Raw genomic sequence first — 72,089 nt, forward strand, 5'->3', positions numbered from 1 at the left:
TTTTCTGCTCTTAGTTCGAAAAGTTTTTAAATACTGAAATAATCTGATGAAATTATGTGAACATTCACACTGCTTACTCTGACCAAGATACTGTGCTCAGGCCTATGAAGGATACCAAGGAGTTGCATAAAGCACAATAGTCCTGTGCTTAAGGTGTTTCAGTTTCAGCAAAACTAAGTCTTTGCTTATACTTGAATTTCTGCTATTTACAGGTTACCCAGTCTTTAAGTTCTAATTCCCTCTGTTTCTCTTGCATCACTATAAAATTGAGCTATGGTTTTGGCTTATTAGGTAGATGTATCTTCAGCTTTGTTGACTCTTTGCTCTTTTACAGCAATCCTGCTATTTCAACTCTGTTAATATTTTAGAGTCACATGCTATGATATCTTTTAATTTCTTCTTTTTCTTTTAAAGTACAGGCTGTATGCTCATTCAAGATTTTGGCTGTTTTACCATTGAGAAAGCTGTCTTTCTATTCCTGATGTGGACAGATTTAACTTTTTTTATTTTTTATTTGTTAGTTTTTGAAGATTTAATTGTGCTCAAAGCTTGTCAGGCTGTTTGTATTGGAAATAGTACTATAGAAAGTTTTACCTAACAGTGGCAGACAGTTTAGGGCTATTATAAAAGCCCAGGAGAAAAGTAATGAGAATCTAGGCCATGGGCATGCTGGAAAAGAAAGTGTGTCCTCCTACAGGAGTCACCACAAAGAAAGTTGGCAGAATGGGGACTAATTAAATGTAGGAAGTAAGTGGAAGAACAGAGCCAAAGGTGGTTCTAAGCTCAAAGCATGTTAAGATGTCAAAGCATGGGTAACAGAGGATGGTGATGCCATTAACGAAAAGGAAAGCCAGGAGGAAGAGTATTTGGTTTTTTTTTTAAGAAAATGACAAATTAATTTTTAGATATGTTGAGCTAGGCCACTAGAAAGATAGCCTGACAATTCTGTAGATAAAACGAATGTGGTCTGCACTACATTTTTTCACATGAAGCCATATAGAAAATGTTAACATTTGTTGGCAAGTGGAGTAAATGCTCAAGGCTGCTCACAATGGAGTTATAACTGAAGGGCTCCAGCTCCTCCTGGCCACCCTGAGGACACCAATATCTCTATACAACTTTAACCCATTCACAGCATGCAGGTGTGCCACCATGATTGGTGCACTTATCTATTTCAATTTTATCAAATTAAACTTATCAATTTGATTTTTTTAAAAAGTCAGGTCCAGTCTCATATCCAGGTAGAGAAGAACGTTGTGCATTTCTTAGGGATTAAGCCACAAATGGCATTTTGCATAAAAAAATCTACGTTTACATTTTTCTCATATTAACTAGTTCTGAAGATAATAAAACCTCCTGTTTCACTGACACACCACAGTCCACTACTTACCCGTTGCTGGGCATTTTTAATAGTTCCAATTTAAACCTATAATATTTTCAAGCTGCTGTGTTATATTTTATGCAGCTGTAGACATTTTCAGCAAAAGGGTTTTAAAAAGTCTTTGCGAATTATTTTTTTAGGCCCAAGTCTCCAAAGTGGGGTTACTGAGTTAAACAATATGATGTTCCATTCACTTACTAGATTTTTAGTTTGGTGTGGTGTCTGCTGTCATATTTCTGCCTTACCCTGACTCCCGGCTTCACAGGGGACATGCAAGATTTCTTGATTGGTATTTTTATCAATACCAACAAGCCCTGTTAAGACTTCAGGTTAAACATAGCAGATTGATCACACATATGTGCCTCCACTCACTCTTAAGACCCTAATAAAATGAAAATAAGGGAATAAAAATATATATCATATATTTATCCACAAGTTAAAGAGAATGAGAGATGAGACATCAGCAGACAAGAAGTTTCAACACATTTTGGGAAGACAAAAAACAGATAAAGCTACAGTAACTGGCTTAGCAGAAGAAGATATGTTCGAAAGAACCTCAGAGATGAGACATTATATGAGCCACAGAATCTCTGAGATTCTCAAACTATCAATCAGATACTGAAGAAAGAAGGAGGGAGGCATGGGGCTGAAAAAGGAGATTGGTTGAAAGTCTGTGTATAGTGAGTGGTTTGATCTCCAACCTTCCTCCCCCATTTTATTCTCTCAGGCAATCAGGTGCCATCTCCTCGTTTCAACCACTGCACCAAACAAGAGATGGCAGATTTCCTTTCTTGAGAACTCAAAGGAAGATGCACTGAACTCAGAGATTCCAGGCCCAGTGGAGGATGTTAAGTGAACTAATGAGAAGTGAATACAGAATGGTGGGCTGTCCTTACCTTGCTCACTTCAGTGATACTGGCCGATAGGGTATATGGAGGAGTCTTCTCATAGAAACTAAATGCTCTCAGAGAATAAAACTTGAGATACTTTTAGGTTCCATGTCAAAATCAAATGGCCACTTCACTGACTGATAGCCCTGCAAAGAATTCTACCAGTGGATAAATTTCATCTATGCATACAGATTCCAAGAAACTATTTAGTGCTTTGTTTTTTATTAAAAATGGACAGTCAAGGGTTATTGTCATTTTAGTAGGCACCCAATATGAAAAAAGTGGTGAGAACAAAGAATAAAAAGGGACCCCGATGAAATATAATGCAGAAAACAGAAGAAATCTCTCCCCAAAATGTAAATACCCTTAGAGAGATAAGAAACTATATGCATTTATAAAATAAGAACAGAAAGTTTACAAAAAGGAAAAATTAGAATCAGAAAACATTCTTGAAAAAATAAAAATACGATAGGGTTGGAAGACAGAATCAAGGAACTCTCCCAGAAAATAAAGCAAAATAATAACATTAAAGTTTTAATGTGACCTCTAGAAAGAGAAAACATAAAATGGAAGAAAAAAAATGATCAAACAAATAATATAAGGACATTCCTGAGTCATGAAAAACGTAAATGTCTAGAGCAAAAGTGTTCACCTCAACAAAATGCAAACAGATTCATAATTAAGACACATTATAAAATTCCAGAATATAAGAGATAAAAGAGAAGATTTAAAAATCTTTCAGAAAGAAAAACAAAGGAGCATGATTCAGAATGGCACCAGAGTTTTCAACAGCTACACTAGATACCAAGGCAGTCACTCAAACAGGACAAAGGAGTACTGCATGGTTTAAAGTCAGGAAAGGTGTGCGTCAAGGTTGTATCCTTTCACCGTACCTATTTGGAAACCCAGGTGAAGTAGTGGTTAAGAGATACAGCTGCTAACCAAAAGGTCAATGGTTTGAATCCATGGGGCAGTTCTACTCTGTCCTATATAGTCTCTATGAGTCAGAATCAATTCCATGGCAATGGGTTTGGTTTTGGGGTTTTTTTTTGTTTGTTTGTTTATTTGTTTTGGTTTATTCAATCTGTATGCTAAGCAAATCATCCAAGAAGATGGACTATACGAAGAAGAACGGGGCATCAGGATTGGAGGAAGACTCATTAACAACCTACATTATATTTGATACAACCTTGCTTGCTGAAAGTGAAGAGGACTTGAAGCACTTACTGATGAAGATCAAAGACCACAGCTTTCAGTATGGATTACACCTCAACATAAGAAAACACGTGAAGGAGGTTTTCCACAGGAACAAGGAAAATTATGAAGATAGTGGGAGGCATAGAATTCAGAAAATGTGGAAATCCAACAGAAAAGTAGTGAGTGAAATTCCCAAGATGATGTTTGTGACATCTATTCACAGCTATGCAGGAAGCTTAAGGACCAGCCAGTCCTGAGTAGGGCAGGGGCATTGATGGTTCTGGAACAGAAACCTCCAAGGGGGGAAAAAATGGAATTCATAGACTGTCTGAAAAGTTTACAGAAAATTATATGAGGAAAAATTAAAGCAATTTATAAATTCAGGTGGAAGCACACCAAGTGCAAGGCAGAAATGAAAGTTAAATAACCAGGCCAAAAAAAAAAAAATTGCCATTGAGTCAATTCCAACTCATGGCAACCCTATAGAACAGAGGGGAACTGCCCCATAGGGTTTCCAAGGAGCACCTGGTGGATTCGAACTGCTGACCTCTAGGTTAGCATCCAAACTCTTAACCACTACACCACCAGGGTTTCCAAACAAGGTGAAGGAGCTTTTAAATAAATATGTTTGAAATGAGCAGAGAACAGGAGTAATATGGAATGTGGATATGTAGATGCACTTGTATGTGTATCTCTAGAAGTGTGGCTAGAAGAAATGGGAAGAGATTATACTATATTCAGAGGGAGAGAAGTTTAGCAGTTTAGCATCAGCTTTCAGTCCTGTTGCTGACATAAATCTCAGACTGCTCCTTGGAAATGTCCTCAGGTGATTACAGAAATTGTTTGTTTGTTTGTTTGTCCCATTTTTTGTAAGGCTGGGGTTCTCTGTTAATTTTGCAAAATGGTCTGTGGTTTGTTATCTCGTCTTGGGAGTCTGAATTTCACATGTGCAGCCATCCCTGACTGAGGGCTTTGAGGAGCTGGATGGTATTCTGAAGTCTATTGACAGGAAAAGGCATCCTGGGGGGTCCATGTTCAGAAGTCTGTTGTTGCATCTTTGAGCTGAATTGTGTAAAGTAAACTAGGTAGAATACCTCCCAAATGGTACATTTTAAAGCCTCCACATGGTGCTTCCACTGGTTTAAAAGGGTTCAGCAGAGAGAACATGAGACAGGAAGACTTCCTGCTGATTTTGAGAAGACCAAAGACTCTCTGCCTTTCAAAAGTCTAGGTGGGAACCACAGTGGGGATGCTATTCACCAAAAATGTTTACTGTTTTTCGTTTTTCTCCTAGTTCCTTGACTACTCTTACTGATTGTTGTTATATGTTGTAAGATCCGGAACACAGAAACCTTAAGAATATTCTGTATTTCACACAGCATAACTTAATAGGGATGATGGATATTATACCAGGATGGACATAGAATAACAGCCTCGCCAAAACAAACAGTGAGGATGCCAGTGACGTTGGCCTGCGGATGGCACCAGACCACTGAGGAGGGTCTTAAAGGAGTGTGTCAGTTGTGCAGGGATCCCTGGAGCCTGAGATCAGAAGACCTAGATTCAGGAACACAGGCAAATGATTTGACCATCTTGCACTTCTGTTTTCTCATCTATAAAATAGAATTGCTCATATTGTGGGATTATTGCAAAAATAGCATACATAATTAATGTAATCTATCTAGTTATGATCACACACATATGTATAATACATAAATATAATATAATATAATATATAAACCCCAAACCAAACCCATTGCAGTCAAGTTGATTCCAACTCATAGCAACCCATAGGACCTTATATATAGTAGAACTACTCCCGTAGGGTTTCCCAGGCTGTAAATTGTTACAGAAGCAGACGGCCACATCTTTGTACTGAGGAGCAGTTAGTGGGTTCCAACCTCCAACCTTTTGGTTGGCAGCCAAGAGATTAACCACTGTGCCACTGGGGCTCCTTGACTTTAATCACATGTTAAAATGATATTTTTGATATATTTGGTTAAATAAAAACTCCTGTTAATTTCACCTGTTTCGTTTTACTTTTTTAATGTGGATACTAGAAATTTTGTTAAGTTATGTACTTTTTTTGCATTTGTGCCTCACATTATATATCTATTGGACATCATTGCTCTAGACAATAAGAGGCAGAAGCCCCTTTAATTTGTGTATACATACATTTATTTTACCACTGTCAGACCTTTGTTCTGGGAATGCTAAGATAAACATGACAGGTCCTGACCACATTACAGGGTTTCGAGTTTATCACAGTAGGGTAGGATGTATGGGGACAGTAAGCCTGGACACCTGTGTGCCACCCTCCTAGCGTCCATGTTCTAGGCCCCAGCAAGCCTCGCTCTATCCCATTCTACTTCTGACGCTGCTCTTCACCTTCAGCACAGCCTCTCCTTTCTTAATGCCCCACTCCTCTACCACTGCCTCTCCCAGCTACAGCCAGGAATTTCCCATGCACATCTGCACACACCAGGCCAAAAACACAGAATTCACCTTCTCTAAACCACTCCCAAAGAACCAACTTTCTAAAAGGCTAGCCCTGTGTGCCTGGATTCTTTATTAAAATGCAACAGGGTCCTTCATCTGAGGGATTAGTTTTTTTTTAAGAAACTCTTTGAGACAAATGGGGAAATCAATATTTCTTTCCCTCTATCCCTCTCTCTTCCCCTTGCTCCTCTACTTCTTCCCCATTCTCTGTCCGAATTTCTCTCTGAGTTTCTCTCTCCAGAAAATTCCATGATTTTCCTCTGATATCAGTGTCTAATCACATAACATCACATGAGGAAGTGATTTTTTTTTTTTTAACCTGGATCTGTTCTGCTAAAATTTAGTCCATATTTTGCAGTTCTCATCACAGGGGAGAAAAACTCACTTTCATATGGAGCTGTTGGCACTGTCTATGTTTGCATGTGGTAATAAATTGCCTTTATTCTTTTTTCATACAGAATAAATACACTTCTTTTAATGTTTCTTGGTTTGTTTTTGCTTCCTTACACACCTTATTCTACGTAGGTTCTGAGGCAGTAAATTAGTTCATGTAGTTTCAAGGGTCTTATTTTCTAAAACTTGTTTATCTTGGGCTTTTAAGAGCTCCCAAATATCTTGGTATTCTATTAAATAAAGGAAAAGAGTGCTCTAACGCATGGCACATAAAGTGAAAAAAAAGATATCCTAGTTTCCACTTTCTACACTTTTATTTATCCTCACAGGATTTACCATCATAATAACAGGGCTACATTATTGATTCATGTTCAACTTCCAGGCCATCCAAATGTCCCTTTCTGTCATTCCTGTATTGGCTGCAATTCCCTACAGAGTATTTGTTTCACCATCTTTCCTCTTATCCTGCAGATTTTCATCCTGGATTCCATTCTACTTGCTTTAAAATTGGCAAAGAAAAAACACTGAGAATGGTTGTTTTTCGGTTGTAAGCAAAATTGCAGAAAATGGGATCTGTAGCTTTTTTTTTTTTTTAGCTTATCTTATTCCCAAAAGTGAAAAATGCACCTGCTGCTCAAACCATTATTCTTTTGGCAGTGGTTTCTTGGTCAGAATCAAATTCCTTTTCTTTGTCTTCAAAATAGCAAATACATTAAGATGTTGTTTCGTTCTATATATCGAATTATGGAATGCCCATAATATTTCCTGGCCCTAAAGATTTCTTAATATTTGCAGGATGTAGTTCCAGAACACTATTGTTTCCTGACAACTCAGCTAAAGACACATAAAGGGCATGTGAGTTTAGAGTCAAAAAAAATACATTTTTATATTAATTTTAACATGTTAATACATAAGGCCCTTTGGGATAGAAGATTACAGTTTTCCTGTGACTAAAAATAAAATTGATAATTAAAATATCTATGGCCAGTTGATAAAATTTTTCAATCAAAAGCTAAACTGTGGAAATATTAAAACCGTATGCAAAATATGATTTAAAAAATAAAATCAGAAATAAATGAAATTCAAGGATTTAAATCTTTCAGTAACCTTTATTGGAATGTTCTAACTCTAAAAAGGAATACATATCCATCATATAAAATACACCCATTTAAGTAAAGGCACAAAGAAGAATATAAAATAATTTTTATGACACACCTCAGAATAACTGTTAATATATTGGTATGGTTTGCATCTTCTTCCCTCTTCTAAATTTTTGGGGTTTTTTTGTTTCCAGTTCACAGATAGTTAAGTTTCTTATTTTCAAGCATGGACAATGTATTAATTCTTTTTAGCATGCTTACTGTTATTTTTATGGATTTGGTGTGAGAAAAGGAAGTTTGAGTAAGTTTTCATAGATTTCATCAGCTTGAAATCAAGTCCCTAGCATTTTTCCTGTCAAGTCCCTGGGTGGTGCAAACAGTTAACATGCTCAGCTGTTGCCAAAAGATTGGAGATTTCAAGCCCACCCAGAGGCACCTCGGAAGAAAAGTCTAGTGATTTACTTTCAAAAAATCAGCCACTGAAAACCCTATGGAGCACAATTCCACTCTGCCATGCATGGGGTCACCACAAATTGGAGTCCACAGCAACTGTTTATTATTATTATTATATAACACCCTTATCACCACCTGATTCTCTTGGTCTCACCTGTCTTTCAGGTTCTCAAGATCCTGCTCCTCCTCAAGCCAGGTGTTGCACAGCTGGAGGCCAAATACGAGCTTCCGTGTGTCCTCCCACCACTTCTGAGCTTAGGTGAAGCACATCACTACAGGGCCTGGGGACCGGCTCCCCTAGCAACAACTTCCAAAGAGGCAAAGTGGCTGAACCAGAAGGACAGGTGAGTTAAATCCCCATGGCAGAACTTTGGTTGAATAAGGGACAAAAGAGAGGAGGGAGTAAGCAGATTAAATCCCTCTTCATTTCTCCCCTGGGTGGACTGTTCCAGGATATGCCGTTTCGTGCTGCCTGTTCAGACATATCCCTTGTGGTTGAATGACCATCTGTGTCCCTTTGAGAAGCAGTGGTTAGCTTGGTGATGTCAGTTTGTGATTGCTTCCCATCCTTCCCTTGCTCCCTTCTATTTCCCCAACTCCCTGCCCAAGGATTGCACCTTCCAGTAAAGCATTAGCCCTTAAGCTTTGCCTCAGGCTGGGTTTTCTAGGGAACCCAGGCTATGACACTCTACTTATTTTTCAAATATAAGATAGCATTGAATTGGGCTTCAGTTTCATTTTGTGTAACACAAAAATACTATTAGTACTTACCTCGTAGGATTATATTGAAGATGAAATAAGAGAATGCATCTAAAAGGCTTAAAACAATTGCTGGTCCATGGTAATTAACCAAAAAAATCAGATGCTTTTGTTATTATTATTGTATCCATTAAATAAAGCTGGTTAATTCTCCATTAGTTAGTTTTCTTTAGCTACATCTATGGTAAATTTCTGAAAGAAGTTTATTCAAATCTCACACTATGACAACGGTTTGTCCAATTTTCCTTATAATTTAATCGTTTTTTGTTCTCATCTGTCAGTGATATGCCATTAAGGATGTAAAAAATTCACAATAGTTAGATTTTATTTTTATATTTGTGTCTTTTGTTGCATTTTAAGTTTGTTTTTTTTTTTTTTTACTTGAATTCTGCTTTTGACTGATATTGCCACTCTGCTCTGATATTCTATTGTGGTTAGATTTTTCATAATAAACTTTGTGAAAATCTCCTGTTTTAAACCTTCTTTTTTTTTTTTCAGGTTTATAGCTTATTATTGGCATATAATTTATTCTACACGTTTTGCCTGATCTAAGAGCCTATTCTTTATTTTGAGAATCAAACCCATTCATATTTATTATGGTTTATTGGGTTATTTCTACAATCTGCCTTTAAAATTCTACAAACCCACAATCATGGTAGGAGATGTAACTGTCCTTCCTAAGTCACGGATAGAACAAGTAGACAAAAATGCAATAAAGATATAATCTTGGCCTAATGGACACATATAGAATTGTACCCAACAACCTGAGAATACATATTTTTCCAAGCACACAAAGAAGATATATATAAATTGGTCACACACTAAAATATAAAGCAAGACTCAATAAGTTTTAAAGAAATGAGATTATATAATGTCCTCTGACCTCACAGCAACCAAGATAGAAATCAATAACAAAAAATCCCTAGAAAATCTCAATATGTTTGGAAAATTCAAGAATACATTTCTAAATAACTCTTGAGTCAAGAAGAAATTAGAAAATATTCAAAATGAATGAAAATACATCAATATTTGTGAGATGCAGCTGAAGCAGTACTTAGAAATTTATTGAAAACGTTAGGAAAATAAGAGCAAAATAAACCCAAAGAAAGTTGAAGGAAAGGATTAATAAAGATAAGAACAGAAATTAATGACATAGAAAACAAGTCTACAATAAAGAGTTTCAACAAATTCAAAAGTGGATTCCTCAAAAAGACTTTGAAAAATTGTGACAAATTTATAGCAAGACTAGCTAAAAAAGAAGAAAAAGTCACAAATAACCAACATCAGGAATGTAAAAAAGAAACACAAACAGTCTTCATTTTGCTCAGTTCTGCCCTGCAGGAATTTCAGTTACCACGGTGTTTGGTTTAGTTAACACCAGTCCTCCCAACAAAACAATTTTAATTTCAATCACCTCTGTATATTGACTGTACGTAACTGAATAGAGTACAAACTTTGCTGCTACCTCTTCAGTCCACAAATCACTATGTAAATAACAGATATGCATTATAAATCAGTGATCAATCACATCAATTTTCTCAAAGTCTGTTAGTGAATGGTCATTGTGAATCTGTTATATAGTTTATGCACAGACAGCAAAGTGTGTAGCTGTGTTGCTTCCTAGTTTCCCAGTAATAAACTCCCATGACATTTTAAAAATTTTTATTTTATTTTGCAAAAATACACACAGCAAAGGTTATACAGCTTCAACAAATTCTACGTGTACAATTCAGTGACATTTTTTACACTCTTCAAGTTGTATAACCGTTCTCACTATGGAAATTATTCCGCCCCCATTAACATATAATCACTGCCCCCAAGCCTCTCATCTAACATTTTGAGATGCTTTTGTCAATCCTCAAGGTATACATACTTCACTAATTAAGCTAAACTGTTGTTGTTGTTTGGTTCAAAGCAGACTTCCAGGAAAAGTTTTGGTTTGAGGTTTAAGGTTTAAAGGTTATCTAGGGGCAATAATTTTGAGTGTTCATCCAGCCTCAATGGCTCCAGGAGCTCTGGGTTCCACTGAGAATTTTAAATTCTATTCGTTTTTTTGGCCAAAAATGATCAGTGAGCAGCAAAGAAAAGACAAATGGTAATGCTTGAAATGAACTTTGAATCAAACACAAACGGAGTTATAGAAGAAATAGTTGTCTGTGGAAATGTTGACCCTGCCATTCATGAGACTCTAGATATGTAACCAAAGGAACTTAATGAAGGTGAACTTATCGACACAAACAAGGAAAGTGGTCAGGACAAAAAAGATGAAGATATTCTAGAGGAAACAACACCTGCAAAAAAATGTGTTAAAGGTACTCTTGGAGGTATTTCACGAAATCGAAAGAGCAAAGGATAAAATGTTGGAATCTGATCCAGACTTTGAAAGGAGTATGACAATTCACTGAGGCATAGGAAAAAAGATGATTTACTCTGTATCCTAAATTAGGTAATGAGAAGGCAAACACTGTTCAAACTACTCTTGATAAGTTATTTACAACAAAATAAAACACTTTCATCTACAATGTTTCTAATGTTTTAAGTCACAGTTTAATAAGTAAATTTTAGTTGTACTATTTTTCCATTTCCTTATATATTTGTAACTGAGAGTAAAAGAGTTTTTAATATTTTGACATACTCTGGAAAACTCCACAGGTCAGACAGCTTGGGTTCTTCACCATATAAATCATAAGGAAATGAAAAGAATACAGGAGGAATCTATAGGTTAAAAAAAACCTGAAGGGACATCAAATCTTAAACATGGTTAGAGCTAAACTATAATATTTTAGGATGCATGTTTGGGTAATAAAGCTGTTTCTAAATGCAAGGAAGTTATTACTGTAAGTCAGGATAATGCTTACTTATGACACAAAAGAAAAGGTTATAGTTGAATGGGATGCATGGAAGGGGCTCCTGGAATGCTAGCAAAGTTCTCTTTCCTGACCTGGGTGATAGTCACCTTAAAATAATTCATTAAGCCACGTATTTGATTTACGTGGTTTTCTAGGTCTGTATTTTATTTTACTACAAAAAGTTTTAAGTGTTAATCCATATCTGTTGTACTTCATCCCACTGCCATCTCACCCTTACTTCAGCCCCTACAAAGAGACTTTTGGTGTTATTTTCCTTCCTCCCTCCCCTTTCACATTCCAGGGTTTGTCAGCATCGTGTGAAATTGTAAATCCAAATTAGGTTTTAGGTTTTCTTTTGTTTGTCTGTTTAAATTATGCCTCTTATCCACCGACCTGAGACCAAAAGAAGTAGATGATGCCCAGCTACCACCAATGACAAGGAACACAACAGAGAGTCCTGGACATGGCAGGAGGAAAATGTAGAACAGAATTAACTCAAACTCACATAAAAAGCCAGACTTAATGGTCTGACAGAGACTGGAGGAACCCCCTAAATCATGGCCCCCAGCTGCACTGTTAACCCAGAACTGAAATCATTCCAGAAGCCCACTCTTCAGACAAAGATTAGACAGGACTATAAATCAAAGAATTTGATTGGTGTTATTTTCCTTCCTCCCTCCCCTTTCACATTCCAGGGTTTGTCAGCATCGTGTGAAATTATATTCTTTTCATTTCCTTATGATTTATATGGTGAGGAATATGCTTCTTAGTTCAACCAGATATATGAGACCAAATGGGCAGCTCCTATCCAAAAGCAGGATAAGAAAACAGGAAGGGACAAGAACTGGCCAAAGGGATGCAGGAAACCTGGGGTGGGGGGTAGGGGATCATCACATTGTGGGGATTGCAACTAAAGTCACGAAACAATATGTGTATAACTTTTTGTATGAGAAATTACCTTGAGCTGTAAACTTTCATCTAAAGCACAATTTAAAAAAAAAAAAAAAGGAAAATAAATTATGCCTCTTCTGCTTCAGAAACTCTTTATTAACCAAATCATATACCAAAGCTTCACAACCATATTCCAATAATTATTTTGACCTAACATCACTTCTGTCATTACTCCCACTGTTTAATGTAATTAAATTTTCCTGAATTATTTATTTTCTTATTGTTTAATTGAGCATCTTTTTTTTTCAAGAAGGATGCTGAAATGTCTGAAGATGTCTTTGTTTTCTCTTCACACTTGAAAGATAGTTTTGTCAGGTAAGAATACTAGCAGCTTATCGATGTTGCTGCATTTTTTTATTTACATCAAACATTGTAAATCAGAAGCCCAATTTAAATTTGATTCCATTTTCTTTGAAGGTTAACTGTTTGGTTTTGTATTCACTATTTGGAAACTTAGAGGAATTTTTTCTATGTCCATGAAAATCAGCATTTTTCCATGGCTGAGTGTGTGTTTAATTCTTTCCTTCTTTCTTTTTTTTTTTTTGAACTTTGATCTGAAAACTCAAGTCTCCTTCAGCTCATAGAAATTTTTTCTCATTGTTTCTTTAATTAATGCTTCTCTTCCAACTACTCCTGTCACTTCTTCTGGATTTTTCTGTTAAAGATGTATCGGCTCTCCTAGACCTGCCTTGATTTTTCTCACTTCATGTCTGTCTCTGTCTCTTTGCACTTGTTTTGGATAGAATCTTAAATTTGATCTATCAAATCACTGATTCCACTTAACATTGATATATGTATGCCATTTGATTCCTTTGTTCAGTTTAATTTTTATGTTTCTAATTTCTGGAATGTGTTTAATGTCTGAGAATCCTTCTTGATTGAATTTTTCCTTTTTCATGGTAACCTCCTCTTTTTTATGAACACCATAAATTCTCAATTCTCAATCAGGATGCCATTTGATTTCTTCTCAACCTCTTCATAAAACCATTAATTCACTTTCCCTGGAGCAAATACTCTTGTTGTCCAGCTAGATCTCTTTCTATATTAGCACTTTACTCTCTTCAGATATGTAGGGATTTTCTGATGATTGTGCATATGTAGAGGTTTGAACAATATTAGTCACTGGTATGGAAAGGATCCCTCCAGTAACTGAGAAAAGTCTCACTGGTTAATATTCTCTGGCTGGTCAGCCCTGAGGTTTATTTTCACAAGAATATGGGCCCTGCCTCACCTCTGTCACTACCTCCCAAAGCAGACAAAATCTGGGATCAGATCTCATATACCAAGCTACAATTATGGCTCTGTTTCTGCCAGTTCCCATATAATTTTTAAATTAAATTGAGGAATCCATCATTTGCTGCACAGGGTAGGAACATGCCCATCCAATTTAGCAAGCTATTAATTTACCACCATGACTACTCCCAAGGTGAACTTGTGACAGTACCAGAAAAGTTAAAATTCTGTCTGGTGCCGTAAATGCAAATGTATCAGTCAGATATACTTTTAAGAGGAAATGAGAAACTCAACCACTGGGTAAAGAAGAGTACTTGAATTCCATCACATATTCTCTAATCATGATGCCCTCCCACCCCAAAGCACAATTAATTGGTACTAAAAACTCAAAAGAAAAATGTTACTTGTTAGGAAGTCCTCTATGCCTTGACCTCTGATGAGGTTATACCAAGAACCCGGTAAAGCCAGGTACTGCAAAAGATACATTTAGGATGGTGTTAACATGAAGCTCTACATCACAGGTGTGAAAGAAACAGGAATTTTAGTGATATGAACAAATAATGTTGTCTAAATGGCCGCAAACACCCAGGAGGCTATAGTATTCACTTTTCAAATGTTTTTTGTCCAATATATAAAGAATTTGGGCCTCAAAACTTTGTTTTTCCCCACATACCTGGCCTCTCTCTGAAAATACCTATACTGCACTATCTTTTATTGTATTGTTAGCCTAACTCCATTTCCCCTTGATCTCTGTTCCCATTCTGATCTTAGCTTTTAAAGAAACTTAAAGCAAAGCTTGCTTTGGCTTGGCAGACACAGAGCATGGATTAGGAACCTGACACCCTTGGGTTTCCATAGCAGCTCGGCCCATTACAAATGACGTGACCTTAGGAAATGACCTATTGTCTCTCACCCTCAGTTTCCCTATCTGTAAAATGCTAATGACAATGCCCAGGGTGTAGGCCTACCAAGCACCCGTTACCTAAATACCAAGAGATGGGTACCAATCAGTGATGTGATAAGCATGAGTCCTCCAGTTTTTAATAGAAGCCTTTAGAAATTTGAGAATTCCAGAAGTTCCTTTCATGTACAATACCCTGCACTGGGTGCTGGGAAGAACACAAAACCTCCAGTGCAATCACACACCTGCTCTTAAGGCAATACATAGGCCCAGACTGATCAAAATGGAGCTTGAATAGAATTGAAATAAAAGTTCCTTTTGCGGATGTAGCTCTCCTGGAGACAAGGCTGAAGCTTAATCCCGAATCTTTCCTGTATTCCCCTGCCAAGGGCTAGGGCAGGTGGCAATTTCAATGAGCTCTGAAAGCCATTTAATCCCCTTCTGGAAAATATTTAAGGTTGCCTCACTCCAGTGCCCAAGCTCCCCTCTTGGGTACATGGGCATTCAAGGAAATCATCTTCTAGTTCTGAAAACTCCTGGTTCTGAAACTCACCAGGGCCTCCTTTGCCATGGGGGGAAAGTACCAGTCATGTTTTCTTAAAATTAGAATTCAATTCAGCAAGTTTGGATTACTTACCATTGCTAATAAGGAAACTTCCCTGCAGAAGTAATTTAGGTATTATATAGGAAGATTAGATGTTTCCTTCTTATTTTTATTACTTCTGATTTTTAATTTAATATTGATTATACTAAAATCAAATCACCTGCATGAACCAGAACATAAATAAGTAAAACCCATATAATAGATAAGAATTAATGTTGACTTTGACTAATTACCTTCCTGCCACCTCTTTGACTCCAAGAAAGATTTTTCTTCAGTACCTTTGACTGTCAAATTTAGGCCTCCCACCAGTTTAAATTCTAAACCTAAAAAATTCTCCCAGGGCCAGTATTTTGGAAGAGCTGTTTCTAGACTCACATTTTGTGGGAGGACAGGCGACTTCAGGGAAGTGAATGTCTGCTCCTACTTGGTTTACCTGATATTGTTGTTTGCTGTTAGTGGCCATCAAGTTGGCTCCAACTCCTGGTGACCTTATATACAACGGAATGAAACGTTGCCTAGTCCTGCACCATCCTCCTAACCTAGAGAACTCATCTTCTAGCACTATACTGGGCAATATTCCCTTGTGATCCATAGAGTTTTCATTGGCTAATTTTTGAAAGTAGATTTCCAGGCCTTTCTTCCTAATCTGTCTTAGTCTGAAAGCTCTGCTGAAACATGTCCACTAAGGGTGAACGTGCTAGTATCTAAAATACTGGTGACATAGCTTCCAACATCAAAGGAAAACACAAGTCACCACAGTACTACAAACTGACAAACAGGAGGTGGCGGCCTGATGCAGTAACCAAGAAAAGTAGTATTGAAGCACTCTTGTTTAGAGCTGAGCAGAGGGTCTGCATGGGCAGGCAGTCGATGTCACCTTCTCTGTGATGTAGGTAGGTTCAGATTGGCCCACTTCCTAAAGTTCATCCATATTTTGATCAAAAAGCCCATGACCTTTCCTTGCCCTGGTAGCAAAAGGAGTAAAACTCTGAAAGCACAAGTGAGCGATAGCACAAGTCTAGCATATGCAAAAGAAAGTGCTCACCTCCTCCTAGGAGAGGAACAATCGGGAATCATTAGTGGCCCAGAGGATGTACCTGAGGAGATCCCAAAGAACAAGAGCCCTACTTTGGGGGATCTACACATTCAAGGGTGTAATCAGAGGTCTTCTTATCAAAGGACTGTTTAAGGGGTGAGCTTATTTGGAGTCAGCGGGCAGTCTGTGCTCCACGTCAGCAGCTGAGGAACAGCAGGACTCGAGTGTTGTCTGAGTTGGTTTGCACAGGAGCCTGTGAGGACAGTCTGGATGGTGCAACTGCCCCTACTACCCACCCCTTGAGGCAGTGGAAGCTGCACTAGCAGGGGATTTCAGGAGGAATGTGAGGTGGCCAAAAAAACTGCTGCTGCATATAGATTGGGCTCAAATGATGGGGTCAGTACTATTTAATGGTCAGTGCCAGACACCCATGGGGGGAACAAAATGCCTGGCTGGGATTTTTGTGGTTTTTTCTTCTCACAGAAAAAAAATTGAACATGTTTCATAATGTATATACTTGATTTCATAAACATGTTTTACCTGTTTCGGATGCTTCACACATTTTGGAGAATGAAATATTCTTTTCACTTTCAGGAATGCTGGGACTTTATGTTGAAGGGCACATGGTGATGTGGGGAAGAGGTCTCCCAAACACATTCTGTACTTGTCAGCTCCGCCCTCAGTCTGCAGCAGAGATGGAGCACTTTGGGGGGCAACATTTATGGAGTGAGGTAGGACAATCATCTAGAGCTATGTAGCAGAGCCGTGCCCGGGGGGCAGGCATGGAAAGAGAGAGCTTCTTGCAACAACAACAACAGGGAGAAGAGGCAGGGCAAACTTCAGGCAGGAAGCACGGGCACTCTTCAGAGAACTACAGGTTCAAATGTCTGCAGAAACAACCTGAAGGCACGTGGGGTAGGAGGGTATACTCCTTTGGCTAATGGAGAAAGAACAAATAGAAAGATACCACCCTTTAGTCCCTTTCTCTGCCAGCATTATAGGCTTACTTTCTCATTCCTTCTACAAATATCTTTTCATCAAAGTCTAACCACCTCGCCACATGTTGCCATTGAGTCGATTCTGACTAATAGCAACCCTATAGTCTAGGCAACCATTATGCCAATTTCTCCACCCCCAAAAATGGTAAGGCACCACTTTGGTGCATCAGAGAAGGTAACAGTTACCCCTGCTGCCCCCACTCCCAACTGAATTTCTGCCTTGGAGTCAATGAAGCTGGAGAACTGTTTGGGGTGTTCACTGGGCAGCCACACTACCTCTCTCAAACTGGCTGTTGGGAATGGGGTCTCCTGTATGCTCATGCTACAGCACATGTAGAAAACCAAAGTAGGTCCAGATGGTTGCTATAAGCCTGAGCCCTGGAACCTGGGGCCCCAGGCAACATGAGGGAGCAGCACGACAGATACTTAAGGGCACTGGCAAACCTGAACGTAGTCTCAGCCCTCCCACCAGCCAACTGCAGAATCTCACCTTGCTACTTACCCCAAACTGAAATTGGAGCCTCAATTTCCATCTCTACCTTGACTTAAGGAGCTCTGGTAGTGCAATGGTTAAGCGTTCGGCTACTAGCAAGAAAGTTGGCTATTTGAACCCACCAATGGCTCTGGCTTGTGGGGAGAAAGATCTGGCAATCTGCTCCTATAAATATTACAGCCTAGAAAACCCCATGGAGGCAGTTCAACCCTGTCATGTGGGGCCACTGTGAGTTGGAATCAACTTGATGGCATCTAACAGCAACAACTTTGACACAACTGGCAGGCCCTTTCGCTACCATGTTCTTCATGGTGCCTTCCATTCTCAGCCTCCCTTTCTGAATGGCACTGCCCTGCCCACTGGCCTCACTCATTATAGTAATGCTCAGTCAGTTTTTGCACAGAGATGGCTTCTGATTGCCCCAGAGATCGCACCTGTCTGCATTCAAATGTTGATCCACAACCTGAGGTGGCCAGTTGGAAGTGTTGTGCCCGATCATAGCAGTGGTAATCAGGAGAGTCATTTGAACTTCCTGGGTCTTGGGAATGCAAGGACAATGGCCAGTGGGATGCACAAGAGAAACCTAGTAGACATGTAGACCACAGAATCAGAGAGAGAACCGAGAGAGCCATTGGTCCCTCTGGCTACCTCAGATCCTGATGGCTGTTCATGTCCATTAAAGTCCAGTCCACATATGTCTTATTTTCTGTGACAAAGGAAGTTGTTGTTAGGTACAACAGAATAGAACTGCCCCATAGGGCTTCCAATGCTGTAATCTTTATGGGAGCAGATCACCAGGTCCTTCTCCTGTGGAGCCTCTGCTGGGTAAGCTGAAACCACTGACCTTTCAATTAGCAGCCAAGCACTTAACCATTGCATCAATTCTACAAACTCCTTTGTAATTTCTAGCCATTTCCAATGATGCAGGCTGTGTGGCCACTGCTAATGGGCTATGAGAAGATAATGGTGTCACTCCTGGGTCAAGTCAGTGAAAAGTCCAAGTCCATTCTCTTTCCCTGCTCAGTGGCCAGGAGGTATCCCAACCTTCCAGATGGGGAGCCTAGTCAGCCAGAGACTCTTAATTAACATCAAGGAGAAGAGTACCCCGTATTAGTTTCCAACGGCTTTTATAACAAATAATCACAACCTGGGTGACTTAAAAAGACAGAAATGCATTTCTCTCCCAGTTCTGAAGGCCAGAAGTCTGAAATCAAGCTGTCAGCAAGATCACATTCCTTCCTGAGGCTCTGGGGGAGATCTGTCCCATGCCTCTCTCCTACTTCTGGCAGCTGCCCTCAATCCTAGGCATTCCTTGGTTTGTAGTCCCATTGCTCCAATCTCTGCCTCCTTGGCCATGATGCTTCATCTTCTATCTCGAAACTCCCTCTCCCTTTGTCTTGTAAGGGTACATGTGATTGCTTTTAGGGTCCTCCTGGATAATCCAAAATAAACTCCTCAAGATTCTTAACTTAATCACATCTTTTGCCATATAATATTCATAGGTTCCAGGCATTAGGACATGGGCTTATATTTTGGGGGTCACCATTCTGCCCACTATATCTAACATAAAATGAAATTAACATTTTGTAAATATTTGTTAAATGAATAAGTCAATTATATGTAAGTAAATAACTCCTCAAAGGCTTGACCTCCTCTGTGAAACCTGGCTTATTCTTCTCCAGGCTTGATTAGTCACATTTTATCTACCCCCAAGGAGCCCTAGTGGTGCAACAGATAAGCTGTTGGCTGCTAATCAAAAGGTTGGCAGTTAAACTCACCCAGCCGCTGTGTAGGAGAAAGACCTGGCGATCTGCTTCTGCAAAGATTACAGCCAAGAAAACCCTGTAGGGCAGTTCAGCGTGTCATATGGCATTGCTATGAGTTGGGATTGACTCGACAGCACCCAACAACAACAATATCTACTCCAAACTCTCTGGATATAATTCTATACCCAGTCTTCTCATCACACGCTACAACCATCAGTTTACTTGTCTGAACTTCCAAGGAGCAGACACCGTGTGGCACATTCTTAACTCTGTGCCCTCACTCTCTGGCACAGAATTAAATGTCTGTTAAGTGAACAGGTGGCCTCATCCTAAAATTATTATAGGAAATAAGAAAAGCTAACACAGAACTGCAAGCCTCTTTTTGAATTCCCCTGAATTACAAAAGCTACATTTGACTAAGCTGCAAATTAAGAAAGTACTTCATTGTGTCTATGAAAAGGTGCATTTAGACCTGAATCTGTGGCCCTTGACCGACTAATACACTTTTGGCACAGTGTTCTTTTGGAGGATGGCAAGGCCTTGTTTCCCTTTGTCCACTCGGTTGTTTAATAAAATCAGTAGCATGCTGAGCAATCCACATGGGGTCTACAGCCCTTTCTTTCAGGGATGATGGGAGGATTAATCTCCATTGGTGATGCTTCTTTCTTTTGCACTCGAGTCAGCAGGAGCTCCCAGCTCAGGGCGAATCTCACCAGATGGAAGGCTGGAGGTCCAGGCACTGCCTAACATCAAATCAACGCTATAATTATTAGCCACATTAAAGAGTCAAAGTAATTGAGTCAATCAGCCTGCTATGGAAATAAGTATAAGGATAACTAATGGGGGAAAGGAAGCATATCTCTTAGATAACATTAAAACCATTTTTCCTCTCTTTGGTGAATCAGAGATAATCCAGTAAAGTGATGTCTCTCCTGCTTTCAGGGATCTTGGATTGTGTAAGATCTGCATTTTTGGTCAAGCTAATTCCCTGTGTGATCTTAATGTTATAAACTCAAACTATAAATTAGATTAAAGAGATATATCTCCCACATCAAATCTCAAATTTTGTATTAGTATGAATGCTCATAATTGTTGAAACACAGTAAAGCCGTAAATTACTTTTTTTAATTGCTTTTGAAAGTGCACAGAAGTAGGAACCCACTCCTCCCCTGTACCTTTCCATTGAGAACAGAATTGCCGAATTTAGAGCACTGACATATGACTGTCCTGCCTGCACCCTCATTGTCCAGACAGACATGACACAAATATGCATTTGCTACTGACATGAATGTTCCCTGAGGAGCCACACGTGTTTATAGATCAAAGCAAAGGTCAGTGCTCCTACCACTGAGAAGTAAATAGGAGCAAAATGACCTTTTAGCAAGGAGGCAGCTGGGAGGACCTATGGTTCTCTCTGTGTGATGTAATGGCCAGGATTGTGCATAGATCCAGGGGACACAAGAGACTGAGGAAAGAAAGGGGTGGAGCAAAGAAGTGCTCCCCAGTGAATGCTCCCATCCTGGTGACTCTGGGTTGGCCTGGTGGTCCTGCCCTTTGCCAAGAATGTTGTGCCTTAACTCCCTACCCCCCAACACACACACACCATTAAATGCAAGAGTGGCCCACCTTTCCATGATCGACTTTCATTTTCATTTTATTACTTTAGCTGTTGCCTTCCTGCACACGTTCACTCTTTAAGAAAGCTGCTGCATCTTCTTTTTGGCTTGCTGCCTCACCTTTCATCTGTCACAGCAGCAAAGCCTTGACTGAACTGCCAAGAGGAAAGAAAGTCATCTCCACTAACCCACTTCTTCAAAATTACTAGTCAGGTACGTTAGCCTGTCATCTGACTTCTGTAAAATTAAAATACATATTATTTTGCACATAAATAGGAAAACACTAGAAGGATATACACCAAAATGTACATGCTGGTGCTCTGGTAGGGGATGGGTGAGGATAAGGACAACAAACTTTTACTGCATTTGTGTTTCACTTCAATTTTTATGATGATTCTACGTTACTTTTGTAATTAGAAGAAGTCAATAAAGAGATTCCCTGTTTTTAAAAACCAGAGCAAGTTCATTTTCACTCCTTATTTTGCCGAGTAAAAGTGGGACCTTAAGAGCCAGGTTCACAGTGCCTGCATAAAACTGAGACAATCAAAACATCAGAGAACACCTGCCCCCACACCACAGTAACAATCTTTGAGTAAAAATAACAGTGGAATACCACTTGGAGAACTACAAGTAGAATATTCTCTTTGGGGAATGCTGTTGTTTTTAGGTGCCGTTGGGTCGGTTCTGACTCAGTGACCCTACGTACAACAAAACAAAGCACTGCCCAGTCCTGTGCCATCCTCACAATCATTGTTATGCTTGAGTCCATTGTCCCACCCACTGCGTCAATCCATCTTGTTGAGGGTATTCCTCTTTCCACTGACCCTCTATTTTACCAAGTGTCTTAGTCACCTAGTGCTGCTATAACAGAAGTACCACAAGTGGATGGCGTTAACAAAGAGAAATTTATTCTCTCACAGTCTAGTAAGTTACAAGTCCAAATTCACTGTGTCAGCTTCAGGGGAAGGTTTTCTCTCTTTGTCAGCTCTGGGTGAAGGAGCTTCTCAGGCACAGAGACCCCAGGTCAAAAGGACGCATTTTGTGCTCAGCGCTGCTTTCTTGGTTGTATGAGGTCCCCAACTCTCTGCTTGCTTCCTTTCCTTTTATCTCTTGGGAGATAAAATGTGGCACAGGCCACATTCCTGGGAAACTCCCTTTACATTGTATCAGGGAGTTGACCTAAGTAACGGTGGTGTTACAATCCTACCTTAATCCTCTTAACAAAAAATTACAATCACAAAATGGTGGACAACCACAGAATACTGGGAATCACAGCCTAACCAAGTTGATACACACATTTTTGGGGGACATAATTCAATCCATGACATCAAGCATGATGTCCTTCTCCAGGGAATAATCACTCCTGATAACATGTCCAAAGTATGTGAGACCTAGTCTCACCTTCCTTGCTTCTAAGGAACATTCTGGCTGTATTTCTTCCAAGACAAATTTGTTTGTTCTTTTGGCAGTCCATTGTATAGACAATATTCTTTGTCAACACAATAATTGAAAGGCAGTAATTCTTTTTTGGTCTTCCTTATTCATTGTCCAGCTTTTGCATGCATATAAGGTGATTGAAAACACCACGGTTTGGGTCAAGCACACCTTAGTCTTCAAAGTGACACTTTTGCTTTTTAACACTTTAAAGAGGTCTTTTGCAGATTTGCCCAATGCAATGCATCCTTTGATTTCTTTACTGCTGCTTCCATGGGTGTTGACTGTGGATCCAAGTAAAATGAAATCCTGGACAACTTCAATATTTTCTCCATTTATTATGAATAGACATTAAGAAAAATCCTCTGGCAAAGTAGTCCATACCCTGAAAACAAGTTTATCACTAGAGGATTTGAAGGCTGTGGTCCACTATAGGTAACCCATAGCAACAAGAAACTGCAAGCCTAGGTTAACAAAACCCCCACACTAAATGCCTAGCAAAAAAAAAAGCTGTGCTTATTTCCAAACAAAAAAATAATTACTTCAGTGTCTATTATCCTATAAACCACATCTAGCTTGCTACAAAATTTATGAGGCACACTAAAAGATAGGGGAAAAAAAGAGTCTAAGGATATAAAGAAATCAACAAAATCACACTCATGTATGACACAGATGTTGGAATTATCAGCCAGGGAATTTAAAAATAATAATGATTAATAATGTTATAGATTAATAGGAAGGGTAGACAATATCCTAGATCAGATAGGTAATTTCAGTAGAGACATAGAAACAATAAGAAAGTATCAAATGAAAATCCTACAAATAAAAAAAAAAAAACATAGTAAAAGAGATGAAGAATGCCTTCAGCAAAGCATTCAAAAGCTGTGGGACAATATCAAATGGTCTAATGTATGCATAATTGGAATCCTAGAAATAGAAAAAGAACAGGGCAGAAGAAATACTTGAAAGAATTTTTAACGTTAATGTCAGACACCAAAAAGAGATACAGAAGGCTCAGAGAACACCAAGCAGGTAAATACCAACACATGTGCATGCGCACACACACACACACACACACACACACACACACACACACACACACACCTGGGAATATCAAATTAAAACTGCTGTAAACCAAAAATGAAGAGAAAAGCTTGAAGGCAGCCAGAGGAAGAAAAGGGCACGTTGTCTACAGAAGAACAAGGATAAAAATTACAGAAAACTTGGCATCAGGAATCTTGCAAGCAAGAAGACAAAAAGATCTCTATCAAGTGCTGAGAGGCAAAAAGAAAGGAAAAAGAACTGTCAACCCTGAATTCTATACCCAGCAAAAATATCCTTCAAAAATAAAAACTGAAGCAATTTGTTGCTAGAAGACGTACTCTACAGGAAATGTTGAGTGAAATTCCTCAGGCACAAGGAGTTGATACGGGTAAGAAGCTTTAAGCCACACACCGAAATGGAGAGCACTGGAAATGGAATAAACGAAGGTAAAATAAAAGTCAGTTTTTGTATGGTTTTAATTGATCTAAAAGATAACTGTTTAAAACAAAAATAATAACAATTCATTATGTATTTATAGCAATGTAAAAGTAAAATATAGGGACTGGACAATGGGTTGGAGAGAGATGTTGATGAAGAGTGAGCTACTTGTATCAGGTGGACACTTGAGACTGTGTTGGCATCTCCTGCTGGAGGGGAGATAGGAGGGTAGAGAGGGTTAGAAACTGGCAAAATTGTCACAAAAGGAGAGACTGGAAGGGCTGACTCATTAGGGGGAGAGTAAAAAAAAAAAAAAAATTTTTTTTTTTAAGTGGGAGTATGGAATAAGGTGTATATAAGCTTATATGTGACAGACTGACTTGATTTGTAAACGTTCACTTAAAGCTCAATAAAAAATATTTTAAAAAAAAGGAGAGTAATTAATTTTAAAAAAGTAAAATATAAGACAAAAGTAGGTAGAAAATAAAAAAATAGTTTTTTTTTTTTAAATAGGACAGAAGAATTAGAAATTTATTATTATAAGGGCCTTTCACTACTCATGAAGTGGCATAATATTTTTTAAATACAAAAACATAGATAAGTTAAAAGTAAAAAGATGCAGAAAGATATTTTGGTTAGGTATAAAAGGGGACATTATATAATGATAAAGAAGTCAGTTCTCAAAGAAGATATAACAGCTCTAAATATGGATGCACCTAACAAAAGAGTTTCAAAACACATGTGGCAAAAACAGATCTGAAAGGAGAAAATCTGCAACTGTTTTCATTACTTTTAATTTTAGCCATTAGTGGTATCTCACTGTGGCTTTAATTGGCATTTCCCTCATGACTAATGTTGTGTAGTATCTCCTGATGTACTTATTTGCCATCCATAGACCTTTCTTTATAGCCAGTTGTCCATCGCCATCAAGCTGATTTCAACTCATGGCAACCTCATGAGTGTCAGAGCAGAACTGTGCTCCATAGTGGTTTCAATGGCTGATTTTTCAGGAGTAGATTGTCAGGCATTTCTTCTGAGGCACCTCTGGGAGGACTCAAACCTCCATCCTTTTGGTTAGCAGATGAATGTGTTAACTGTTTGCATCACCAAGGGACTTCCTTCTTTGGTATGGTCTCCATTTCTTTTATTTGGTTTTCCCCAAGTTTATAACTTGTCTTTTCATTTCATAACCGTGTAAGTTGTAGAAAAGTTGTAGAGCAGTTTTTAGTTTTGATGAAGTCCAATTGATGAATAACTTTCTTTTATAGATCTTGCTTTTAGTGCTGAATCTATGAAATTTTTGCCTAATTCAAAGTCACTAAGATTTTATTTTATGTTTTTGACTAGAAGTTTTATAGTTTTCTATTTTATGTTTAGATCTATGACCCTTTTTTATTTTTTGTATATGGCATAAGGTATGGATTAAAGTCTTTGTTTTTTGTTTTGCATATGGACAGTCAATTGTTCTAGCACCATTTGTTGAAAATACTGTCCTGGAGCCCTGGTGGCACAGTGTTTAAGAGCTCAGCTGCTAACCAAATAGTCAGCAGTTCAAATCCACTATCTGCTCCTTGGAAACCCTGTGGGGCAGTTCTACTCTGTCCTATAGGGTCGCTATGAGTTGAAATCAACTCAGTGGTAATGGGTTTGAGTTTTTTCTTCTATTTTATTTTTTTTTAATACAACGTGCAGAACAAAGAAGTCCTGAGGAGGAGTGATGTCTTGGGTGGAACGGACATCTGGGGTGTGGACCTAGGGACCTCCCCATCCCTTGTTCCACCACCCACGTTCTTCCCAGCTTCTGTCCCTGAGTCCTGGCTGAGGAGGGGGTCCAAGGGTCTGCAGTTCCCCCTTGCTGTGTTGTTCTCAAACAAACGTGGGGTCCTTTTCATTTTGAGGGTTTTACTTCATCTCCCTCCCCAGAAACACCTGAGTGGGAGATGGTGGAGTAGGGGACGGGGGACTAAACAACCAGCATCAGTGCCATTCTCTGGCACTCCTGAAAAGGAGGAAACAAAACTTTCCCTTCCCCACTGAATTGGCTTTACGGTTTTGTCAAAAATTAGTTGTCCCCACATTGTGGATCTCTTCCTGAACCCTGTGCTCTGTTCCATTGGTCTATTTGGTTATATTGACACCAATACCACACCGTCTTTATTACCATAGTTTTATAATTTGTCATGAAATAAACTTCACTCTTTGTTTTCAGAATTATTTTGGCTGTGATAGGTACTTTGCATTTTTATATGAATTTTAAAGAGTTAGATTGTCATTTTCTTTTTTTTTTAATTCTGATGGGATTTTGGTTGGGATTGTGCTGAATCAATAGATAATTTTGGGAGAAATGAAATCTTAGCATTGAATTTTCTAACCCATTAATATGTATATATTTTTATTTAGGTATTTTTTAATTTACTTCAGCAATATCTTGTAGTTTTCAGTAAGCAGGTCCTGTCAGATACACCTCTAAGTATTTCACATTTTTGATGCTACTATAAGTGATATTTTCTTAAATTTTCAATTTCTAATTATTTTTGCTAGCATTTTGCTAGCATTCTTTTTAGTACTTTGATATTAAACCCTGAAGTTTTACTAAATTCACTTATTAGTTCTAATATATTTTTGAGGATTCTGTCAGATTTTCTAGATAATCATATCATCTGCAAATAAAGACAGTTTTAGTTCTTTTCCAACCTAGATGCTTTTACTTCTTTTTTTTTTTTTTTTTTTTTTTTGCCTTATTGCACCAGCTAAAACCTCCAGTACAATGTTGCATGGAAGTGGTGAGAGCAAACATCTTTTTCTTGTTCGTATATTATAAACTCAAAAATACATTATTATTTTTGCCTAAATAATCAATTACCTTTTGAAAAGATATAAATAAATTTTTGTGTGTATCTCTCTATGTAGTTTCCATTTCTTGTTTTTTATTCTTTGTGTAGGTCTACATTTCCGTCTGGTATCATCTACCTTCTCCCTAAAGGACTTCCTTCAACATTTCTTGTAGTATTTCAGCTTTCGTGTGTCTAAAAAAGTCTTTACTTTGCCTTCAGTTTTGGAAGATAGTCTAAGTTGGCAGTTTTTTGTTTGTTTGTTTTCCACTCTTAAACATGCTGCTTAATTGTTTTCTTGCTTGTCTTGTTTCTGGTGAGAAACTACCACAAAACTTATTTTTGTTCCCTTGTGTATGACATGCTTTTTTTTCTGGGTGCTTTTAAATTTTTCTCTTTATCACTGGTTTTGAGCAACTGCATTACAATGTGCCTTGATTAGGTTGTTTTCATATTTCTTGTGCTTGGGTTTTGCTAACCTCCAAATTTGGAAATTTTTTAGCCATTATACCCTCACATTTTTTTTCTCTCCTACCCACCCTTTGGGATTCTAATTATAAATATGTTGGGTTGTTTGATGTTATCTTACAGCTCTCTGATGCTCTTTTCATGGCTTTTTTTTTTTTTTAATTCTTTTTTCTCTGAGTGTTTTATTTTGGAAGTTTCTATTGCTGTGCCTTCAAAGTTCACTAATATATTCTTCTGCAAAGTCTAATCTGTCATTAATTCCAACAAGAGTAGTTTTCCTTTCAGACATTGTAGTTTTTGTGTCTAGAAGTTTGGATCTGTCTTATATCATCCATGACTCCACTTAATATTTTGAACATTTAGACTAAACTTATAATAACTGTTTTAATGTCCTTGGGTGACAATTCTAATAACTGTCAGTTTTCAGTTAGTTCTGTCTGGTAAATTTTTTTCTCCTCATTACAGGTTGTATTTTCCTGTGTCTTTGCAGGCCTGGAGACCACTGATTGGAGGCCAGAGGTTGTAAACTGTACTTTGTTGGACACTGAATATTTTTTGTATTCCAATAAGTATTCTTTAATTTGTCCCAGGATACAATTACTTGGAAATAGTTTGGTCCTTTTGTGTCTTGTTTATAAGATTTGTTAAGCGGGACCAGAATAACTTTTCACCTGTAAAAAAAAAAAAAAAAAAAAATTATTTTTTATTATTATTTTTTTTTTAGAGCCAATAAACTGCCACAGCTTAGGTAGGACCCTTCTGAGTACTCTACCCCAATGCCCCATGACATTTTCCAATCTGCTTTGTGGGAATAGGCACTGTACCCAGGCTTGTGTGATCACTGGGCACTTTTCCCTCTAATCCCTTTGGGTGTTTTTTCTCTGGTCTTGGTTTGCTTCCTCACATGCATGATCTGATCAGTACTCTGTTGATGACTCAAAAGGGCTTTCCACACATCTCTAGAGTTTTCCATGCAGCTCTCTCTTCTCTGATACTTTGTCCTGTCTCAGCTATGTGTCTTCAATTCAGGGAGACCTCTGGGCTCTGCCTGCGTAACACTCTGTGCTGTGCCCTAAAATCTCAAGGCAGTAGCTGAGGCAATTGTGGGGTTTACCTCATTTGGTTACCATCTCTTAAGAATTACTGTCCTTCACTTCAAAAACGAATATGAAATAAAGACTTTCTGTCAAGTAAAAGCTGAAACAACTTATCACCAACAGATCTTTAGCAAAAATGTTAGAGGAAGTTCTTCTGGCAAAAGAAAACTGATACCAGATGGAAATTTGAATCTACACAAAGAAATGCAGAGTGCCCTAAATAGTAAATATGTGGGTAAATATAAAATCCCTTTTTTTTTTTTTTTTTTTTTTAATGCATAGGCAGGTTTCCCAGTATCACTTACTGAATAGTCCATTGCTTTCCTACTGAAATGAAATGTCTCATTTTTACATGTTAAATGCCTTGGATCTGTTTGTAAATTCTCTATTTTATCCTAGTGATTTATTTGTCTATAATTGCACGATACTACTGTGAGAAAAAAAGCCAAACCTTTTGCCATCAAGTCGATTCTGATTCATAGCAACCCTGTAAGACAGAGTGGAACTGCTCCATCGGGTTGGTTTCCAAGGAGCAGCTGGTGGATTCCAACTGCCTACCTTTTGGTTAGCAGTCAAAGACTTAACCACTGTGCCACCAGGGCCCCATGACAATACCTTTCTGTGTTTATTTCAATAGCTATATTATTTGTTTTAATATTCGTTAGGGTAAATTCATTTCATTTTTCTTCGTTTACAAATTCTCCTTGATAATTTCCCCCACGTTTATTCTATGATACAGAGCCCTGGTGACACAGTGGTTAAGAACTATGGCTGCTAACCAAAAAGGCTGGCAGTACAAGCTTTAAAATCAATTTTTCCAGTCTATGCCTCTCCCCCTCCCCAAAATTATAAAATCTCATTGAGATTCTGACTAAATTTGTAATAAATTCATATGTTAGTTTTCATTTCAACAGTTAGCTGAGACCCAGTTTCCATTAGTAGACAGGATGGAGAAAGAAGTCAAGGGATTCTGGACCTGGATAAAATCATGAAATGCTATATTTCCTGAAGCAGCAGCAGCTTATGAGAATCACTCAATAAATGCCTTGTTGAATGTTGACTGGGAAGGGGTCAGAGCTGAGGGAGAGCATCCTGGATCAGTTGAGGAAGGGAAGAGACAAAAGACTACATGCATGTAATGGTAATTCTGATTGAGCTAGCTCAGTGGCCTCTCTTGGAAACATGATCAGCTTTTTCTTGAGGGGTGACTTTATTCCAAAAGATTCATTTAAGCAATGGAGGGAGGGGGAGTGGGGCTACCAAAAATCTGAGGAGGTATACAGAGACAGCTGGGGAGAAATGTTTTAGTCCTTGGCCATGGGCCAGCCCATGGCTGTGCCACTTATTTTTGTATGTGCTGTTCAACATTCTCAAGATAAGGTAAAAGAGGACATGAAAACGTGGTTTTTTAAAAAAGCTTAAAAAAAGGTGCTATTAAGTACTAGATAATTAAAAAAAATAAAACCACTAAAAGATTATATCTTCAAAGAATTTAAATTTCCCCAATGTGCAAAGAGGTCTCTTTCAACCAAGACAACGGCAACACTTCCCGTGGGTAATCTGGAGCTCACAGTAGGGACAAGAAGGGTGAGGACTGAGATACCTGGGCTCTTGGGTTCTAATCCACCTGAGGCAGATGCAGCTGAGCTCAATGCCTCAGTGAAAGGAGGTGCACCAAAAGCAAACCTTGACTTATTCATAGCTTTGTTGCGAGCTGACAGTTCCTCATCCCAGATGTGATTTTATTTCCCAACTGAAACTTTAAACTCTGCAGGTTTTGAGATAAAAGCTTAAAACACTCCCCATAGAAGTGTGCTCATATTTTGCCTAAATCCTTTCAGACAAGAATTTCAGAGAACTATCAAAAGTACGCAGTGTCAGGGTTCACATGTCTCCATCTTTCATGTGAAGGAACAAGAGGAGAGGGGAGTGTTGAAGTCACTTTGAGTGGAGGATGACGAATATAAAGCTGAGAGTGGAACATATACTAGGAATCTTGCCACACTGAGAGCACCTTTCTCCCTGCTTCAGTGGACAGACAGTTCAGAAATATTCAATTTGGTTCAGAGCTGTGCCCCGGGAAGTGGCTTGATAACTACATACATCGCAGACATAGCAAATATTCCTTAAAGTGGATCCTCAGCCCTACATTAGTGACTGGGCAGATCCAAAGGAAGGGCAAGATGAGATCTCTGACTTTGACAGGCTTATAATCTCCTTGGCGGAGAAAGACGTAGAAACATAACGCAGGATTGTAATACCAGGTTGGTGGCTTGAACTCAGAGGCTCTACAGGAAAAAAACCTGGTAATCTGCTTCTGTAAAGATCATAGCCAAGAAAACTCTATGGGGCAGTTCTACTCTGTCACATGGGATCAATATGAGTTGGAATCGACTTGGCAGCACCCAACAACAACAACAATACCATGCGTTCCTTGAGGTTGGAGACTATCTTACTCAAATCTGTAACCCCAGGACCTGGCTCAAAAAATAATAATAATAAGCTAAATTAAATACTTGCTATATACACAAAAGAGAAAGGTAGGTAATAAGTGCTGAATGGGCTCTAAGAATGGAGAGTACATGATGGTCCAAATGGAGAGGAAAGGATATAGGCTAAAGGATGAATTTCTGCATGAACATTGAGCTCAACTCCTTTCCTCTCATTGTGTACTGTAGAATATAAGAGGGGAAATAGGTGTCCCCAGTGAACACTTTCTTTATCCAGGGGATAACTGATCTTAGAGATGTAAAAGTGAAGAAGTCAAGCATGGTCCCTGCCCCTGACACTCCCAGGGGGCCATGGGGCATGTGCTGGTCTTACCTCTGACCTCCCTTTGTCCTGGGTTACAAAACTGTCTTCACATCAAAGGTTAACACATTCTTTTCTTTCTCTTTCCACCCATAGAGAGAAAGAAGCCCATTAGGATCCCTGAGTGTAGTGAAAAGGTTAGCGGTGACTGTAAACAGCAGATTATTCCCAGCCTCTTGGGAATCTCTAATGAGGAGAAACTGTCACGCTCAAATTCTCTCGTGACAGTTACTTCGGGGAGGTTCCCTTGGGAAACATTGACTGGACAAAATGTGGTTTTTGTACTATGCATAATCCATTACTCCCAGGAAAAGAATGGGGTTGAAAATAGTTCCAGGATGCTATAGTTAGCAGCACGATCCTCATAGCAATAAGGAAATAAAATGGAGAGCCCTATCTCAAAAGCATATCCCTGTCTCCTGCCTTTATTTTTATTTTTTCCATTTTCACTGCCACCTCTCTGAGGTAAAATGTGGATTGTCTCCCCAAACACCTACTCTAGATCCTAAGGTGTCCCTGGATCCATTCCCTGACTTCACTGGCTATATACCTGTTCTCTGACATTTTCCACTTAAATCCAACACATCTTCAGAGTTCCACTGAACAACTTTACTGTAAAGCAGGGGTTGAAAAACTAAGGCTAGTGGTCCAAGTCCAGCCTGCTGCCTGTTTTTGTCAAAAAAAGTTTTATTCAAACACAGCCACATCCATTCATTTATCTATTGTCCATGACTTCTTTCACACTGAAACAGCAGAGTTGAATAGTGTGACAGAGATCATATGGCCTGCAAAACCTTAAATATTTGCTCTCTGACCCTTTACAGAAAAAGTTTCCCAAACCCTGCTATGGAGTGTGAGAAATGTAGGGCACAAATTCTATGACTTGTAAGACAAATTGGATCACAGATACAGTTGTTTGTGGGAAGGAAATTGTGTTTATATCTATTTTTTTTAGATTATGTGAATTTTATGTTGCTTGGCGTCATTTATATTTGATCATAAGAATCCAATGATATTTATATCTGTATTTCTGATTTTTTTTTTTTTTTGGTTTCTGGAGCAGCTAAAACTAAAAGCTAACTCATTCCATTAGGTTCAAAGCAGGGCTGGTAAATAGAGAAGTAAAACATTTTGGGATCAACTCAAAGGAAATTTTTCAAGATAGTATTTGAGAACTAGAAGTTAGAGCAACATCTTTTCTTGGTATGTACCCTTCTTTCTTGAGTCAAACTATCAAGTGAACCAGAGGAAATAGAAAAACAGTCAGACTTCATGAGGTTAGTGTCTTATTCAATTTGGAAGGAAGGAGATAATCTCAAAAAAATGAAAGGGAAAATCTTGAGATGACCTCCTAAAATGAAGCCCTACCAAGAAAGAAGAATTCTGAAGGCATGAAGATCTTGCTTGTTGTAGATGATCATATATTAGACTTCCTGAGAGACCATTAGAGCAGAAAGGAACTCTTACTGAGCAAGCAATTGTTTTGCTTACAATCATTTTGATATAAGATAATCTGTAGTTATGTCTTCACAGTCAATTGATAGTTGATTGGTTCTGATAAGACGTCTATGTTTTGAATTTGCTAGACATGGCTTTTTTTTATTGAGAGGAAAATTTGCTCAGCTAGCATGGCGTAGTGGTTAAGTGCTGCAGCTGCTAACCAAAAGGTCAGCAGTTCGAATCCTCCAGGCGCTCCTTGGAAACTCTATGGGGCAGTTCTACTCTGTCCTATAGGGTCACTATGAGTCCGAATCAACTCGACAGCACTGGGTTTTTTGGAGCATCTCTGACAGACCTACAGTCCAACAGAGTAGCACAGAGGTGCTGGCTCATTGCCATCTAGTGGCTGTACAGAGTAATAGCTTTAACTCTGAGAGGGAGACCTAGCTGAAGCTGGGGAATTGAAGGAAGTCCCAGGATTGAATCTTATGCAACAGACTTCAATTGACTTTGTTCACGTTGAAAGTGTGGGACATATTTGCAGCTGATATAGTTGCATAACGAAAAAACTAAGAAATGCTATTAAACTATTAGAATTAATCAGGGAATTTGGTAGAGACTGAAGATAGGATAAATATACAAAAATGTAAAACTTTTCTTTATACTAGCAATAACCGACGTAAAACAGAAATGAAAAAAATAATAGTAATCCCCTTTTGCATTAGCTACGAACGCTTGGGAGGACTGGTGTCCTCTCCTCCAGGAGGCTTATCATATCCTTCAGCAAAGTATTCAAGATTGTGACACTGACCTTATAGGTTTCTGATCCTCCTTGAGGCTCTCAGGACTAATTTCACCCTGCTTCACACACCCATTTTACATCAATTCCCATCATAAGCACAAGCCTTCCCATTAGCAGTTTTCATAGAGCCTCTCTGCTCCACACTACTCTGAACAAACTCTAATCTGACCCAACACTCTATGCCTGTCTTTCCTTAGAAATTCTTTCATTGAGCTTTCTCAAACTTTTCATTCATAATCAGAAACCCAGTCTCTGGATGGTTGTCCTCAGAGAACTGTACCTCCCTGCAGCCCCCTGGCAAGGCAGCTATTTTTTTCTCCCACACATCGTGTTACTCAGTATCAGGAAAGACATAAGCATATTTGTTTTTCACCACTGCCTCTTCCCACTCTGAAACCAGCTTCATGCCTTCTCTTTCTCCAAACATTTTATTTCCTCTCCCCTAAACTCTCAGTTGATGACTTCATCTTGCACTTAGAAAATAGGAGCCATCATTGAAGAGGCCCTCTTCCCAGTCCAAATGGAACCAGTGGTTCTCAGCCAGGGCCAATTTAACCCCAAGGGAACATTTGGCAATGTCTGAAGACATTTTTTGATTGTCACAACTGGGGTCAAGGGTTCTACTGGCATCAAGTGGTAAGGAACCAGGGATGCTACTAAACAGCCTCCAATGCACACGACAGTCTCCACAACAAAAAACTCTCTGGCCCAGAGTGTCAATAGTTCCAAGGTTGAGAAATCCTGGTAATGACCAACCGGCATAGACACCCCTCTCTTCTCTTTTTGCAATAGACGTGTCTCCACCCCATCAAAACCAGTCATCTCTCATTCTCAAGGAAATTTCTTCTGAATTTATCCCCTTTCTTTATGTATCTTCATCTCTCCCTTTGTAAGTATTCAATCATTCAACAAAAATATTCTGAACTTTACTATATGCCAGGCACTCTTCTAAGTGCTGAGGATACAAAATTGATGAAATTTCCTGCCCTTGTGGAACTTACATTCTAGTGGAGGAAAACAATCAACATTATAAGTAAGTAAAATACACAATATTAGACAGTGGTGAGTGAAAAAGAAGAAAATAATAAGACAGAAAGAGGAACAGAAAGTGTATCTGAAGGCAGGGTAGCCAGAAAAGGGCTCGCTGATATGCTGAGATTGAATAAAACCCTGAAGGAAGTGAGGGAGAGACTAATGTAAATATCTCGGGGAAGGGCATTCTAGGCAGAGGGAAAAACAAGTGCCAAGAGGAAGCATGCCTGGTGTGGAGTTTGTATGAGGAGTCCAAGGAACAGAGAAGAGGCTGGTGTAACTGGGGCAGATCAACCAAGAGTTATAGAAGACAAAGTCAAAGACAATGAAGGCCAGATCATGGTATGATTTTGGCTTTTTCTCATCTAAGTGAAATGGAGAGATTTTGGAGGATTTCAGCGAAGGATTTCATCCCCTGACTTAGTCTTTAGCACACACACATACACAAAAACCAGTGGCCATCATGTCAATTCTGACTCACGGTGACACCATGTGTACCAGAGCAGAACTGTGACCATAGAGTTTTCAGTGGTTGATTTTTTGAAAGTAGATCGCCAGGCTTCTCTTCTAAGATGTCTGTGGATGGATGCCAACCTCCAACCCTTCAGTTAGTAGTCAAGCACTTAACCATTTGTGCCACCCAGGCTTTAACCACAGTGGTCAGCAAACTACAGCCAAGAGGCCACTGCCTGTTTTGTAAATAAAGTTTTATTGGAACACAGCCACACCCATTTATTTCCATACTGTCTGTCTGCTTTTGAGCTACAATGATAGAGTAGTTATGACAGAGGCTATACTATTTGCAAAGCCTAACATATTCACTCTCTGACCCTTTTCAGAAAAAGTAAAAGATTCAAGGAAAAACTTAATAAAGTCACAAAGCTCAAAAACCATAAATGAAAAGGCATAAAAATTTATGTTCACTTGGTAAAAGTACAAATTACAAATAGGAAATTAGAAAAAATATTACAACTAAAGAGTTCCTAAGACGCACGAAAAGTCCCTACAAAATGATAGAAAAGAGACTGAAACTCCAGAAAAAAAATAGACCGTTCTTAGAAGAGAAATTGCAAATGGCCAATAAATCTATTAGAAGATCCTCAACCTCACTAATGATCAGATAAATACAAACTAAAACCACAAGAAAATACCATGTGTCACTGCAGAATTCATCCGAGTAATAACAATTAGTGCTAATGGGGATGCAGGGGGACAGGCACTTCTGTCCATCGCCAATGGTGATGTGAATTGCTTCAGACTTTTGAAAAAATGACCTGGCAATAGGCTTTAAATTGAAATAGATGTATTTCTTGAGTAAACAATCCCACTTTAGGGAATCTATCCTATAAAAACAAAAGTACCAGTACACACACACACACACACACACACCAGTTGCCAGCATGTCAATTCTGACTCATGGTGACCCCATGTGTATCAGAGCAGAACTGTGACCCTAGAGTTTTCGGAGGCTGAGTTTTTGAAAGTAGATTGCCAGGTTTCTCTTCCAAGATGTCTCTCAATGTATATATACATATACATACACATGTACACATACATATATGCACTAGGATTTTTTGCAACAGTATTCATCCTGGCAAACAGGCATTAAAAAAGAAAGAAAAAAAAATCTAATAATAAGAATTAATACTATTGCTATTAAAAATGTTGCACTTGAGGTAAAATGCTAATTTCCTTAATACACAAGAAGGTTCCATGAATCAATATTGAAAAGAGCAAATGATCCAATGGTTGGTATCTGAGTATGCTATCATATGTCTTAATCTCAGGTTGTTGTCTGGTGGTGGTGTTTCTCTGTCCAAAGGACTCCCTTAAATATTTCTTGCAAGATTGATCTGGTTTTTACCAGTTTCTTTAATTTCTGTTTATCTGGGAATGTCTTAGTTTTGCCATAGCATTTGAGAAAAAAATTTGCTGGCTACATAATTCTCGGTTGGCAATCTTTTTTCTTTCAGAGTTTTATATATGTCGTCCTATTGCCTTCTTGCTAACAGAGAAATCAGAGATTAGTCTTATTGGTTCCCCTTTGTAGGTGACAGTTCATTTTTCCCGATATGCTCTCAGGATTTTTTTCTTTGTCTTTGGTTTTGGAAATGATGTCTATATCATTTTGATTATCATATGTTTTGTGACTTTCTTTTGAGGTCTACCCTGTATGTGATTTGTCAAGCTTCTTGGATGGATATCTTCTTGTCTTTCATGATATTAGGGAAATTTTCTGCCAGCAAATCTTCAAAATTTTTCTCTGGGTTTTTTTTTTTTTTTTTTTCTCCTCCTGTTCTGGAATTCCTTCCATTTGATGCTCAGGATTCCAGGATTGTCATCTGTAACTGTTTCACTTTGTTTCTTGGATCCTTGCTGCAGAAGCATGGCGTAGTGTGTCTAAGCCACCATCTTGGCTCTGCGTAATTAGTTAACATGAGGTTATACTAGAGTAGAATGGGCCATTAATCGGATATGACTCATTTCCTTTATAAGAGGAGGAGAAGAGACACAGATATACAGAGGGAAGAAAGCCATGTGAAAATGGAAGTAGAGATTGGAGTGATGTGCCACAAACCCAGGAACACCTGAGGCCACCAGAAGCTGGAAGAGACAAGCAAAGATTCCACCCTAGAGCCTTCAAAGGGAGCATGGCTCTATCAATACCTTTATTTCAGACTTCTAGCCTCTGGAACATGAGTGAATAAACTTCTGTTGTTTTAAGTCACCCAGTTTGACAGCAGTCCTAGGATATTAGAACAGTAGGGAATGAATGAAATGCATTTTGGTATATCCATATGGTGGAAAACTAGGAAGCCATTCAAAAGAACAAAACAAAATAATAAAAATGAATGAGGTGCTCCTTCAGTGCCTGGTGCTCTAGGAGCTGCATGCACTGGTACAGACATCACCAAGTCTAAGAACTGCACCACACACAGCCAGTCCTGAAAATGGCACAGAAATGACATCAAGAAACCCCAATCACAACAATATGAATCTCTTAAGGGGATGGACCCCAAGTTTCTTGTGGAACAAGCACTTTGCCAAGAAGCACGATAAAAATGGCCTGAAGAAGATGCAGGCCAACAATGCCAAGGTCATAGATACACATGCTGAGGCTGTCAAAGCTCTCATAAAGCCCAAGGAGGTCAAACCCAAGATCCCAAGGAGCATCAACCACAAGGTCAGTCGACTCACCTATACAGCCCATCCCAAGCTTGAGAAGAGTGCTTGTGCCTGCGTTGCCAAGGGTCTCAAGCTCTACTGGCCAAAGTCCAAAGCCAAGCCTCAAAGGAAGGCCAAAGCTCAAGCCAAGACTTGGACTGAGGTTCTGGCTCTGGATCAGCCTCCCAAAGGTGCCCAGGCCCCCACAAAGGCTCCAGAGTGGTCCCCCATTTAAGGACAGGACTGGTGTGGCTCCCTGGGCTGCCATCTACATGCAGCTGGTGCCCTTCTGTAGTATTTGTACAAATAAGCCTGAGGCAAGGGGGAGGGAGGAAATGAATGAGGCACTTTTACATGTACTGATATGAAAAAAAATTCAAGATATATACTAAGTGAAAAAAAAAAAAAGTGAAGAAAATGTGGGAAGAACTTTACCCAGAAAAGAATGTATATATTTTTATGCATAGACTATCTCCATAAGGCTTCAGAACATACTGGTAACAGCAATTGTTCTATGGAAAGGAAGTGATTGGCTGTGGGATAGGGATACAGAGAAGAATTAATTATCACTGATGAACATTTAGTCCCTTATTTTTATCATGTGCATATACCATCTTTTCAAAAATAAGTACATTTTAATTTTAAAAAAGATCTATAAGTGTGGAATTGGAGGTGTGCCTCCAATATATTATTAGATAAGTATACGAAGCTTTAGAGTAAATGTGTGTGGAGAGTGATATGTGCAACATGATTCCATTTTTGTTAAAATGCTGAATAAAACCCAGCTATAAGCAGAGTTTTGTTTTTTTTTTTTAATAAGCAGAGGTTCAGCAAAAAAGAGGAAGACTGTCAACGAGACAGATTGACACAGTGGCTGCGACAATGGGCTCAAACAGAACAATGAATATGAGGATGGCACAGGACTGGGCAACGTTTTGTTCTGTTGTACACAGGGTCACTATGCGTCGGAACTGACTCCACGGCACCTAACAACAACAACAACATATGTATATAGCTTATACATTTCACCCAGAGTCCCTGGGTGGTGCAAAGGGTTAAGCACTCAACTCCTAATTAAAAGGCTGACAGTTCAAATTCACCCAGAAATACCTCGGAAGAAAATCCTGGTGATCTGCTTCCAAAAGGTCACAGCCTTGAAAACTCTATGGAGCACAGTTCTACTCTGCAACACATGGGGGCTCTATGAGTCAGAATCAACTTGACGCCAACTGATTTGGTTTGGGGTTTATATGTATACACTCATATGGACACAGAAATATGTGGCACAAACTATGAACATAAATTGTCTTGGCGGAGATGCATTTTGGATGGCTGAGAGTGATGAGTAGCATTTCCTTATATCTCTTTTTTATTAGATTTCTTTCGAAAAATAAACCATCACTCTATAATGTTAAAAATCTAAGGCAGTAAAAAAAAAAAATGTCTGGGTGGGATTGTAAATTTGTTTTCTTCATTACACTTGTTGTACTTTCTGATTTTATATATATATATATATTTGCATTGATCTGGAAACTATAAACTGTTCATTTTACATTGTCAGCATCATTCTCCCATAGGTGCCTTCTCCAGACCTGTGCACTGTGGCCTCAAGCTTTCCAGTCCAGAGATGCAGTAGACATTTGCCTCAAAACACAATTCCATTTAATCCCACGCTGCAATTAAAAATGTTTAACACAACTACATGGGCACTTACTGTCTTCACTTCTTATTTAAGCATTGACATAACCAGTAACCAGTACAGCTGATTCTGACTTATGACAACCCCATGTATATCAGAGTAGAACTGTGCTCCATAACGTTTTCAGTGGTTGATTTTTCAGAAGTAGGTCGCCGTGCCTTTCTCTCAAGACACCTCTGGGTGGAATCAAACCTCCAACCTTTCAGTTAGTAGCTGAGCACATTAACTGTTTGCACCACCCAGAGACTTCCCATTGAACTAAGCTTCAGTGACAAGTCTTTGTTTTGAATTTTATTTTGTTCACCATGGCTTATTTACTTTAATGTTGATTTCTTTAAGTATTGCACTCCTATCTTTTTTGTTGGTCTTTTTATTGTACTTTAAGTGAAAGTTTACAAATCAAGTCAGGCTCTCATACAAAAATTTATATACACCTTGCTATATAGTCCTAGTTTCTCTCACCCTAATGAGACATCACACTCCTTCTCTCCACCCTGTGTTCCCGTGTCTGTTTAGCCAGCTTCTGTCCCCCTCTGCCTTCTCACCTCCCCTCCAGACAGGAGCTGCCCACACAGTCTCATGTGTCTACTTGAGCCAAGAAGCTCACTCCTCACCAGTATCATTTTCTATCTTATACTCCAGTCCAATCCCTGTCTGAAGAGTTGGCTTTGGGAATGGTTCCTGTCTCGGGCTAATGGAAGGTCTGGGGACCATGGCCTCTGGGGTCCTTCTAGTCTTAGTCAGACCGTTAAGCCTGATCTTTTTATGAGAACTTGAGGTCTGCAGCCCACTGCTCTCTTGCTCCATCAGGGAATCTCTCTTGTGTTCCCTGTCAGGGCAGTCATCGGTTGTAGCCAGGCACCATCTGGTTCTTCTGGTCTCAGGCCGATGTAGTCTCTGATTTATGTAGCCCCTTCTCTTTCTTGGGCTCATATTTGCCTTGTATCTTTGGTGTTCTTCATTTTCCTTTGCTCCAGGTGGGTTGAGACCAATTGATGCATCTTAGATGGCCTCTTGCTAGCGTTTAAGACCCCAGATACCACTCACCAAAGTGGGATGCAGGATGTTTTCTTAATAGATTTTATTATGCCAGTTGACTTAGATGTCTCTTGAACCCATGGTCCCCAAACTCCCACCCCTGCTGCTCTGGCCTTGGAAGCATTCAGTTTATTCAGGAAACTTCTTTGCTTTTAGTTTAGTCCAGTTGTGCTGACCTCTCCTGTATTGTTTGTTGTCTTCCCCTTCACCTAAAATAGTCCTAGTCTACTATCTAATTAGTGAATACTGCTCTCCCTCCCGCCCTCCCCACTCTCGTAAACATCAAAGAATATTTTTTTCTCTATTTAAACTATTTCTTGAGTTCTCGTAATAGTGGTCTCATACAATATTTGTCCTTTTGCAAATGACTAATTTCACTCAGCATAATGCCTTCTGGATTCCTCTATGTTACAAAACGTTTCACGGACTCATCATTGTTCTTCATCGATACATAGTATTCCATTGTGTGAATATACCATAATTTGTTTATCCATTCATCCGTTGATGCGCACCTTGATTGCTTCCATCTTTTTGCTATTGTAAACAGTGCTGCAATGAACATGGGTGTGCATAAATCTGTTTGTGTAAGGGCTCTTATCTCTCTAGGATATATTCCAAGGAGTGGGATTGCTGGATCATACGGAGGTTCTATTCCTAGCTTTTTAGGAAGTGCCAAATCGATTTCCAAAGTGGCTATACCACTTTACATTCCCACTAGCAGTGTATAAGTGTTCCAGTCTCTCCACAACCTCTCCAACATTTATTATTTTGTGTTTTTTGGATTAATGCCAGTCTTGTTGGAGTGAGATGGAATCTCATTGTAGTTTTGATTTGCTTTTCTCTAATGACTAATGACCGTGAGCATTTCCTCATGTATCTGTTAGCTATCTGAATGACTTCTTTAGTGAAGTTGCATTACTATCTTGATTAATGAGATTTTTGGAGCCCCTTAAATTTTACTCCCAAGGGAGATACCTCACTTAGTCACCCTAGCCCAGGCCCACTCAGGCTAATCTGAGGAGTAGCAGAGAAAGCAAAATGACAAGGTGGGACCAGACCCAGATATTTCCAGCTTAGTGCTAGAACAAGGCCCTGGGACACCACCGTGCCAGGTTAATCTTTGTTGCTGGGTGGCAGGAGGTCTGGGAGGTGCCAGGGAGGGAAGGGAACGTTCATGGCTCATGGCAGTAACTACTTCCTAACCAGCACAGAGCATTTCAGTGTTTGAACAGCTGGTACAGTCACATCAGTTTCTTTCAGCTGAATAGGTGCCCTACTTAAGGCCATGTTTATAACTTAATATAAACCACTCTAGTTTCCTGTCTGAGGACATGACCTTAAACTTATAATCATTGGCTCCTCCAGCCACGATTATCATGAGAAGCTAACTTCTTATTTGTTGGTGAGTCAACTTCACTCATCCCTGCAGCCCCCATAGAAGAGACAGGAGCTCTCTCCCTAGAATCGTCTTTGCAGTGAAGGAAAATATGTGAGTGTATGGAATTCATTCTCTTTAAATTGTTCAGAGATGATTTAACCAAGTGTGCTACCAGCAACCGCTCCTTTTTGTATCAAACATTCAGATCATGTTCGCAGTCACTGAAACACCACCACTCAGGCCTGCTGAGAAATCAGACAGCCAGCATAATCTCTGAAGTAAGCAGAAGCTTATTTGTGACCCTGACAAGTGGAACTTGTGTGAAAGAGGAAAACCGCCTCCAAGTTTGTCGCCTTCATGCTTCTCATTAAATCCGAAATCACCATCACTTCCTGAGAAATTCCCAGGCAGCCCAGGCAGCTCTCTGGAGAACTTTTGACATTGCTGAAGATAGCCAACTTTGCCAGTGTTCAGCACAAAGCATGGTTTTGTGAGTAGCCAGGGGAACGGGGTATATGCAAAGTGAAGAGGCTAGAGTTCAGTAGGCACTCCTCATGTTGCCACTTACTGTTGTTGAGTTGGCCACCAACTCATGGTGACCCCATGCACGATGAAAACTATAGGGTTTTCACTGGCTGATTTTCAGAAGTATAAAGCCAGGCCTTTCTTCCTAGTCTGTTTTAGTCTGGACGCTCCACTGAAACCTGTTCAGCATCACAGCAACACACAAGCCTCCACTAACAGATGGGTGGTGAGTGCACTTGAGGTGCATTGCCTGGGAATGGAACTCCAGTCTTGTGCGTGGAAGGTACGAATTCAACCACTGAGCCAACTCTGCCTCCCAGGCACTCCTCGTACTGCCACTCAAAGGTCCGGCCCACCTAGACTTCTCCCATCAGAATTCACTCAGCTGATGTTGCCCAGGAACGCAAAGACAGAGGAAGCACAGCCCCTCTACAGGTATCTGGGTTTTTCATTTGTTTCTTGTGCTGTGTTGTCAGCTAAAAAATGTTGGAGGAAGCTTCTGGCTCATGATGGCAGACCGGGCACACATATTTGCTTTCTGTCCCTCTTGTTCATGATGGCAGACCAGGTACACATATTTGCTTTCTGTCCCTCTTGAGACTGTCCCCCCCAACCAAAATATGAATGTGCCAAAGCCCTGCCATTCCAGAAACCACCAGTAAAACTGTGATGTATTAAATTGGCAGAGCAAGGAAACAAACCACTTGACAGAGGATACTTATGGAGCTTTCTTAGGGAAGGATTTTTTTGATTTGTTTTTAATTTTACTGTGTTTTAGGTGAAAATTTACAGTGCAAATTAGTTTTTTGTTCAAAAATTTTATACACAAATTATTTTGTGACATTTGTTGCAGTTCCCACAATGTGTCAGCACTCTCCCCCTTTTCCTTTCTACCCTGGGTTCTCAGGGTCCATTCATCCAGTTTTCCTGTCCCTTCCTGCCTTCTCATCTTTGCTGTTGGGCAGGTATTGCTCATTTGGTCTCCTATACTTGATTGAACTAAAAAGCATGTTCCTCACATATGTTATTGTTTTATAGGTCTATCTAATCTTTGGCTGACATGTGGACATCAGGAGTGGCTTCAATTCTTAGTTAACAGGGTGAGCAGAAACGATAGTCTCAGGTGTTCCTCTAGTCACTCTCAAACCAGTAAGTCTGGTCTTTTTTTGTGAATTTGAATTTTGTTCTACATTTTTCTCCCACTCTGCCCAGGACCCTCTATTGTGATGCCTGCCAGAGCAGTCAGTGGTGGTAGCCCAGCATCATCTAGTTCTTCTGGGCTCAGGCCGGTGGAGGCTGTGTTTCATGCAGTCCGTTAGACCTTTGGCCGAATATTTTCCATGTGTCTTTGGTTTTCTTCATTCTCCTTTGCTTCAAATGAGCTGGGACCAATAGACGTATCTTAGATGGCTTCTTGCAAGCTTTTAACATCCCAGATGTTACTCACCAAAGTAGGATGTAGAACATTTTCTTTATGAACTGTGTTATGCCAATTGACCTAGATGTTCCCCCAGACCATGGTCCCCAGCCCTGAGCCCCAGTAACTCAGTTCCTCCAGGTGTTTGGATGTGTCTGGGAAGCTTCTATGACATTATCTTGGTCAAGCTGTGCTGACTTCCCCTATATTGTGTGTTGTCTTTCCCTTCGCCAAAGTTAACACATACCTACTATCTAATTCGCATTTTCCCTTCTCCTCCTCTCCCTTCCCTACTAACCATCAAAGATTGTTTTTTTCTGTGTATAAACCTTTTCTTGAGTTTTTAAAATAGTGGTCTTATACAATATTTGTCCTTTTTTGATTGACTTATTTCACTCAGCATAATGCCTTCCAGATTCATCCATGTAGTGAGATGTTTCATGGATTCATCATATTTCTTTATCATTGGGTAGTATTCCATCGTGTGTATGTATCATAATTTGTTTATCTATTCATTTGTTGATGGGCACTTAAGTTGTTTATGTCATTTTTCTATTGTGAGTAATGCTACAATGAACATGGGTGTGCATATGTCTATTTGTATGACTGCTCTTATTTCTCTAGGATATATTCCTAGGGGTGGGATTACTGGATTGTATAGTATTTCTATTTCTAGATTTTTAATTAGGTATCATGTTATTTTCCAAGATGGATGTACCATTCTACATTCCCACTAGCAGTTTCCTAAGAGTTCTAATCCCCCAGCAATCTTTTCAACATTTGTTGTTTTTCAGGGTTTGTTTCTTTGTTTGCATGTTTTTGTGGTTAGTGGCAGTAATGATGGGGTGAGATGGTATCTCATTGTAGTTTTGATTTGCATTTCTCTAATGGCTAGAGATCTTGAGCATGTTCTCATGTGTCTGTTAGCCACCTGAATGTCTTCTTTGGTGAAGTGTCTGTTCATATCCTTGGCCCACTATTTAATTGTATTTGTCTTTTTGTTGTTGAGGTGTTGAAGCATTCTATAGATTTTAGAGATTAGGCCCTTAACAGATATGCTGCAGCCAAAAATTTCTTCCCAGTCTATAGGTTCTCTTTTTATTCTTATGTTGAAGTCTTTTGATAAGTGTAAGTGTATAATTTTTAGGAGCTCCCACTTATCTAGTTTATCTTCTGGTGTTTGTGCATCATTAGATATGGTTTGTTTTGTATTTATGCATGTATTAGGACCCCTCGTGTTGTCCCTATTTTTTCTTCCATGATCTTTATCATTTTAGGTTTTATATTTAGGTCATTGATCCATTTTAAGTTAGTTTTTGTATATGGTGTGAGGTATGCGTCCTGTTTCATTTTTTTTTACAGATGGACGTCCAGTTTTGCCAGTACCTTTTGTTAAAAAGACTGTCTTTTCCTCACTTAGTGGACTTTGGTTCTTTGTAAAAAGTCAGCAGACCATAAGTGAATGGATTTACATCTGATTCTGTTCGTTTGGTCTATGTGTCTGTCGTTCTACCAGTACCAGGCCATTTTGACTACCATAGCTGTATCGTAGGCTCTGAGATCAGGTAATGTGAGGCTTCCTACTTTGTTCTTTTTCTTCAGTAATGCTTTCCTTTCCGTATAAAGTTGGTGATTAGTTTTTCCATCTTATTAAAGAATGTCGTTGGTATTTGGACCAAGATTGCATTATATCTATAGATAGCTTTGGGTAGGATTGATGTTTTCCCGATATTGAGCCTCCCTTTTTTTTTTTTTTCATCCATAAGCATGGTATGTTTTTCCATTTACGTAGGTCTCTCTTGGTTTCTTGAAATAGTGTTTTGTAGTTTTCTTTGTATAGGTCTTTTACATCCCCAGTTAAATTTATTCCTAAACATTTTATCATTTTAGGGGCTATTATAAATGGTATTATTTTCCTGATTTCCTGTTTGAAATTCTCTTTGTTGGTGTATAGGAATCCAACTGACTTTTGTATGTTGATTTTGTACCCTGCTACTCTGTTGAGTCTTTCTATTAGTTTCAGTAGTTTTCTTGCGGAATCTTTGGGCTTCTTTATGTACAGGATCATATCATCAGCCAATAGGGGTAGCTTTACTTCTGCCTTTCCAATTTGGATGCCGTTTTTTTTTCCCCCTTGCCTTATTGTTCTGGCTAGGACTTCCAGCACAATGTTAAATAGCAGTGGTCATAAAGGGTATCCTTGTCTTGTTCTCATTCTCAGGGGGAATGTTTTCAGCCTTTCTCAGTGTGAGAATGATGATGGCTGTGTGTTTTGTACAGATGCCCTTTATTATGTTGAGGAATTTCCCTTCTATTCCTATTTTACTGAGAGTTTTTATCAGAAACAGGTGTTAGACTTTATCAAATGCCTTTTCTGCTTTGATTGAGATGATCATATGACTCTTTACTTTTGTTCTATTTATGTGGTGGACTACATTGATTGATTTTCTAATATTGAACCATCCTTGCAAGCCTGGTATGAATCCCTCTTGGTCATAGTGTATTACTTTTTTTGATGTGATGCTGAATTTTATTGACTAGAAGTTTGTTGAGAATTTTTGCATCTATATTCATGGCAGATATTGATCTGTAATATTCTTTTTTCTGTTATCTTTGCCTGGCTTTGGTATCAGGGTTATGCCGGCTCCATAGAATGAATTCAGAAGAATTCCTTCCATTTCCATGCTCTGAAATATTTTGAGTAGTACTGGTTGTGAGCTCTTCTCTGAATGTTTGGTAGAATTCTCTGGTGAAGCTCTCTGAGCCAGGGCTTTTTTGTTGTTGTTGGGAGTTTTTTTTTATTACTTCTTCAGTCTCTTCTCTTGTTATGGGCCTGTTAAGATTTTTTATCTCAGCTTATGTAATTTTAGGTAGGTGTTGTGTTTCTAGAAATTTATCCATTTTCTCTAAGTTCTCAAATTTGTTGGAGTACAATTTTGAGATCCTTTTTATTTCAGTTGGGTCTGTTGTAATGGCCCCCATCTCATTTCTTATTTGGGTTATTTGCTTCCTTTCCTGTTTTTCTTTGATCTTTTTGGCCACTGGTTTGTTAATTTAGTTGATCTTTTCAAAGAACCAACTTTTGGTCTTGTTTATTCTTTGTATTGTTTTTCTGTTCTCTATTTCATTTATTTCTGTTTTAATCTTTATTTTCTTCTGGTGCCTGTGGGCTTCTTTTGCTTTTTTCTTTCCATTTGTTCAAGTTGTAGGGCTAACATTTTGATTTTGGCCCATTCTTCTTTTTTTCGATGTATGTCTTTATTGATATAAATTGACCTCTGAGCACTGCCTTTGCTGTGTCACAAAGGTTTTGGTATAAAGTGTTTTCATTCTAACTTAATTCTAGGAATTTTTTTTATTCCCTCTTCAATTTCTTCAATTACCCAGTTGTTTTTAAGCAAGGTGTTATTCAGTTTCCATGTATTTGATTCTCTTTTTCCTTCTCTTCCTGTTACTGATTTCTACTTTTACAGTGTTTTGATCAGAGAGGACGCTTTGTATTACTTCAATGTTTTGAATTTTGTAGGGAGTTGCTTTGTAGTCTAAAATGTAACCTATTCTGTAGAATGTTCCATGTGCTCTGGAAAAGAATGCATACTTTGCTGTTGTTGGGTGAAATGTTCTATGTATGTCTATGAGGTTAAGTTGGTTGATTTTGGCCTTTAGATCCTCTGTACCTTTGTTGAAGCTCTTTCTAGCTGTTCTGTCCTTTACCGAGAATGGTGTGTTGAAGTCTCCTACTATTATTGCAGAAATGTCTATTTCTCTTTTCAGTTCTGTTAGAGTTTGTTTTATGTATTTTGGGGCCCTGTCAATTTTTATTAAGGTTATGTCTTGTTGTGGATTGCCTCTTCATCATTATATAATGTCCTTCCTTGTCTTTTATGGTTGATTTTGCCTTGAAGTCTATTTTATCTGAAATTAGTTCTGCCAGTATTGCTCTTTTTTGGTTACTGTTTGCTTGATATGTTTTTTCCATCCTTTTATTTTTAATATATTTATGTCTTTGTATCTACAGCGTGTCTCTTGTACACAGCATATTGATAGGTCATTCTTTTTTATCCATTCTGCCATTCTCCGTCTGTTTACAGGTACATTTAAGCCATTTACACTGTGTGATTACTGATAGGTATGAGTTTATTGCTGTCATATTATTATGCTTTTTTTGTGGTGCTGATGTTTTCTTTGTTGCTCTTATTCTCCTGTGCTGAGTTCTTTTTGTATGTGGATTTTCTTTTCTTTTCTTTCGTTATTATGGATTTTGTGTTTACTGAGTCTTTATATTTTTCTTCTTTTTTATCCTAATAAATACCTTTGTTAACTTTATGGTTACCTTGAAATTTACCCTTATCTTCCTAAGTATGAACCAGTCTTTTATTACTTGATATTGCCTTGACTTCCTCTCCATTTGAAAGTTCTACACCTACACCATTTTTCCCCCTTTTATTGTTTTAACATTGTCATCATTTATAGATATCTATGCATCCCTCTTTTAAGTCCTTTAGCTTTGTTTTATTACTGACTCTCTTTACTTAGGTTGGTACCTGGCTGATGTCTTCCTGTGTCCTAGACTCCAGTTGTTGTCTGAGGTTGTAGATTCTCTAACCGAAGGACTCCCTTTAACACTTCTTGTAAGTTTGGTTTGGTTTGGTTTTTATAAATTCCTTTAATTTCTGTTTATCTGGAAAGTCCTAATTTTGCCATTGTATTTGAAAGAGAGTTTTACAGGATATACTATTCTTGGTTGGCAGTTTTATTTCAAGGTTTTATATATGTCATCTCATTGCCTTCTTGCCTGCATGGTTTCTGCAGAGTAATCAGAGCTTAGTCTTATTGTTTCCTTTTGTAAGTGACTTTTGTTTTTCTTGAGCTGCTCTCAGGATTTTTTCTTTTTCTTGGGTTTTGGCAAGTGTGATTGTTCTATGTCTTGGTGACCTTCTTTTAGGGTCTATCCTATATGGGGTTCACTGAGCTTGGATGGTCAGCTTTTCATCTTTCATATTAGGGAAGTTTTCTGTCAGCAAATCTTCAAAAATCTTCTCTGTGTTTTCCATTTTCTCCCCCTGTTCTGGAACTCTGACCACACACACATTTTTGCTCATGACTGTGTCCCACATAATTCTCAGATTTTCTTCATTTTTCTTTCATTTTTTCTCTAATTTTCCTCAAACACAGTGCATCCATGTGTCTTCAATCTCGCAGATTCTGTCTTCCGTTGTTTCATTTTGCCCCTAAAGCCTTCTACTGAGTTGTCCATTTCTGAAATTTTGTTATCTTTTGGATTTCTAGTTGCTGTTTTTGTATGATTTCTAATTGTTTACTTATTTTGATATTTTGTTCTTATATTATTTTCCTGAATTCTTCTACAGCTTTGTCTGTGTTTTCATTGATTTTTGGCTATGTTTTTGTTGATTCTGTGTTTTCCATGATTTTATCTATCTTTTCCTTGGCTTTATCTGTGTCTTCCTTGATCTCTTTCCTAATCTCTCAGAGAGTCCTAAATAGTCTTTTGAATTCCATATCAAGTAATTTCACTGCCTTTTCTCCAGAAGTTCCCCTGATTTTTTATTTTGGTCATTTGCTGAAACCACCTTGCCCTGTTTTTTTCTTTTATGTTTTGGTTTTGTCTGCTGTCTCCTAGACATTAAGGTATTATTTTCTTTATTTATTGATTGTATGTTCGTTTGTTTCAACCTGCTTCTTTGTTTTGTTTTGATATGTCAATGAAGGCAGGCCAGGCAGACTTTGCTACTTACTTGTCTGGGGGCATGGTAACTCTCTCTACCTTCTCCAGGTGGGCAGGGCCACAGCAGGTAGGGTTAGCCCACTTCACTGTACACTGGTTTGGCAAGGTAGCTGAGGATGGGCTGGGCGTGGCTGTCTGCCTCCTGGTGTTGGTCCAGTGGTGTGGGAGCACTCACAGTACCTCGCCAGGTAGATGGAAGTGTTGGATGGGCAGTGGTAGATCACTTCCCTCAATTCAGCAGCTGGTTGAATAGTGAGAGGGGAAGGGCAGTGTGAGCCTGGTGTGGCAGCAAGCCCGCACCAGGGATGCTCTATCCACAGTGGTATGGGAATGTTGGGTGGGATATGGGGCTAGGTGGGGGGAACAAATAAAATAATAGAGATATAAAAAAAATGGGGGTAGCTGGCAGGTGGGGGCAGGGCGGACCTGGGGGGCTGGCAGGAAGGGGGAGGTGGTATATGGGGCTAGGTGGGAGGTAGAAAGTGGTAGGCCAGTGTCACTCTAGCCAGGATGGTGCAGTTTAGCTCAGAGGGAAGGGGTAGGGATGAGATACAGGCTAGATGAGAAAAGGAAAGAAAAGGACTAAAGGGGAAAAAAGAAGAAGAAGAAGAATTTTTAAAAATGGCACAGCAGGAGCCAGTGTGTGGGGGCAGGGCAGACTTGGGCTGGCAGCAGACCAGTGTCTCTCTAGCCAAGGTGTGGCATGTCCTGACAGGAAGGGGTGGAGGTGGAGTATGCGGCTAGGTGGAAGGGAGAAGAAAATTAAGAAAGGGGGAAAAATGTTGTGGCAGGAGCCAGTGTGGGGGGGAGGGGTGGACTTAGGCTGGCAGCTGGTCAGTGTCTGTCTAGCCTTGTCTAGCGAAGGCAGCACAGCGTGGCCCAAAGGGAAGAGGTAGAGGTGAGGTATAGGCTAGGTGGAAGAGAGGAAGAAAAAAAGGGGGGGTGGAAGAAATGGTATGGCAGGAGCTGGCAGGTGGTGGTGGGGCAGACCCAGGCTGGTGGCAGGCCACTTTCTCTCCTGCCAAGGCAGCACAGCATAGCTCAGTAGGAAGGGATTGAGGTGGGATATGGGGTTAGGCGGGGTGGATAAAGAAAAAGAAGAAAGGGGGAAAAGGGAGAAAATGGCATAGCAGGAGCCAGCAGGTAGGGGTGGAGTGGACCCAGACAAGCAGCTCTCTAGCCGAGGTGGTTCATCATAGCCCATCAGGAGGTGTGGAGGTGGTGCAAGAGGCAGAAGGGTGAGGGGTGGGAAAGCCTGTTTCTTTGGTTACTGGGTGCTGTCTCCTGTTGGAGCTCTGTGAAGTTGCTCCCTGTCCAGGGTCATTGATGGCTGTGCTCCCACATGGTGACGTTGTGTCTTGCAAGTTGACAGGGGACCGCTACTCCATACCTCTCCTCATTTTCTGTTTTCCTTCAGTTTCTTCTTCCATTCAGTGTTTGATCTATTTATTTATCCCTTCATTTAACACTTAGGATCCCACATTTGATGTTTGTATCTGTTTCACTTAGTTTTTCAGGTCTTTACTGCAGAGGGAGAACATGATGCATCTGTCTAGGGTGCCATGTTGACTCCACCTCTCAGGAAAGGGTTTTAAGGTAAAGTTAAGAAGCGTGGTCTAAAGCAAGCATTGGTGAGAATTGGTAAATTAGGCAGATTGTTGGAACAGTAAGTGGACTAGGTACACATGTGTCCACAAGAGTTACTATTAATAACTGTGTTAACACAGTTTGAGCTTACATAGCTTCTCTGTCATGGGTTTGGTACAGTCCATCTGTTTTGTATGTCACAGTACTATTCATTGCAAACAGTGGGTTCTGTTTATCAAGTGCAAAAGTACGAAAAGAAATAAATTCATAACAGGGAAGAAAACATGAATGGGGAGTTGCTCATGAATGAGAAATTGCAAAAGTATTTCTGGAAAACAAACTACAAAGGAAAGTGGTTTGATGGATGAAACATGTGGAGATGAGACAGCCTACAGAGTTGGAAAGTAGGAGCCAGATGGACTCCTAGAATGTTTTTTGCTTTAATGACCACACAGTCAGCTGATGGTGGATTTGACAATGTTGTTAGTTGCCATCCAGTTGATTCCATGTGTGCAGGGTAGAGCTGCTCCATAAGGTTTTCAAGACTGTGATCTTTTAGAAGCAGATCACCAGGCCTCTCTTCTGGGTGTCTCTGGGTAAGTTCAAACTGCCCAGCTTCCAGCTAGTGGTCCAGAGATTAACTGTTTGTGCCATCCAAATGGACCCTATTAAAGAGCTATATACTGTCAAGTCCACCACTCAGCACTAGCATGCACCTCTCCAACCTTGTGAGCAGAGCAGAATAGATAACATTTATCCACAGCTTAGCATCTCATGACTCATAAAAACACAGATACCAAAAAATTGAAGCAAATATTTTGGGAAATCTAGGACTTCTAGTTTGACTATTACACCTCAGAATAAAGTCCTGACATTTGGAGCTGCACAGTCTGAGGGCCAGCTTAATTACTGACCCTGGTCTACACCTCTGCCCCACCCAGTGCAGGGTTCCCAATCAGATGTCCCAGACAAGGCAGTGACTTAATTTTTTTAAAGTCCTACCAATAGGGCAGTGGAGAAAACCCACACCAGCAATCCAGTCCTGTCTTACATGGAGATAAAAAATATATATATATGTATTCAGGAGAACCAGCCCACAAAAGAGAATGATCAAGATAACCAAACAGAAAAACTGATCTTAGAGGAAAAAAAAAAATGTAGGGAACAAAAGAGAACTTTAAGCCTATCTAAACAATTTTCTTTTAAACAAGATACAAGGAAAACAATATACTGTAAATATTTAAGAAGATGGGAAACCCTGGCAGGTAGTGATTAAATGCTGAGGCTGCTAACCAAAGGATCGGCAGTTCAAATCTACCAGGTGCTCTTTGGAAACTCTACGGGGCAGTTTTACTCTGTCCTATAGGGTTGCTATGAGTCGGAATCAACTCGGCGGCAATTGGTTTGTTTTGGTTTGGTATTTAAGGAGCTATAACTAATACCCATTAAAAAGTCAGGATAAAATTAAAAGGAAACAATCAGGTGAGAAAGTGTTCTCAGGGATGAAAAATATGCTTATTGGAATTAAAAAGAAAAATAGGCTGGAAAATAGAGTCAAGAAATTCTCTCTTAAGATAGGGAAGGAAAACAAGGAGAAGAAAAATATAACAGGAACAAAAAAGAGATACAGAAGACCGATCTAGAAAGCTAAATATCCAACCAATGAGCAACTCAGAAAGAAAGAAGAGAAAAAATGGGACGACACAAGAAGAGGGAAGTTGTTAAATAAATAACAGAAAATAATTTCTCAGAGCTGAAAAGGGCCTACATCTTTAGATTTAAAGACCTCTAATGAGTTCCATACTTTGAACATGTTGTTAGGAGGAATCAGTCCCTGGAGAAAGACATCAAGCTTGGTAAGGTAGAGGGTCAGTGAAAAAGAGGAAGAACCTTAATGAGATGGATTGGCACAGTGGCTGCAAGAACAGGCTTAAACATAATGATTGTGAAGATGGCGCAGGACTGGGCAGTGTTTTGTTCTGTTGTACATAGGGTCACTATGATCAGAACGGACTCGATGGCACCTAACAACAATGAGTTCCAAGCAGAAAAGATCCTACACCTAGTTATAAAAAAAAAAAATGCCATAGCCTCATGAAATTTCAGAATGCTGAGAAGAGTGAGAAAATGTTTTAAAACTTCCAGAAACAAAAGTCAGTACAAACGAATGAGACTCATACAGGTATGCAATCTGGATCAATGTCTCTAAAATTCTGAGAAAAATTATTTTCAGCCTAGGATTCTATACTCAGCCAAATTGTCAATCACATATGAACTTTTATTAAAATAACATTTTTAGATACAAGCACTCAGAAAGTTTTTCTCCCATGTATACTTTCTTAAGAAGTTACTCAAGCAAAACTGGGAAGAAACAAAGAAAAAGAAAAAAATGGAAGGAATAGTGGACCCAAGCCCAGAAGAGTAATAAAAAGTAGGTCCAAATGACAGCCTTGCAGCGGGCTGAGACAGTTAAGAAAACAGAAAATCTCAGAAGGGAAGTCTAAGGAAAAAATGGTGACTAAGGTTTTGGGGGAAAGAAAGGCAACTGAAAGCGCCAGGAAAAACCAAGAAAGTCATGTTTTAAACATGAAGCAAACTAAAATATGGCATGAATTTCTTATATTGATGGAGTACCAGAAAAGTGAATCAATCTGATCACTTGCTTTGCCCAGCAACCCTATCAATGGATCGGTTAAGAAAGAAATGTTATTCTAATACACTACTTACCCTGGCCTCAAGTAATATTTGCATAGTCATGCAATATTTCTAGAGTTAGCCTATGAATAAAGGACTTTCCAAAAGATGATGGAAAAAGAAATAGAGACATATGTACATTATTTAAAAATGCAAAGAAACCTAAGAGAACTGACAATAAAGGATAAATATCAGACCCTGGGAGGAGGGCTAACCAAGTCTATGTAAGTGAGCTAAATCTTATTTTTTATATTGAGGACTTAAGAGATGTTGTCTAAAGGTGACAAATTAATAAAGTGTGTTATAGAGATCAATATTAGAAGAACTTAGAAAACAAACATAAGAGGCTACCTCTGGTGGGGAAGAGTTGGAGTGGGGAGAGGCCGGGGAAAAAAACATGTAATTTTCAGGGTAAGTTCTTCTGTTTTATTTAATAGGTTATCATATGAATATATAGTTTCAATAAAACATCACAAAATGACCAAAAACATTTGAAAAATCACTTCTCAGACAGAGTGTCACTGTGGGATAGGAGAGTGTTGGAGACATCAGGCCTTGCATGAGCTCTTTCTGAACATGAAGTTTCTGACTCAGCTCTCATAGGGTCTGGGAAGACACTCCTAACAGACCTGGGGAGTTTTGTAGTCCCCAGGTTACGTGTCTTTGGTGTCAGTGGGTGTTTGCTGTGTCTCTTAGGTCACATTGTACTTTTAAAGGCTCTCCAATATGTAGAATAAGGACCAACAATATGACCCAGGAAGTCCTCTGCCTTCTAGGTTCCAGGATTTTGAATATTTGCAGTCACCTCTGCCATTCTGTGTGTATGAGAGGGCCCAATATGGTACCTGGCATATAGCAGACATTCAACAAATGGTGGTTATCATTGTTTTGATTATTAATAATGATCATTCTCTCCCCAGACTCTGTTTTACCAAGGCCCATAGGATACATTGCTGTGCGCAAAGGAGTATGTTAAATTTATATTCCCTACTCCCTCACTTGCACCCTCCCCACACATACACATTCACATATTGCACCAATTGAAAATTTACTGTAAAATGGAAAAGACTTTAGAAGATTTCAGGAATGAGACTTTGGGTCTGGGATAGGGAGGGTCCATTTCAGAGTCAAGCAGGACAGGTCTGACCTTGAATGAACAGAAAGCAGATCATTGGAACTGGGGGAACTGCTGGTGGCAGATAGGAAAGAGAGGTAGAGAACACAAAAGTCAACTTCAGGGTAGGTTTTAATTTCCCAACACCCCAATTGTTATAGTGGAAGTTGGACATCTATCGTTCAGGAATAGCTAGGAGGTCCCTGAGCCAGAAAGGCAGTGTAAGGCAGTGTAAAGAGCCATAAATCAGAGTCAGACAGACCCTGGCTGGCCCTTGGGCTCCTTACTTGACCCCTCGAAGCTTCTGTTTTACCCCTAGAATGGGAGCAACTGTCTCCTTCTGAGGTATAGAGCATCTATCACAAAGCCTGGAACATATGTCACCTCCCTTCATTTACTGCTTTTGTGTAAAAAGCATCTCACAGTAATAGCTAGTGTATTGTTCGGTGCTTACTGGGTCTACACCCTGTGCAAAGTGCTTTCCATGCATTATCTCATTTAATCCTTAAAATAACCTCATGCTGTTGTATTACTACCACTATTTTACAGATTAAGAATTTGAGACTAGAAAGATTGAATAATTGCCTGATTTTTCACAGTGAGCAAGTGTCATATCTGGAATTCAAACCCCCAGAATTTGACTGCAAGTTCCATAAAGCAAAGATTACCTCTCTGATTCACTACCATATCCCCAGCACTGCACTCAGTACCTGGCATATGGCAGACACTCAATTAATATATGGTGATGGATGGACGGATGGACAGATGGATGGATGGATGGGTGAAATGAACAGGTAATTGGACCAACCTAGATCTGAATGGCTCCAAAACTTATGCCTTTCACCATATCACAGTGCATCTCCCTCCCCCGACCAGGGCTCTAAAGTACCATGTAAAGCAGGCAAGAGACTATATCCAGAAATGTTAATTAAAGTAAGAGGGCTACAGAGACTGTGACTCTCAGAAAACAAAGTCCAGACTTGGGGTGAGGAGGAGGTAGGCAGCAGAGACCCAGGATGCAGGATACAGGAGATGGCGGTCGACAACAAGAGGACAGGAGTCCAGTCTGAGCAAGAAGAAGCCAAGAATTAAGAGATGTTGAGTGGCAGGCCTGGGGCATCATCCCAGGGCAGGGGTGGAGCCTGCTCTTAACCTTGTGCTTGGATTGAGCCAAGAGGCCGAGGAGCAGTGAAGCGAGATATGGAGATGTGGAGCCGGAGGTGCTTACTATATTTATTCATGTATTTATACCCTGTCTGGCTCCAGAAAGAACATAAGGCACCTTACAAGGACACAAAAAGTACAAGGTAACATAAATAAGTGTTAGGTGAGAAGGGAAATAACAAATAACAAGGAACAGGACATAAGCCGAAGCCAGAAATGACACAAGCATGTATATCTTAAATCCTGTGCACTGGCTGTGAGAGAGCCACACATCTGCTCTCTGCCGTCTAGAGGTCAGCATTCAAAATATACAAGAATATATGCTACCTGATGAAGCACAAAATTCACCTTCTCTGTGAGTTGGAAACAAACCAAATGCTCAGGAGATGCATAATTCTTCTGGTACCAACCAGACAGAAATGTATCCTTTGGTTCTTCATTGTAAGACACTGAACATCCTCAGACACATCCTTGTCACAGGGCTCACCACAAACTTCTCCCACCCCAGGCACAGCTCTAGTCTCTTAGGCAAGTGACTCTCATCTGAGCCAAAAGGAGCAAAACGACAAGGCAAGACCTCAGGTCATTCTGTCACATGGCACTGAGGACAGCCAAGATGACATTCCCCCAGGATAGCAGACTCTCTTCAGTTCTGACTAGACCAAAGCAGCTTTCCCCACTTTAAAACAAAACCAGTCCAGTTGCCATTGAGTCAATTCTGACTCACGGTGACCCCATGTGTGTCAAGGTAGAACTGTGCTCCATAGGGTTTTCAGTGGCTGATTTTTCGGTAGATCATCAGGTCTCTCTTTCAAGGCACCTCTGGGTGGACTTGAACCTCCAACCTTTTGGTTAGCAGACAAATGTTTAACCATTTTCACTACCCAGGGACATTTTTCCCCTGGTGTATATTTGCTTACTATACTTTCCTACCAACTATTAGGAGAGGAGCAAGAAAGGGAAAAAAGTGGAAAAAGACAAAAAAAAAAAAAAGATAAGAAACAGCATAAGCTCTTTCACTTTGTATCATGTGGGCATGTTGGAAGAGGGCACGGAGCCCACTCTTGTGTTTCCGTATAGAGGACTTCTGGGGGAGGGCACTCCTAGCCTCTTGCTCCTCTCTTACCACTCATTTTGTGCACAATGTAGGAGGAATACCTGATTGGTGGGTAACAGCCAACAATTAACGTTTCTTGATTGAATAAATCTTATCTTATAAAGAGCTCTGAGCATAGAGGATCTTGTCTCTTCTCATCCCTCTCCACCCCAGACCCTCTTGAGCATGTACATCTACTTTCCTACACAAACTTTCCCACATAGGCCCATCCCAAGGGCTAGACTCAAGGGGCGGCATGTGAGTAGAAAGGTATCTGAGTGGTACAAATGGTTTGTGCTCAACTGCTAATCTAAATGTAGTAGGACCTGGGAAGATAGGCCTGGTGATATGCTTCCATTAAGATTGTTATTGTCTTTGGATATAGTCTCTTGCCTGCTTTACATCATATATTTCTGGGTATATTCTCTTGCTTGCTTTACATTGTACTTCAAAGCACTGGGTGGGGGGAGGACAGTGGCAACGCGGTATGGTGAAGGGCATAAGTTTTGAAGTCATTCAGATTTGGGTTGGCCTATCACCTGTCCATCTATCCATCTATCCACTCATCAAGCAGCTGCCTTCGAGTCTATTCTGACTCATGGTGATCCCATGTGTGATGAGTAGAGCGCCCCCATAAGGTTTTCTTGACTTTTATCTTTATGGAAGTGGATTGTCAGGTCTTTCTCCCACAGAGCAGCTGGGTGGACTCAAACCACCAAACTCTCAGTCAACAGCCGAGCTCTTAACTGTTGTGACACCAGGGATCCTTTTCATTAAGTTTACACCCAAGAAAACCCTATGGAGCAGTTCTACTCTGTAACACATGCAGTTGCCATGGGTCAGAATTGACTCGATAGCAAGTGACAAGAATATAACCATCAACAGCAACATTCAAGTAGAAAGGGTTCCTGGGTGGTACAAATGGTTAATGCTGACTGCTAACCGAAAGGTTGGAGGTTTGAGTCCACCCAAAGGCATCTTAGAAGAAAGCCCTGATGATCTACTTCCAAAAAATCAGCCACTGAGAACTCTGTGAAGCACAATTCTGCTGCGACACATATGAGGTCTCCATGCGTGTCATTGACAGCAACTAGTTTTATGCAACTAGAAAACTAATTTGGTTACACTTCCAAGCTAATTTAGTTACACACCTTAGCCGGGTATTCCGACCTTACTTTGATCATTTTAATTTCCATCTGTCTGATCTTTAAGTTTGTCAAGTAATTTTATACTTGAGTAGGAAAGAGAGGGGCTACTGGGGCGTGTCAAACTCCTACAAGGAGAGTTACAGGATTTTTATAAATCTCATCCCTGAAATAGCTATAGTGAGAGTGGTGAAGACAATGCAACTGGGTAGCTAGTTCTAAGATAATGGTCAGAGCTTATACTGGGTGGTCCCTGCTATCATGGATACTTCTCCACAAAGTCGGACTCAGAACATTAAGGAACATTTCCTTGAGTAAATGCAGGAGCTATACTTAAAATCTATGGAGAATAAGAAAACTTAAGCATGAAGCAGAAATTTCTCTCTCCCACTACTTTTCTTGAGAAAACAGAGATCCTCATTTGACCTGAGTTTTAATCTATTTCTGGATCTATGTAGGAACCAAATCTGCTAATGGGAAGCATTATCATCATGTTATTTTTAAGGTTTTGGCACTAAAATTTCCTGACTAGTCAATTATCTCCAGCTCAGCTAAGCCTTCCACCTAAGAGTCTCTAGCTCCTGGCTCTGTCAGCTTCCTTTGCTCTGCTTCACCTCAGAGCCTTGGGGCAGACAGGAGACTTCATCTGTGAAGTTCTCAGAAAGAGCATGTAAGGCTGAGAGCTGAGGAGAACTTCTCAAGGCCATAGAGTAACTTACTTGCCACTTTATTACCAGCTTTACTCAAGTCTTTTCTTAATTGTTGCCTTCTCAAGGAGTTATTATCGGTAAGCTAATTTATAGTGGGTGTTTTTTAATTTAATAAACTGACACAACTATTATAGGGGAGAGTAGCCCATTGCTGTCGAGTCGAATCCGATTCATAGCGACTCTATAGGACAGGGTAGAACTGCCACATAGGGTTTCCAAGGAGCCCCTGGTGGATTGAAACTCCTGACATTTTGGTTAGCAGCCAAACTTTAACTACTATACCACCAGGGTTTCCACAGGGGAGACTAGAAAATACTAAATTCTAGTCACTTCCATCAACATAATACAATAAAAAAATTAATATTCATATTCCAACCAATAAATAGTTGAATAACCAATTTACACTTGAAGAGGTACAGAGAGTACATTATCAAGGATAGAAATGCTTGCCTCAACAGCAATGAGACAAACACCAATTTAAATAACTTCAGGCTGTCATTACACACCTATTTAAACAATTATTAGGCATTGTTGAGCAGATATCCTTATATATTTTGGGAGATAAACTCATCAATATGTATCAAAAGTTATGAAACTCTGATCCAATTTAATTTTTTTATGAAATTTACCACAAGCAAAAACTAACAAAAACAAAAATAATGTGTAAAAATAGTCACTGTGGTGAATTTTAAATTACCTGATTCCTAGCAACAGAAGAATGGCTAAGCAAGTTGTGACATATTAACACAATTGTTGCTCTACTACACAGCTCTTAAAAAAAAAGTATGTTGAGTCAATTCACATTTAAAGTAATTATTGCTATTTGTTTCTTATGCTTCATGTCTTTTTTATTCCTCTGTTCTTCTTTTACTGCCTTCTTTTGCATTAAACTAACACATTTTAGTGTTTCATTTTAATTTCTCTGTTGATTTTTTTTTTTAAACTATCTTTTCGAGGTTGCTCTAGGAATTGCAATGTGCATGTCTAACTTATCACAATTGACTTCAGAATGATACTGATTTTAATTTGGGTGAAATATAGCACCTTTGACCCAATATAATTCCATTTCTTATCCTCTCCTTTGTGTTATTATTTTATATATCTTATATATCATGTTTGGAAACCCTGGTGGAGTAGTGGTTAAGTGCTAAGGCTGCTAACCAAGGCATCGGCAGTTCAAATCCTCCAGACACTCGTTGGAAACTCTATGGGGCAGTTCTACTCTGTCCTATAGGGTTGCTATGAGTCAGAATCGACTCAATGGCAAGGGGACTGGGGTTTTTTTTTGTTTATATATTATGTATCATATATACTCTATGGAAACTCCGGTGGTGTAGTGGTTAAGTGCTATAACTGTTAACCAAGAGGTCAGCAGTTAGAATCCACCAGGCACTCCCTGGACACTCTACAGGGCAGTTCTACTCTGTCCTATAGGGTCGCTATGAGTCGGAATGGACTCGATGGCAGTGAGTGGTGAGTATATACTCTATACAATGCACCATATATAAATAAGGTGTATGATATCGTATTTCATAATCATGTTATATATTTTGTATATCATCTATATTGTAAACAAGGAGCCCTGGTGGTACAGTGGTTAGGCACTCAGCTGTTAACTGAAAGGTCCGTGGTTTGAACCCACCGGCCACTCCATGGAAGAAAGATGGGGCAATTTTCTTCCATAAAGATTTACAGACTTTACAGCCTTGGAAACACTGTGAGGCAGTTCTACTCTGTCCTATAGCGTCGCCAGGAGTTGAAATTGACTCAGCAGCAATGGGTTTGGGTTTTTTTTTTTAATATTATAAACTCAACAATATAGTGTTATAATTATTACTTTAACCCAACCCAGTGTCGTCAAGTCGATTCCGACTCATAGCGACCCTACAGGACAGAGTAGAACTGCCCTGTAGGGTGTCCAAGGAGCACCTGGTGGATTCTAACTGCTGACCTCTTGGTTAGCAGCTGTAGCACTTAACCACTATGCAACCAGGGTTTCCAATTATTACTTTAAACAATCTTATTTTTTTCAAAGAAATTAAGAGATGAAGAAAAATTACATTTACAGTCTGTTATGTTTACCCACGATAGACAGAGAAAAGATTGAAGTTGTCAAGGATTTCATTATTTTTGGATACACAATCAATGCCCATGAAAGCAGCAGTCAAGAAATGAAACGACACATTGCATTGGACAAATCTGGGGACTTCTTTTAAGTATTAAAAAACAAAGGTGTCACTTTAAGGACTAAGGTGCGCCTGACCCAAGCAATGGTATTTTCAGTTGCTTCATGTACATGTGAAAGCTGGACAATGAATAAGAAAGACTCAAAAAGAATTGATGTCTTTGAATTATGGCATTGGCAAAGAATACTGAATATACCATGGACTGCCAAAAGAATGAACAAATCTGTTTTGGAAGAAGTACGGCCAGAATGCTCCTTAGAAGTAAGGATGGAGAGACTTTGTCTCACATACTTTGGATATGTTATCAGGAGGGGTCAGTCCCTGGAGAAGGACATCATGCTTGGTAAAATAGAGGGTCAGTGAAAAAAAGGAAGGCCCTCAATGAGACAGATCATCAACACAGTGGCTGCTCAAGCATAACGATGATTATAAGGATGGCACAGGACATGGCAGTGTTTTGTTCTGTTGTATATAGGGTCGCTATGACTCGATTTTTTTTTTTCTGAGTCGGAACGGACACAGGGGCACCAAATAACAACGACATGTTTACCCAGGTATTTACCATTCAAACGGTTTGTACTCAGGTTCTAACCAAAAGGTAGATGGTTCACATCTATTCAACAGTGTCATGAAAAAAAGCCCTGGCTATCTGATTCCATGAGATTACAGCTGTTGAAAACCTTTTTTAGCATAGTTCTCTGAAACACATAGGGTGGCCAGAAGTAGAAATCAATTCGATGGCAGTGAGCTTTGTTTTGGCTTTTATTTCTTTCTGTGGTTTCAAATTATCATTTGGTGAAATTTCATTTCAGCCAGAACAACTTTCTTCAGTATTTCTTATAGGGTATGTCTTCTTGTAATATATTCTTTCATTTTTGGTTTTTTTGGGAATGTATTTATTTCACCGTTATTTTCAAAAGATAGTTTTGCTTGATATAGAATTCTTGGTTGACAGATTTTTTTCTTTCGGCACCTTGAGTATATCACTCCACTGTCTTCTGGTCTCTGTCTTTCTAATGAGAAATCAATCCTATTGTTTCCCACTTTGTATTCTTTTGCTCCTCTTGTTTTTAATGTTTCCATATTCAGAGCCATTTACCTTGTTTTCCATGTTATTTTCATCTCTTTAATAGATAGAAATTTATTTCATCCACATTTAGGATAAATATAGTGTTGTTTACTTTCAGATTTTGCAGAAATTTGTGATACTGTTGCTGCCATTATTGTTCATTTAACTTTTCGATCTGGTTAGATTTCATTGCTTTGTAAGGAGGATGATTGGGTCCAGGCACATTCTCCCCCAAAGTAATAATTTCTTGTCCTGATGCTGGCTCATTTCTATGAAACATCCAGTTCTGGGAGGTTTAACTGATGTGGGGATGAGGAAGGGCTGAAGCTCTGAGAACCTTAAGAACCCAGACAAGCAGATTACATTAGGAAGACCCAGCAAGTGGTGACAGAATGAATGATGAACAGATAGGCAAACTCATCCACATAGACGTTTAGAGCCGGCAGCATTCAGAAGCATAAGCAGGAAGATCATCAACATCAAGGATGTCTGTGATCAGGTTAGCAAAACCCAGAGAAGCAACTGGGATCAAAGCAGGACCCCAGTGTGACTCTGTGGAAAGGACCTATACTTTGGAGTTAGAAAAAGATGGCTTCCTCCTACCTATGTGATCTTGGCCAAATTACTTAACCTCTCTGAGCCTTATTTCCTTTTTTGTAAAATAGAGCAAATATCTATCTTGCCGGGTTTTGTAAAGACTAGAGTTACTAGACATAAAATGTGTGGTATGCTATGTGGGATGTGTTGCTGTTATTAGTTACTGCCTGGTCAATTCCAACTCATGGCAACCCCATGTATGCAGAGTAGAAATGCCCTATAAGGTTTTCAAGGCTATGACCTTTTGGAAGAAGATGGCCAGGGTTGTCTTGTTAGGCACCTCTGGGTGGGTTTGAGTGGCCAGCTTTCAGCTAGTAGTTGAGTGCCTAAACGTTTGCTAATTGCTTGTATTATTAAAATTGAAGAATCAAATGGTCAACAGTTATTTTAAAACAAAGATGAGAAGGTAAGGGTGATGGGAAACTAGATTACTGAAAATGAAACAACCGGAACTGAAATAATAAGACTATTCATGCATTAACAATGTAACCAATGTCACTGAACGTTTGTGTAGAAATTGTTGAATGAGATCCTAATCTGTTGTGTAAACTTTCACCAAAAACATAATAAAATATTATTTTAAAAATATCTACAATAGACAAATGTAATCTATAGAGACCAAAGTTTATTAGTGGTTACCAGGGGCAGGATTCACACAGTCAAATACCTTTGCATAGTCAATAAAACACAGGATCCACAATCAACACCCATGGAAGCAGCAGTCAAGAAATCAAAAGATGCATTGCATTGGGCAAATCTGCTGCAAAGAATCTCTTCAAAGTGTTGAAAAATAAAGATGTCACCTTGAAGACTAAGGTTCACCTGACCCAAGCCATGGTATTTTCAATCACATCATATGCATGCAAAAGCTGGACAATGAATAAGGAAAACCAAAGAAGAATCGATGCCTTTGAATTGTGGTGTTGGCAAAGAATATTGAATATACCGTGGACTGCCAAAAGAACAAGCAAATCTGCCTTGGAAAAGGTACAACCAGAATGTTCCTTAGAAGCAAGGATGGCAAGACTGCATCTTACATACTTTGGACATGTTGTCTGGAGGGATCAGTCCCTAGAGAAGGACAACATGCTTGGTAAAGTATAGGGTCAGCGGAAAAGAGGAAGACCCTCTACGAGGTATATTGACACAGTGGCTGCAACAATAGGCTCAACCATAACAATGATTGTGAGCATGGCACAGGACCGGGCAGTGTTTTGTTCTGTGGTACATACAGTCACTATGAGTCAGAACTGACTTGGCAGTACCTAACAACAACAACAACAGGGGCAAGAGGTAGGAGGAAAAGGGGATTCATTGTTTAGGAACCATTGAGTTTCTGTTTATGATGATGTAAAATTTGGCAATGGTTATTAATAATGGCTGCACAACATGGTTAATATAATTGACGCCATTAAATAGCACATGTAAAACACAAGCAAAACAAATTAAAAGGAAAAAAAAAAAAGAGGTGAGGGGGCAGGGAATATAAGCAGGGCCTCACTCCTAGAGGACTTAACCAAACTTAGACACAGGCACGAGGTGAACGCAATTAAGACTCAGGTCTCCGAACTCAGAACCAAGATAGGATTCCATTTACCTGCATGAAGACAAAGATCAGAGCTGGGTTGTATTCAGAAGTCACGTGAATATTGTACTAGAACTCCTCCTATTCCTATTTGATGAATCTGATGGCACTGATATAAATGTTTTAACAGTTTGTGAATCTCTTTTTCTACAATGGAATCAATATGTTAACATCTTATTCTAGTTTCCACGACTGTGTAACAAATTAATCCAAAATTTAGAGACTGAAAACAATGACATCATTTAATCTGCTCATGAACCTGAAATTTGAGCAGGGCTTGGGGTGGGGGAACAGCTACTGTATGCACCCCTCAGTGTCACCTAGAATGACTTGAGGCTAGGGACTATAATCAGCTGAAGACTCATTCACTCACATAACTGGTAGCTGATGCTGACTGTCAGCAAGGGCTGTTGGCTGGAACACCTACTCATGGCCTCTCTGTGTGACTATGCCTGAGTCTCCTCACAACATGAAGGTAGGTCTAAGGGTAAGTGGATAGAAAGAATGGAAGAGGCATACAAAGAGAGAGAGAAGGAAGTTTCATTACTCTATTCTTTGAAGTCACAGGTCTGTTGAGACTCAATGGAAAGGAAAATAGAGCCCCATCCTTGATACAGGAATGTCAACATTACAATTTAAGAAGAGCATGTGAAATGAGATGTAGTGGTGTGGCCATTTTTAGGGAAAACAATGTGCAACTCAACTGTTATTTTGTTCAGAATTGTATAGAAAACTTGGAATGAACAAATAAATGAATTTTGAACTATGATCCAATCTAAATGAAAAGTCATGACTCACAGAGTAATATGTAATGCACCTTCTGCAGCTATAGGTGTTAAATCATTGTCTAAAGGGACAGTCTTCTTAAAATAATTACTAACTTTTGAAATAGATGCTGATGCTTCTTCAGTAGATTTATATCTTCCAGTTTTCATGTGATCAGTGATGCTACCACAGCTTCTTTTGGTGCATAATAAATTTCAACAAACATTTATGCAAGTTATACACTCATCACCAAATTTCTTGAGAAACAAAAACCCGTTACTTAATATTTCATGAAACATGCACTTTTGTTTTTTGAACTCATTTCCACCAAAAGGGTTTACGGCAAAATTAACAAGCAATTCCAAGCAATAAAATAAACTGATGTAATAAATGACACACTATTATAAAAAAAAAATTCAGAATACTCTATGGAAGGACATCTCTACATCCATATCTTGTACATATTTCTCTTATTATGCATAACCTATAATTTCCCAAGTTCCCCCACTGACTTCACCAACTGGCAATCTGGTGGCTCCATGTAACTGGCTCATATGAGCAACCAGCTGGTACACCAGGTTGCCGGCAGGATGAAATACTTCTCCCACCATCACCTGAAACTGGAAAGAGGTAGCTGTCTACAGAGTTTGAACGTACTTTGTTTTATCAGTGAGTATCAGACAGCATGTGGCATGCTCAACTTTAAAGGGAAGTCTTAGTTAATTTGCATCAGGTAAAGGTAAGGAAAAGGGAGAAGGGTTATCATTGGTCATCTTTCAGATTTAACACATGTTATAGTGACAACTCTGTTCACTACACATGCCCCTTACCCACTGCTAGATGAGACTATGGTAGAGGTTGGAAGTATTACATGGAGGTGGCACCAGACCCATCCCAGATAATTTTAACACAACTATAAATAATAATACTTTCTTTAAAAAATGAAAACATTTGAAAGAAATACTAAATGGGAGAAGGGCATTGGGACAATAGTATAAAAGAGGACTGCCCCAGGTATCCTGAGACTTATGGTCACCCTAAAACAGGAATAATAATTACACATATCTCATTATAAGAGCCAGAGTAAGAATTAAATGAGATAATGTTGTGAAAGCACTTTGTATAATCTAAAGTGATATATAAACATCTTTTTTTTATCTATATGTTGATCTATATTACGCACTAATTATTTCGAAAGAATATTACCATCATTTTGTAAATTTCCATAAAATATCTTGCTGTGATTTTAATAGGTATTGCATTAAATCCATATATTAACCTAAGGAGTATTGTCATCTTCACTATTTTTAGTCTTTCAAATAAATAGTATGATGTAATTCTATACTTACTGAAGTCTGCCTTTATTGTCCTCATTACAGTTTTATAGGCTTCTTTAAATAAATCTCTTTGTCCTGTAATATATGAATAGCCAAGGATTTAATGTTCTGTTGCTGTTTTAACAGAATCTGTATTTTCATTAAATTTGCCAGCCCTGCATCACTAGTGCGTAAGAAGATTGTTTTTAGTGAATTAATCTTACGTTCTTTTCTCACGCATTCACCCCGTTTGATCTTTGTGCCTCCTATAGTTTCAATTCCAAAATCTCTACCCCAAGTCCAGTTCCCAGAGCACCAAAAACATCTATCCTACTCTCTGCTGCCCAGGAGTCCTACAGACACCTCAGACTTAATATAACAAAATTCGTCTTCCTCCCAGAACCTCCTCCTCCTTTGGTATTCCTAGTTGCAGTGAACTACATACCCTGTTGTAAGAGCTAGAGACTCAGAAGTCAACCTCCACCCAGCCTTCTCTTTCACCCTCAAATCGCATCAGACTACAAGCCACGTACCTGTAATACTCTTCGTACCTCTTGAATCCATTGTCTTTGCTCTTCAAGTTCAGGCCTAGAAGTAGAGACAGTAGGGCTTTTGTTTTCACACCGCTCTCCCTTCCCCCATTTTTTCCGGACTCTCTTCTTCACCCTCCTTGCGCACACTGAAATTATTCTTCATACTGCAATCAGAGGGATCTTTCTGAAACCATGCTACTCCTATGCTTAAAATCCTTCCAAAGTTACCCATAAACTTTAGGATGGAACACAAACTTGGTCCTCCTCTTAGGATGGCTTGGTGCCTGGCTACATCTGCATTGCTCAACACTGAGTGACCTGCCCTCCTCACATCCCCTTTATTATTGTCATATTGATTTATTTGGGGTACCCAAAGCAGCCATGTTCTTTCTGCCCTCTGGACTTTGTATGATTTCCATTTTCTCCATCTTTGGGTCCTTCAGTTCACCTTTTAGAGACCACCCATCTCTAGAAAGCCTTCTCTGACCCCTTTTTGGGTTAGACTCTACAGTCTGTTTACTTATTTGTCTCCAGAAGCAACAGTTGTATGTGCAGAGGATGGGCATTTCTGAAGTGGGCTTATGCCAAGGACAACGCAATATATTCCTGCTGCTAAAAGTCTAGATGCCTCAGAAGAAAAGCAGATCATGACTGAAACAGATCAGAGCTTGAAACTTAGTACTACGAGAAGTCATCTACCTAAAATGTGAAGTACAACTTACTGTTGTATTTGTTTGGCATACATGTAAAAATAGCAAAATATTTTTCACAACGGACTGAAATCAAAGATAAACCATGGAGACAACTCCCAGCTTAGTGTCAGATAGTGGGTCTTTCCACTTCTGCCAGGGTCACTAATTAGGGAAACAGGTGTCAGTACTACAGAGAGTAAGGACCTGAGGGTCTGTGACATACCCTCCCCACAAGGGAAACCGCTGCTTGCTTGTTTATTGTTTGTGTGTTTGTTTGTTTTAATGAGTAGGTTAAAGAACAGAACTGTGTCCATCTGGGAGTGCAATGCCTCCAGAAGTACAACAATTACGGGTGGGACAGAAGGAGATATATGAACCCAAGAGTAAGTCTACTGGATTCCATGGGAGTTCCCCATGGAAAGTGGGGTTGGCAAAGATGCCAGGGAAAGGTGTTTTCATTTTGATTTTGTTTGTAAAAACAGTGAGTTTCTATCTTTAAATGTTTTAAAAAGTGGAAAGTATGAACAAACTCTAGTTTCAGTAGTTGTCCTTCAGTTTTCAAAAAAATTCTACCATGGTTTAGGGGGAGAGGATAAAAACATGTTACTTCCCCCAGTAGGCCACTGATATCTGCCAAGACAAAGCAGGATCAGACAACCCAAGACTCCAGCATGTTTTATTTTATTCTCACTAGAATGCGTGTTTACTTTAGATTGCATTTCTAACTCTTAGCCTATATGGCCATGTTGGATTCGAGAATATCTGTTGTATGCATCTACATGCACAATTCTGGTTTGTTGTTGTTTTTCTTGTTTAAACTAGAAACTGGTCTTTTTCTGTAATGAATCCATCCCATTAAGCTTGTGAGATATTTTACATATTGCCCTGTGTCTTAGTCATTTAGTGCTGCTACAACAGAAATACCACAAATGGATGGCTTTAATAAACAGAAGCTTATAATCTTACAGTCTAGTAGACTAGAAGTCTGAATTCAGGGTGCCAGCTCCAGTGGAAGGCTTCCTCTCTCTGTTGGTTCTGGAGGAAGGTCCTTGCCATCAATCTTCCCTTGGTCTAGGAGCTTCTCTGTGCAGCAACCCCAGGTCCAAAGGACTTGCTCTGGTCCTAGCACTGCTTCCTTTGTGGTATGGGGCCCCCATATCTCTCTACTTGCTTCTCTCTTTTATATCCAAAAGAGATTGACTTAAAACACAACCTGATTTTGTAGATTGAGTCCTGCCTCATTAACATTATAGAGGTAGGATTTTTGTCACATAGGGAAATCGCATAACAAAGTGGTGAACAATCACACAATGCTGGGAATCATGACCCAACCAAGTTGACACTTATTTTGGGAGGACACAGTCCAATCCATGACACCCTGTAAACTTCACCTTTTTTCTTTGTTTTCTATTAGAATGTAAAAATGCTAAATTCTTTGTTTTGTTTTAAAAAGAAAGTTGGAATATGATCTAGTTTTCTAGCTCTAGTATTAACTCTTCTCATTATTTTTACTATTATTAACTAAGTAAACATCTAGCAGAGATAAGGCATCTAGCTGTTTGGGTGTTTTTCACTTTTCACTTTCCCTAATTGCCCTTTGTGATTATATTTTTTGAAATTCTCTCTTAACACCTGGTAGTTTTCAGAGCGTATAATCTAATTCAGTGATTTATAAACTTAATCAGGTAGCAGACCTTTTATAAGTAGATATGATATTCTTATATTCATTAACACCATAAATATTAATTCAATTAATAAATATGTATGTGCTGGGTTTGAGGAGGCAATGGTACATCAGTTCACACCAAACCCTAAGCTTAGTGGCTTAAAGCAACAACTATATATTATTTCTCGCAATTCTGTGTGAATATTAGGCATATCTTCTAGTCTAGCCTGGCTGGGAAGATCTCTGCTATGTGTTTGGTCAGCTGGCAGGTTGGCTGGTGGTGAGTTGATCTACGATGACCTCATTCACAGGTCTACCAGTTGGCAGGTGTTGGTTGAGGCCACGTTCTCCAAAGGCTCTCTCAGGCTTGATCCCATGGCACTCTCAGTGTTCCATTGCATCAGGAAAGTGCAAGCCCCAATGTACAGATGTTTTTAATGCTTCTGCCAAGTATCATGCTTGCCAGTGTCCTAGTCATAAAGGCAAGTCCCACAGCCAGCCTAGAGTCAAATTGTGAAGGAATAGACTATACCTCTTCATGGGAGAATCTGCAAAGTCACACTGCAATAGAGTGGATTGAGGGAAGGAAGAATATGTGACTATTTTTACAGTCTACTTCATTCCATCCATGGCCACAAATTATTCACATTCTTCTCACATGTGAAGGACATCCAACAATCTTAACCAATTATGAAATCACCCTGGAAGTCCAAGATCTCGTGACCTAAATCAGGTCCAGATGTAGCTCCTTGTGACCCAGAGAGCAATAAGCTTAAAAAGACCGTCCTCACAAGCACAGCGTACAATAGTAAGAGGCAGATCACTGTTATAAGGACCAATTACAAAATGAGCAAAGAATCTAAACAAAAACCTCACCAAAGAAGATAAACAAGCATATGAAAAGATGATCAGCATCATATATCATCAGAGAACTGCAAATTAAAACAACGAGATATCACTACACACCTTTTAGAATGGCTAAAACCCAACACACTGACAACACCAAATGCTGACCAGGATGTGGAGCAACAGGAACTCTCATTCATTGCTGGTAAGAATGCAAAATGGTACAGCCGCTTTGGAAGATAGTCTGGCAGTTTCTTACAAAGCTAAACATGGAATTACCATAGGATCCAGCAAAAGTGCTTCTAGGTATCTACCCAAATGAGTTGAAAACTTAATGTCCACATAAAAATCTCCACATAAATGTTTATAGCAGCTTTATTCATAATTGCCAAAAAAGTGGAAGCAATCAAGATGTCCTTCAGTAGGTGAATGGATAAGCTGTGGCACATCCATATAATGCAGCTTTATTGAGCAATAAAAAGAAACAGCTATTGAGCTACAAAAAGATGTGGAGGGATTTCAAAGGCATGTTGCTAAGTGAAAGAAGCCAGTCTGAAAAATCTACATGTTATATGACTCCAATTACATGATTGTATGGAAAAGGAAAAACTAGAAAGTAAAAAGATTAGTGGTTGCCAGGGACTCAGGGGAAAAAGGGAAGATGAATAAACAGGCGGAGCACAGAGCATTTTTAAGGCAACAAAACTATTCCAAATGATATTGTTATGGTAGAACATGATATTACGCATTTCTCAAAATCCATAGGACTATACAAAACAAAGAGTGAATCCTAATGTAAATGATGAAATTCAATTAATAACCATAATGTACCAATATTGGTTCATCAATTGTAACAAATATGTCACCCGAATGGGATACAAGATGTTATTAACAGAAGAAACAGTGTGCAGGGGAGAGGAGAGATATGTGGGAACTCTGTATTTTCAGCACAATTTCTCTGTAAACCAAAAAGTGCTCTGAAAAATAAACTCTACTAAGAATAATTTTTAAGTAAAAAAAATCAAACTCTTCAATTAGTAGTGACTATCTTTTTCTGAAATTTTCAATAATATTTAATCCCTATGTATTTTTTTCATGTCACAGCTACCAAAGTTTTAAGAAAGAATTTGGTCAGGGAAGGGAGGGAAGGGAAATGAGTGTTAAGTTGAGAAAGTTATATTCTACAACTTATTTTTCCTGTACATTGGGAAAATATTGTCATCATTTTACTTTAGTAAAAAAAAAGTGAGACAATATTCCACAGAAGGAATCTTGAGAATGACCTGTCTAATTTAACTATTGATTTTATTTTATAACATCAATCTCACCCGTTGGGGATGTTCTAGTCTACTTATCTCTTATGAGTGTCTTTCATCTACTTTCAAATCCATAAAATCCCTTGTAATGATCTTGCCAGCTGCGAAGCTTTGTTGATAATCTGTTTGGGGCTCTCTGGCTCTTGAAATCATCTATTTCTACTTTAAAAGAAAAAAGTCAGCTTGACCAGGCATTATAATTTTCGTGATAACTCCATCTCTCTTTGTTTACGGAGGTTATTTTTCCCCAAGCCCTTCTTTTCTCTGAAGCTTTGAGTCAACGTTCAGAATCATTCTTACTTTAACATGTTTAGCAGTTATTTCTGTTTTCTTCTTAGCAACTTGTAAATGCCCTTTAAAAGTTGTTAATATTGTGAAAAGAATGTATTTTCTGAGTGGAATGCTGTGCCTTCTATGAGATTAGAGTTGAGTGTTTTGTTTTTTCAGTTGTTTAGTTAACAAGTATTTACTGAGCATCGACAATATAAAAGGCATTCTGCTAGACATTGTAGGGGTTACCAACA

The 72,089-nt window shown here is 39.1% G+C and overlaps 1 pseudogene; it reads left to right on the plus strand.

The window, feature by feature from the left end:
* Positions 1 to 24,012: 24,012 nt before the first annotated feature.
* LOC100654086 (large ribosomal subunit protein eL29-like) lies at positions 24,013 to 37,916 on the plus strand (annotated as a pseudogene).
* Positions 37,917 to 72,089: the final 34,173 nt, after the last annotated feature.

The sequence above is a fragment of the Loxodonta africana genome, chromosome 1 (assembly GCF_030014295.1).
Source record: "Loxodonta africana isolate mLoxAfr1 chromosome 1, mLoxAfr1.hap2, whole genome shotgun sequence".
Lineage (NCBI taxonomy): Eukaryota > Metazoa > Chordata > Mammalia > Proboscidea > Elephantidae > Loxodonta > Loxodonta africana.